Here is a 72,089-nt window from a genome sequence, read left to right on the forward strand (position 1 = left end):
TCCAGCAAAGGCAGTGGGTACTTATTTTTAACTGTGATGTCGTTAAGGCCTCTATAATCGACGCATGGCCTGAGGGACTTATCCTTTTTGTCAATCAAAAAGAACCCGGTCCCAACAGGAGACTTTGACGGTCGAATTAGCCCGGCCGCGAGGGAAGACGATATATAATCATTCAAGGCCCCCTGCTCTGGTTTAGATACCGGATAAAGTTTAGAGGAGGGCAACGGCGAATTCGGAACCAATTCAATGGAGCAGTCGTACGGTCGATGTGTTGGCAGTGATGTTCCTAGGTCTTTACTGAAGACCAACTTGAGGTCATGATATTCATGGGGTACCAAAGACAAATCGATATGTTCCGGCTCACGTGGTGCTGTGGGCCCGGAGGGGGATGGGGCAGTGCGCAAACAATGAGAATGACAATAAATACTCCAATTTGTTATCCTGGGGGCCTCCCAGTCTATGTCGGGGTTGTGTCGCTTTAGCCACGTCAAACCTAGAACCACGGGTGCCAACTTCGTTGGCATGACAAAAAACGGTCTCTGCTCACAGTGATTACCAGACACAACTAACTGGAGGCTTTCAGTTACATGAGAAATAGTAAAAATCAGGTCACCGTTGAGGTCCCGTACTTCCGGGGGCTCCTTCAATTCAATCAAGGCCCCACCGAGTACTTCTGCAACTGAGTGGTCCATGAAGCAGTCATCAGCCCCCGAATCGACCAAAACTGTTACCTTACAGCTGTGACCGTTCCCGGCTACGTAAAGCAGCGTCACCAAAACCGCTCTCTGCTGCGAGGATGCGGAAGGAGACTGAATAGTCAGCGACAGACAGTATGCCCTGAGTCAGGTCTAGTAGGCGACTACCAGCCTCTTTGCCCCAAATGGGGTGGTCGAAAACCCTCTTCATCTCCTCAACGAATTCAAAAAAAGAGTTACGTATCTCGGGGTGCTGTTTGCTGATCGCCATGGACCAAGATGCTGCCTTACCGGAGAGAAGGCTCATGACAAACGCGACCCGAGATCTATCGGTAGAATACGTGAGGGGTTGATGGTCAAAAACTAAGGAACATTGATGCAAAAATTGCCCACACGAGCCGGTTTCCCCACCGTAGCGTGGCGGGTGTGGGATATTGGGCTCACGCAATGGAGAGGAAGCCGGGGCAGCTGGTGCGGCAAGGTGGACGCGCGTTGGAGCCGCGGCTGTGGCGGAAACGAGACGGCGAGCGCAAACCTGGTCCATCCGTGCATCAAGAGAGCGCATGTTGACAGTAAGTTTGTTAATCGTCGATCTGATTTCATGGAGCACACGGTCGAGCGGATTTGCGTGCTCCCTCGGGTCGGAAAACACCTGGGCTAATGGCTCGTTGTCTGCATGGTCCATCTTGGCCGAGATATTCTGTTACGATCCGTGAACGCGGAAAACAAGATTGGACCAAAGAGCAGACAAGAAACAGAGGGAATAGTAAAAGGGGTTTTTAATACAACTAAAAAACACGCGATCGCGGAAAAAGGGAGAATAACAAAAGGAGTCCGTGACAAGTCGACGGGGATCAAATAACACTAAACTAAGCGGTGGGCAGCGAGCCAACAAGATAACAAAAATAATCACACTTAATACCTGCACAAGGTAGAGGAATCACCGAACGAAAAAACAGCTGACGCATAAACTAGCAAATCCAACGAGCCTCGAAAGTACTGGTGTCAAATGGCGAACAGCAAGCAAATATCTCGGCAACGTTTGCTTGGATCGCCGGCGTTATATACAATTGTTGAGTTGCTGGAATTAGCCTCAGGTGCGATGATGGGAACGCCCACACCGCCGGCCCTGTAATGGAAAACAAAATCCAACCAGCAACAGAATGTGACAGTCAGTCTGTCAAGTGGGTTGTCTGTAGGATTTTTTTATGTCCAGCAGGTGTCAGTATTCAATGACACAGTACCGACAGTGTGTCGACACTGTGTGTCAGTGTGTCGACACGCTTCACAAGGCCTCACGGACCCATCACTAATATAAATGTAAATGCGGTAGTTAGTGTGTGATTTCGCTGTATTTTCCTTATGCTATTTCCCAGCCCATCGGAGGCAATTCCTTACTTATTTGACATCCCCTTACTGTCATTTGAATGCATGTTTCCTCAAAACGACCTCCAGATATTATATTTTTAGTGTCACGTTTTCTCATAGGTGCAGATGTGGCTGTCGGAAATGGTGATACTCCTCTACTGTGTCTAAGAACAATCAAGTCACCCTTAAAGCTCTTTGCTGATCTTTTGACACTATCCCAACTCCCCCCTACTATATATCCTCTCAACTGGACCCCAGAGGGTGTATATTTAATTATTATATATTCCGATAGGTGCAAATGTGGCTGTCCGAAATAGTGATACTCCTCTACTGTGTCTAAGAACAATCAAAACACTCTTAAAGCTCTTTCCTGATCCCCTGAGACTATTCCTACTCCCTCCTACCACATCTCGTCTCAATTGAACCCCCAAAGTTTGTACATTTTATCATGACATTTTCTGATAGGGTCAAATGTGGCTGTCAGAAATTGTGATCCTCCCCAACTGTAGGTGGGGCTGCAACATTGACCCTTGCACTTTTGCGATAGCCGATTAACCAATTTTCAGCTCTGGGGGTCCAATTGAAAGAATATGTACTAGGGGAAGTGGGGTCTGTCATTAGATCAGCAAAGAGCTTTAAGGGTGACTTGACTGATTTTAGACACAATACAGGAGGATCACATTTTCTGATGCTGACAATTTCTGTAAGCCACATCTGCACCTATCAGAAATTGTGATCCTCCTGTATTGTGTCTAAAATCAGACAAGTCACCCTTAAGGCTCTTTGCTGATCTAATGATAGTGATGTTTAGTAGTTTAGTGATGACAAAATGTAAAAACTCTGGGGGTCCAATTGAGAGGAGATGTAGTATGTGGGGGGGGGGGGGGGGGGGGGGGGGTCAGAAAATCTGCAAAGAGCCTTAGTGGTGACTTCATTTTAGACACAATAGGGAGGATCACAATTTCTTACAGCCACGTCTGCACCTACCAGAGATTGTGACAATAAAAATGTAGTTTCTGGAGGTCGTTTTGAGGTATTATGTATTCAGATAACGGTAAAATAATGTCAGATGAGTAAGGATTTGTCTTTGATGGGCTGGGCAACAGCATAAGGAAAATACAGCGAGATCAATCACAGACTACGGCATATATTTATATCATTATCCTTATACATTTAAAATTGTGAGTGCATGTGTGGAAGAGTCATAAGTTAAAAGAATATAAGTAATTTATAAGAGCGGACAATTCCATCATTTCACAAATACAATACAGTACCTAATTTAGAAAAGCGCACATTTTCACAACATCAAAAGCCATACATTTTATGTAATTTATTTAATGGGATATTTACATAATAACCTCATCATGATGAAGAATAATAGCAATGTATTACAGCGGACTATTTCACAATGTCAAAAATTCACATGAAATATGCAAAACTTTTAAAGCATTTTCTTAGTAACGATGTCATGATCGAATGTCACGACGTTAATACCGTGAAAGGGAAAATAAGCCTCGCAACTTGTAGCGAGCCTCGTTTACGTAACAGTTCACGCCGTTAGCGTAAGTGTTCTTCTTCGATTCCTCTTTGTCGTTGCTGTCGGCCTTGCTGTTGGCAACATCGCCCTCCTTCGTCACAGATTCTGACGGATCGCAGATTTCGGTACAACAGTGGAAAACACTCGGGTGGTTTGAAGTTCCGCTCTTCCGACCCTAAATTGGCTAGATTGACCATATTTTCGTTTCCAAAAAGAGGACACTCGGCCCGGCATCGAGATACTAAATTTTTTATTAATTATCTAAGATGCTTTATTATTAGAGGTGGAAATCTTGGGGTAGCCAACGATTCGATTACGTTTACAGTTCAGAGGCTATGATTCGATTACAAATCGATGAATGATGCCCCCCCCCCCTCCAGCTATTAGCTGCTTTTATTGTTCCATACATTATTTACAAAAATAGTACAACAAGGCTTAAATAAACTTCTATTTCAGTATCAAGTTAACAGTAAATAAAAAAATACTCAAGTCCCCATTTTGGAGCAGCAGCTTTAAAGTGCATGTGACACGAAAAAGCATGTTTATTTCATAATACACGCGGTATTTTATGCTCCTGAACGATATGGACCGCTTGGATGTGAGTGGAAGCGATCGCTATATTTATTTAGTTTTTTGAATCCCGCACCATGAAAATGAGTGACTTCCGGCTTCGGTCTTGCATTGAGGAGGAGGGCGCTGTGACGTGTACGGCAGAAGGCGTCCTCTTCACTATAGACCCTACTCACCAACGTCACAGAATGACGTGTCGCTGTATCCGGCCGCCATATTGTCCGTCATTGTTTATCCGTATTCTCAATGGTTTCAATTTGTTGTGCAATTTATAGTGCAATTCATGTAAGCCCCGGTGCTTTCAGACGCTGTAAACTCATTGGATGCGTTGCATAAAAGGCGTTATGTGGAAAAGCTTCAGTCTATCCATTCGCCAGATCCATATTTGATGCCTAAATCGATATTTTTCGACCCGCTGTCTTCGCCGTCTCTGCCTGACATCTGCTACCCTGAAATCTACAACTATCTTGTCCACAGAAACTCAGCCTATTCTCACGAAAGTTCGAAAAACTTTTAAGAGCAGCACTCTAAGCAACATTACCCCGTGTGACCCTTTACTTCCAATTTTCTAAAAAGGCGACAATATAAAAAAAAAAAAGTTGACTGCGATGGCCGACGCTTCAAGGATAGGTGGTCACAGTGTTTCCCACAGGATTTTAGGAGACTGTGGTGGGAGGGTCTCTGACCCTCAGGATAGGGTGTGTGTGTGTACATTTTCAAGCCTGGTGTATCGCTTTTGGGCATTTTGAGACCACTGAATGTAATATAAATTGCTGTATATGAACATAACAGGTTGGTATCATCCTTAAGAACACACAAAGGCATATCAGGAATATTTCAAATTTAATCTTGAATCAAAAAGCCATGACACAAAGTCATTAATTCATTCACTCACTCATTCAATCCATTGTTTTGAAAATTGCCAGGTATTTGACATCATTTGAGGCATCTTTGCAGACCAGGGCAAGGCGGTGGGCAGCACAAGCCACAGCAACGATCCTGGGGAAGCTGTCAGTCAGCTGCTTCGCAACTCCATTTATGCGCCCTGTGGTTACAGTCAAATAACACAAACCAAATAGCATTAACAATTCTTACTTAGAGACATACCTTAATGGAACAGTAAAATACCATACATGTCATAACTGCTGCCCCATCTGTGCTAAGCCCACAGAGGTTTTCTGTCGGCACCTGTTTCTTGAGCAGGACCGCTTTCACTGCATTGACAATGGTGTCAGCCTTGCCATCACTGAGCGTCACAATGTCGAGGAACTGATTGAAAACCTGTCCCTCTTTATCTATGTATCTGAATAAAACAAATACAGCATTAAGTATAGCATTAAGGCATTTCATTACCTCAAAAAAGGAAATGTATGAAAGTTGTATTCCTGATAAAGCAGAATCACATCCTGGAATATTTTTCAAGCCTTTATTTGCTTATATTGCTGCAGTAGATCATCACACAGAAAAATAGGGTATAATATATAGGGTCTAAAACTATAAAACCATAAATATTCATAATTCATGATGACAATTGACTTTTAAGGGGGACTACATTGTGAGCAGGATCCTCAAAATATCTAGTCATACCTGATGTGCAGATCAAGCTGACGAAGCAAGGAAACATCTGTGCTTTCATCAAGCTCAATCCCGATGGCTTGGGATGCTGTTATATGCTCTCTCAGAGGCTCCTCAATGACCTGGGAAAAGATCTCAAGCATCTCATCGATGAGAGCAGTAGTTGTTTCTGCGATCAACCTTGAAAACAGTTTTACATCAATACAGAATGCTGAACTGATTTAATTGAACTGTAATATTAGCACAAGTACTTACCTTCAGCTTGAGGAAATAGTCACATCCCAGGAGCTGGGCCAAGCTTAGCAGCTTGGCATAGTTGGTGTGATGGGCTATTTCGGTTTTCACCAACCAATACAGGCATTTGAATCCACCAATCACAGCTTTGTGCTCCATAACAATGACAGGGTCAAAGGAATTCATGACAGAGTATCCTGCAAAAAAAAAAAAATCCCTGAACACTAGTACCCATCTGAAACTTTTGGGATTGTGATATGACATGACTGAGAAAAGTTTATAAATTACCTGATGCAAGTGATTGATTGCATTTCATGCTCTGTTGGTGGTGCTCAGTGGTCATGTGACGCTCCAGGTAATCCTTTCGATAGTGGACAGCCCCCACTTCCACAAAAGGCCTCATTTTAGGGCCATTTTTTACAGGAGTTCTGTGCTGCCTGCAAGCACGACAAAACATCGCTAAAAAGCAGAGGAACAATTCAATAATCAACTGTATTTATAATGGCACTTTTTACATAAATTTGGACCCCTTTTCTGACCCAACCACTTAAATCTATATTTTACAGCCATAATCTACAATACATTTGTTTATATTTAAATAAATGATCACAGAAAACCTACATTTATTTTTGCTTAATTTATCATTTGCTAAAGAGTTATGTTTGAAAGATATGGAAATGTTCACAGTATGGAATCCCCCTAATACCAAATGAAAACTTACCATGTGGAGTTTTATAGAGCCAGTGTTTAAACTGAGGCATTTGCAGCCATTCAGCGTTCCACGACGTTCCGTGTTTGTCTGGACCTTTATGGCATGAACAAAATAATTATTCCTAGGCACACCAACAGCTCCTCAACTACGCTGAGCAATTTCCCCTTTCTCTGCTGTCAAACTCACCTGCTGCCCCTCTTTCAGGGGAAGCTGCCTTCCCTTCTGCCCCTATGTCATTCACCTGCTCCTCACTTTCTGTCCCTCTAACAGAATTACAGTCAGCTGAAACTCTCCCTCCTGTTGTCTTGAAATATTTTAAAATGCTCATGGTCGACACTGCTCCATTATAGAACTTAAACCTGATACCTATAACTTGATAGCCTACCTGCCCAAAAGAGAAGTTACACTTAACTCACACAATCTTGAAATGCCGTCCCGGGCCTGGCCTGCTGGATGCGGTGTCGCCGGATCGCGCCAAATGCAGCAGAATGCAGCAGACAGTAGTCCCGTAGCCTGGTACACCAGACCCATTAACGGCCTTTCGAGCTCGAGCGAGAATCTGTCTATTTGCTGTGGCTGGCTCCGCCCTGGAATTTTTTTTCTGCTGAATGGTGGCCTGTGCTATGAGTCTGGTGTACCAGGCTAGTAGTCCCTTGCCTGGCTCTGCCAGACTATTCTCCCTGTTTTTTTCAAACACTGAGAGTATAGTCTAGGAACCAGCCCATTAACAGCCTCTCCAGCAGGTACAAAATCAATCGACAAATCAGATTCGTTTATTTGCGTGACGTGTTCTTAACGAGCAACGTCACTCTTGCGCGTCGAAAGTCGTCTCCACAACACAGATGGTGAACGGGAGAGCCGAGAATATGTTCCAATCCACGGTAAAATCAGTTTTAAATGACCAAAAACACATCGACATGAGTCATTGACAACAGTCTGTCTCGCGCTAGCCATGTTGAATAAACTCCGCTCTCTTCGTATGTTTACTTCCGCGCGCTAGTGACGGGATCTGTCGTTCACTTGAGTAAACGAATCCAGTCCGGATCGTTCAGTGAAAAGATTCTTTCAAACAAATTGTTCAACGAATTGTTCGCCCCATCATCTCCCTCCCCGCCCAAATGAATCGTTTGGTTAGTGAACGGGAAGTGACGTTGTCAAACGAATCACCAAAGACCCAGGGCCTTAGAAAGAGGGTTACGACACTCCCATGGAGATCCATTATACGATTTTACTTCCGGGTACTTCCGGGTTACGGAGCCTCGTGTAGTTCCAAACATGGCTTAGACGAGAGCGGACCGCATTCATACGAATAGCTGGCTGTAAAGTATATTCGGAGGTAAGTTGATGAAAAAAGCGATCCCTTTTGAATTTTCAACAGTCTGTATTCTATCAGAGGCGCTTTATTATGTATATGTTGAGCTTTATTTGTAGATGCGTAGCGTAATTATACATATATTTTATCTTGGTTGACGAGCGATGTTCTGCTACTTTTTAAGCTGAGTCTGCTAACTAGGAATGTATCGTCAGGGGTAAATTCATTATCCCTACCTCTTTTAAGTTGTTAACTCTTTCAGAGGCCCTTTGTGACGTACACACTCATCTGTTTTGTGAGTATTGGTCGACGACCGGCTTATTAGCTCCATTTTGTAAGCTTTGAACTAAGGTATCCCCCTCATGAAAGAGTACCAAGTCAATGCATGACAACCTGTATTCTTTACACCAAAATGTTTCACATTATTATATTTTAGAGATGTGTATAGACCCTACCCACGTGACGTCACAACTCCGCTCTCCTGACTGGTGCCGCCCACTTGTCCGTCAACACATCGTGTTGACCTGTTACGGCTACGTACATTCCTCCTATTTACGGCGTGTTTTTCTGCTCGTTAACATTAATAATCAAAATGGTGAAGGTGTGTGTGGCGGTCGGTTGCAATAACAGAGAAGATAGACGGAGAGACTTGAAGTTCTACCGGATTCCGAGAGACACGGAGAGGAGAGAGCGAGATGGGCTGCTGCAATTCGACGAGAAAACTGGGCTCCAAACGATTACCACAGATTATGTAGTAGTCATTTTATATCTGGTAAGATGCATTTAATATATATTTAGAGGGTTTTGGGCTGACAACCACAATTAAGATCATTGCTAGGCTAATCGCCGACAACATACACGTATGTATGTCGTGAGAGTGTTATCGCTAAACCATATAAACATTAAAAGCCCTAGCTCCATTGACAAATGACATGAAATACATTAGACTTGACAGTGGATGTTAGCAAGAACAAAAGATTTTGAATTGAAAATTTCGTAACTCACCTTCCGAGCACAAGATTCCTGCCGAATTTTCGTGTATGAGGACCTGTTTCACCCAACCAGCAACGTAGCATTTATAAGCCTCCAAGCTCTTAAAGTTTTTCAAACTTTCGTGAGAATAGGCTGATTTTGTGTGGACAAGATAGTTGTAAATATCAGGGTCAGGCAGAGACGGCGAAGGCAGCCAGTCAAAAATCATCGATTTAGGCATCAAATATGGATCTGGCGACTGTATAGAACGAAGCTTTTCCACATAACGCCTTTTATGCAACACATCCAGTGAGTTTACGGCATCAGAAAGCACCGGGTCTTCCATGAAATGCATTTTAAATTCCTCGATCAATTGAAACCAATGCTAATACAGAGACAAAATGACGGACAAGTGGGCGGAACCATACAGCGAGCACGTGGTTTTATGACGTAGGTGGGTAGGGTCTATAGATTGAAAAGGGATGTCAACAAATAATAGACACATTTATCATTTTTAAAAAACTAATGTATATTATTATTTTAGGTTACCTTTTCATGATCCACATCATGCTGCTGTCGGTCTACGTTCCTACCCTAACCCATAGTCACGACCAGGGCCGGAGTGGGAGTCATTTTCGGCCCTGGAATTTCATGCCTCAGACCGGCCCACTCATTTAAAATAATGTCATTATGCATACACGTGTTAAGTTCAGTGTTCTCTAAAGCCGTGTACTGTAATTCTGTGTATATAAAATGTGTATAATATGTAATATAAACGTGTATGCATATGTAAACTATGCAGGTCAATTGCATCTAACATTTATCTATCACTTTCAAATGTGTAGTTTGATTGCAATCTAACTTTTGATAAATAAATGAGCCACTATTATCATTTGGGCATAAAATGTGACCATATTAGAATTGAAGCTTGCTTGTTCACACTATTACAACGCCTCACCTGTTTTTTCAACACTGACAGCATCAATGGCAGCAAACCCGTCCTCACCACTTCCCCCTATCTCTGCCACTGACATTAAATCACATATTAAAGAAATAGTAAATTTTGAACATAACAACAATGCATTCTGATCAATTCAAGTCAGCTTTATGGCACTTTAAAAATTCCACGTAATTGATTAGATTAATTCTAATTTTCAGTCACTGAACAACATGGCAATCCTACCTTCCAGCTCTGCACCTGTGGTGTGTTCATTATGGCTAATGCTTGCTGCTACATATCCCTTGTGAGGTGCTACAAGAAGCCAAAGTTTCCACAATTACATATTGTCGTATCTCACGGTGCAAGTTGCATTTTATTCGCCATCTGGCCTTACCACTCTGGTTGTAATCCTCTGTAGTTTGAGGCAGCGAGGTCGTTGCATGAAAAAAATTAGCTATTTTTGCGCATTTTGCCGATTCTTTCATGAGTGCTTTTCTCTTTTTAATTCTTATTTTTTCAGCACCACCCATGCTCTTTTTATCCATCCGAGCACCGAGATAGCAGCTAATTTGGCTCAATACAGACTACAATTAGGGGGCGGAGCTGCATGCTGTATTTTTCGTCTGCACACGTGAGGATGCGTCTGAAAAAATATATATATATACATACTGTATATATATATTTTTTTATTTTTTAAGACGGCCCACAGGGACAGCAGTAACAGAATGTAAGTTCTACTCACTGACACTGTCATAAATAAATACCAAACCAAAAATTATATCAGTCTAATTTATTTTTTATTTTTTATAAAACCCGGACCGGCCCATCTGGCCGGCCGGCCCATCGGGAATCGTCCAGAAGCTCCCAATTAGTCACTCCGGGCCTGGTCACGACCCAGGACACGCTGGAGAGACTGTGTCTCGGCTGGCCTGGGAACGCCTTGGGACCTCGCTGGAGGAGCTGGATGAAGTGGCTGGGGAGAGGGAAGTCAGGGCTTCCCTGTTAAAGCTGCTGCCCCCGCAACCGGACCCCAGAGCAAGTGGAAGATGATGGATGGATGGACATCATCCTGCTGGTGGTGCCTGCTGGCTGTGCGCACTAAACCCATTTTTTAAATGGCAACAAACAAACAAACAAAAAAAGCATTTTTTCATGTTTTGACGACTGACCATTGCCATCCATTTTTTTCTGCTGCTCTTGGTCCTTGGGGAAACCATGCTGCACACAAACCATCATAGGCCACTGATCTATAAAATGTTAGGTGTAAACAAGGAACCATGACACCAATTTCACCAATTTTTCAATAAATATTGTGATTTTCTTTATCAAAGGTAATAAGTTGTTATTGTTATACATTACACCATGTTGAGGAAAATCATGAAATGTTTTTCCTGTCTTGTAATCATGTTGTGTTGCTTGGGTCCAAAATGAAAAATGCCTCTAAAGAGGTACAGGTTTGGTTTTGCTAAAATTAGAGGCTATATTCAAAATGTAGTTGTTTTGCACTGTTAAATGTCATTTGTTTTTGTTTCAGGTCAAACTAAGTCCATAAAATGGAAAATGTACACACACATATATGTAAGCATTAGAAAGTGCAACAGGAAAAAAAAGTGGAAAATAGAATTTAAAAGCCGTGACCACAGACCCAAACTTTTTGGGAAACAAATATTTTTATATGTCACTACGAGAAAACAAACTTGGAACTACCACTTAGAACTAGGGAACAAAATATGTTATACATGGGGTCATCTTTAATATATTACCACATATAGGTGAATCAAGGAAATCTAGACATTTTCTGGAAAAACAGTATTTTAGTTGTGAAAAATGAAAAACCTCAGTCATCTTGTATTTCAATGTAAAAGTCGATTTCCCGTGCTCATGCTAACATTAACATGACACGTTCACTCCATAACATGAGAAAGTTCCCTTCTGTGTTAGTTTACATCGCCTGACCACTCCAAATGTAAAACTAGCCCTTAGATATATGTCATAATGCAATGACATAATCAAACAAGTACTTAGTACGTGATTTGATCAATTTTTCCATAAATGTCGCAATTACCGTTGTCAGTTCCATTGCAAACCACGACAGCGCTGCTTGTGTTTGGAACTACTCACGCCCTACATGAACCACGTGACCACCCGCGGCGAGAACAGAGAGTGTCGCGACTCTCTTTATATGGCTCTGCAAAGACCGCTTCGCAGTATAACTGAACGGGAAGTGACATTGCTTGGTCCCTCCCTCTCTTGCACACAGGCTCCTCATTGACCACTCGTCGTAGTTTCAGAAATGAGTGACAGGCGATATCATTCTGCTTTCACAGACAGCCTCGTCTCCCTCCCGCTGCTGCAAAAGCGAGGGAGAACTTCCGCGTTGTCTGTCCTAGTTCAATGGGATCAAAGTCATGGCTCGTGCTTGCATTTCGATTTAGGACACGGTTAAACATTTTCCTTTTGTGGGGGGAGTGGGTGTCTGGGGTCGGGATCTTGATCACATACACAATGCTGCTGCTACCAGCCAACGCGGCATGCTTGCTGTCACGAAAATAAAATAAATCAAAAGTTTAATTTCTAAATATGGAACGACCAACACATCATATTTACCTCTCGCTCTGTTGTATTTTAGTTTTTATGCTCATCACTATTATTTTTGGTCACTATTGTTAAAACTAAAGTGTAAATAGCTAGTTGTCAAATGTGCTGCTCTGAAATAAAAACAATACTACAGTTTAATTGCAAATCAGTATTAAGATGATCATATTGAATTTTTGCACTGGTATTAACAAATAAAATAATCCGGTCATCTCCCCTGTCGTCCCCTCATCTCAGATCGTCAAATGCTGACGAGAAATAATTGTTTGCTCTTAACGATGTTGCCTTTCTACTCTCATTAGTCTGTTAAGAAAAATGTAGACTTATTGCGACATCTTATTGTTTTTGGGCGCTTGAGTAGCACATGATTGACGGATGGACATAATTTGTCAAACCAACCAACACCCGACACGCTCTGACACGAAAAAAATACAATAAAACCGTCGGAAAAAATTGACATGTATATACAGTTTCATTGCAAATCAGTATTATGGTGATCATACTAAATATTCTTTTTTTCTGTGCACATATGAGGTAAATATCGATGCCATGAAGCCTCCATATAGTGACAGTTCTCTGCCCCCTTCACTGCCGTCAAGCGACCGCAGCTCACTTTTGCTTGCCGAGTCTGTTGAGAAAAGTAGTACACTAAACCATGCTCGCTAGATTTGTGTGGTGTTTTTGTCTATTTGAGCAGCATTTGATAGGCTCCACATTAACAAATATGTGACAAAGTCATTTCCATTCATTTTTTGACTCGTTCACCGCATTACTGGAAAGTCAAGTTAGCAGTAAGCTAGGTCATGTCACGTTCTGCTGCTGGTTGATTGTTTCGTTACAGAGCTCATTGTGGGGGGCGTTCCTGACATCGCACCTGCACTCAATGCACGCTCAACAACGCAGCATTTAAGCACGGCTGATCCCGAAGAAAGCTGTCGAGATATTGCTTGCTGATCGCCATTAGATTCTCGCAGTTTAGCCTTGCTACTCTCGCTTATTCCCTGTCTAGGATTTTGTTTGTTGTGCTGCCCTCCGTTGAATCTCTACCTTGTGCAGGTATTTGAGTATTTGTATTTTGCCGGCTCTCTGCCTATTGTCTTAGTTACCCTCGAGTTTGTATTATTGAGCCCCGTCGACCTATTGTCACGGACACTTTTTGTTTTTTCTGCCTTTCCGCAATCGCGTGTTGTTTTTCGTTAGTGCTTAATAAATCCTTGTATTATTGAGCCCCGTCGACCTACTGTCACGGACCCTTTTTGTTTGTTCTACCTTTCCGCAATCGCGTGTAGTTTTTTCGTTTATGATTAATAAACCCTTGTACGCCATCCCCTCTTGTTGTCTGCTGCTTGGTCCAACCTTATTTCCGTATTCGCGGACGTAACAGGTCAGGAACCGGAGGACCGAGTCACTGAACGGGAAGTGACATAACTCAGTCTTGCCCCCCTGCCTGCACGCTGGCTGCTTATTGGATACACGTGGAAGTGAGTGACAGACGCCCAGATTCTGTTTCCGCTCCCTCCCCTGCCCGCGATGAGGCTGGCGTCTGATTGGTCGTGTGCGATGTCAGAAGACGCTGCCGCTTGCTCAACGCCCTCCCACGCAGCGAACAAGCCCCAACTTCATAGAACAAATCAGTGCAGATGGTGATTAGTTCGGTCTCGTTCACCCAAACAATTCGTTCAAAAAGAACGAATCGTTCGCGACCGATACAACACTACCGCGCGCAAGTCCCTCGTCCTTCCCTCGTCATTTTACTAACGTCACGTCTGCCCGTCGCTGATTGGTCCACTCCGCTGTCTGTTTGCTGTGGCTTGCTCCGCCCTGGAAATTGTATCCGCGTGAATGGTGGCCAGACTCAATAGCTGGAACAGCGGTGAGTCCGGTGTACCAGGCAAAGTAGTCCCGTCTATGAGCGCGACCTGTTGGCGCGTGTGTCTGTGTGTGTGAACGCACGCGCGCGCTCTCGCTCGCGCGGGTAGTAGAGTGGAGTGGGCTACAGCTGTGTAATCGGCTGACTGACGCATCTGAATATTATTCATTATTTTTATTATTATTATTATTTATTTATTTATTTATTTTTTCGGAAGGGGGGGCAAACTCTCGGAAACACTGCAATCCGATAATTATATACTTGATTTAGCCTCCAAATGTGCGCAACGAAGCAGTTTTCTCCACTTCTCCCCCGCCACCTGCTCAACCCCACCCCTCTCTTAAGCCCCTGTGGGAGGAGGGGTTGAGGAGTACGGCGTCATAGAGGAGGCGGTGTTATCAGTGTTGAGGTGCTCTCATTAGCGTGCGTTGATTTTCCCGTGTGTGAAATGAAATAAACGACGCTCTCGCCATCTACAAAACATGCACTGCAGGTGTTCCAAGAGGCGTAAAGAAAGCGTCCTCATTGAACACCACTAACCCAGCAGCCATTTAAAACTGCATCACAAAGATTTTTGGAAGGAATATGAGGCTGCTGCTAGCGCGAATGCTAAAGCTATTGTAAACACAAATAAACGATAAAGGACGCTACGGGGCTTGTGACGATACAGAGACGCTGCTGGCCTCCCGGAGTCGGGTTGTTTGGGAATGCAGCCCAAAGCGGGTGGTAAACTCCCATCTATGGCTAAACACCTCACAAGACCGATAGTCGACAAGTAGCTGTCTTCCGACGGAGCCCGCCGGTCCGGCAGGCCGCCGCCACCACCTCGCCCTAGGCAGGCAGAGCAGTGCCATGCACCGAATACGCCGCAGCGTGCCGGCCGGGGCGGGCGGATATCCGGTACGAGCTTAGCTGCGGCCGCCACTCCGGTTCAAGACAGAGGCCTGGCGCGGGTGCTAATTTGGCAGCCGGACGGACTGAAGGGCACAGATGGGAGGAAATTCCTGAAATGACCCGATAGCCAAACCCCTGGATGAAAAAATTATGCAGTTTATACAACCACGATTCTTCGTGAAAGACATGTCGATCACATCAGTTTTACCACGGACATTTGGACAAATGATGTCAAGTAAGCATGTTTATCATGACGGAACAGTGGTTAGTTGATAATTGTAACATGCACCAAACCACACAAAGAAGTCACCCAGTCAGTAATGCATTCAGTACGCTTTAAATTTATGACGTCTTAATCAGATCATTCTTCTTAAATCTAGTCAAATAATTTTCCCCATCTTGTTTGAGTGTTGAAGACTAGTTAACAGATGAAATCGCCAGATTATTCCACTTACTTGAACTAAATATTGCCATTTGTTCTTATTAAGCCCAAACATCTAAAAAACAAGGTCATTTTTCACCTAAATCAAGAAAAAATTGCTTTCAAATAATGTTTCGAACCATACATATTCTTGAATAAAGAACATTTCTGACAAGGTTTTTTTTTTTTTTTTCTTTTTTTTTTTTTAGGATTATGTATAATAATGTATTGCTTAAAATAAGGATGTTAAGCTTATTTTCAGCTGGCTATTTTTCTTCAAGAAATCTGAGATCTGAGCGAAATATACTTGAAGTGCTGGCAGTTAATTTCACTTATTTCCAATAGATTTACACTGAAAACAAGGGAATTCAACTAGTTTTAAGGAGTTGTGTTTTTGCTGTGTAGTAATGTTATACGTTAGGAATGGCTTAATTTTAAAGCCATTTTTGTTCAACTTAGGTATTCACTCTGTAAGTAATTGTTGCCAAAAGTTTACCATTACACAATGTCAGACAATCCGTCTTTATTTAGATGTTGGAATTTACTACTTGTTCACATTTGATGTTGAAAAAAAGAGCAATAATATTTTTGCACAGTAATATTTTCTCTTGTGTATACTTTAAAATTTTACATAAATCTTTTAATAGAATTATCGGCTTGACATTATTGGTTGGAACGAGGAGGAAATTATCGGTTATCGGTATCGGCCTAAAAAATGCATTATCGTGCATCACAAGTTATTTCGTGGGATACTCCTGTCCTTTGAATTTAAGTCCACACAATGAAGAGACAGGAAAGAAAAAAAAACAAAAAAACAAGATGACAAAAACAACTAAACCAATAGAAAACCAACTAGACCAGGGGTCGGGAACTTATGGATCTGGCTCGCGAGCCAGATATGGCTCTTTTGACAGCTGCATCTGGCTCGCAGGCAAATCTTAAAAATATATTTTTTAAAAATCTTTAAAAAATGTAAGTTTGTTATGCAATGGGAAGGGCGCTAGGACTTCGGGGGAAATCTGGCGGGCGTAAGGGCCACAGGGGGAGCGTTAAAAAGAGCAACTAGTAAGAGGCGCTCACATTTTTTCCTTTGGCAAGCAGTGATCAGGCAATATTCAGGACAGGTGCGGCAGTGGAGAACGCAAAAGTGATGATGCGTATAGCAGTTAGTTGAAATTGTAGCTATGCATCTGTACCGTGGTGCGGACAGAGATTAAATGCTTCAGTCTGTTGCTACACATTTAATTTAATTTTGTTTTGTTTTTTCTTGTACAGCTTAAACAAGAACAAAAACGACGTCTGTCTCGCATTGCTGCACACAGACGGCTCATGTCTTAATCACTCTAAAATGCGAATTCTTATACAATTATAATAATAAATAAATGCAAGTTTTTGTGTTAAAACATTTAACTTCTGCATTTTAGACACTACTAGCATTCACTCATGGTCCACTCGCCATTACGAACACATCTGCAGTCATACATAAACATATATAACGATTAACATACTGTATTTCTGAACTATATTAACACACACAATCATCCTAAAATAAAGCACTCCACAGTCAAATTATACTCTTTTTCTCACCTGAAACAAGAAAAAAATACTTTTAACAACGTCCGTCTCGCATTACAGCACAGAAGGGTCATTTATTATTCGCTCTAAAATGCAAACTCTTATTGCCAGTGCACGCCAAGAAGCGAAGGCTTCCCCCTTCTGGTTCAAAACCGTAATTACAACAGTCTTTTCAGGCTGAGCCAGTTTTAATGCCGTGTTTTAATGACCTCATCACAAGAGGACTAAAGTTCTTCACACAATTCGATGGTGAACTTTTGGTCTTCAAAACATTTCAACCGAAATTGAATTTTTAGCTATTTTTGGCCGATAGTTTTCGGTGCCGAATTTTTCGGACGCATCTATACGCGAAAAATTGTTTCTTGAGGCTCAAAATGAAACCGCATATTTTTTCCCACGATTTTTTTGTGGTTACTTTTCAAAACCGCACCATTTACTGAATCCAGAAAACCGCAAGAGATCACTGTACTCGTCTTCTCCAAGTTTTGCAAAAAGGAAAGACGCTGTGGTAGTCCATAAAATATATCAATGGTTTTCTTGTGTCTTGCAGGTTTCAGAAAATATCCTGGTGCTGTGCGGCAGCAGCCAGAATCTCCTGGCGAGAAAGAGGATGTTGAGCTCCCCCAAATCAAAGAGGAGGAGCCCAAGCAACTTCTAATCCAAAAGGAGGACGAGGAGCTGCCATGCGTTGAAGAGGAGGAAGAGGAGGAGCATATCACCTGGTCGACTGGTGAGCCCTTGAAGAGTGAAGATGGTCCGAGTGAGGCCGGCACAGGGGCGGAGCCTCCAAGCGGCAGCAGCACCAACTCAACAGAAGGATTGCAAGCAGACATTTTCATCGCTCCATCAGACAGAAATGCCGCGACGTCACACTCACCTTACAATGATGATGGCCATAAGACATCTCACGGTGACGACACACTCTGCAAATGCTCTCAGTGTGGGAAAACCTTTGCTCATAAGTATACTTGTCATAGGCATATGAGGATCCACACTGGAGAAAAACCTTTTTTTCTGCTCAGTTTGTGGTCAAAGATTCACTCAAAAGGAATACTTTAAAGTACACACAAGAACCCACACTGGCGAAAAATCTTTTTCCTGCTGTTTGTGGTCAAGGGTTCGCTGAAAAAGGAACCTTAAAAAGACACAAAAGAACCCACACTGGCGAAAAACCTTTTTCCTGGTCAGTTTGTGGTCAAAGATTCAGGTGCAAGAGCAACTTAAAACGACACACAAGTGCCCACACTGGTGAAAACCCTTTTTCCTGCTCAGTTTGTGGTCAAGGATTCACTCGAAAGACAGGCTTAAAAATACACCAAAGAACCCACACTGGAAAAAAACCTTCTTCCTGCTCAGATTGTGGTCAAGGATTCAGTTGCAAGAGCACATTAAAAATCCACATAAAAACCCACAATGGCGAAAAACCTTTTTCCTGCTCAGTTTGTGGTCAAAGATTCACTCAAAAGGAAAACTTAAAAATCCACACAAGAAACCACACTGGTGAAAAACCTTTTTCCTGCTCTGTTTGTGGAAAAAAGTTTCAGTCACGACAACACCTTAGAAATTCACACAAGAACCCACACTGGCGAAAAACCTTTTGCCTGCTCAGTTTGTGGTAAACAATTTAGTCAAAAGAGCAACTTAAAACGACATACAAGAACCCACACTGGCAAAAACCCTTTTTCCTGTTCAGTTTGTGATCAAAGATTCGCTCAGAGGCATCACTTTAAACACCACACAAGAGGATCCAAGATGGCGACGTAAGAGATGGTTGACTCTTTCTGAGCTCCGCACCACCACATTGATTTTTCATACAAAACTCCACCCAACTTAATATTTGCAACAATTTTCAAGTTGCACGTTTCATCATCAATATTGATGAATACTTTTTGAGATCCCGGGACAAGATACTGCCAAGAGAGGATCGTAACCCTGCCAAGACGAGCGAGCCAGAAGCTTCTGCTAGCATGCTAGAGGAAGCGCAACAACAGGTTCAACCGGACACCGGGGTTGTCCGATCGATGCCTCCTTTTGTCAAATTATTCAGGAAATAACAGCGAACATCACTAAAGTGATTGATGAAAAGCTTGGGCCACTATCTCAAATGGTACTGGTGCACTCTGAACAATTAAAAAAGATTGAGGAGCGTACCGCCGAGGCTGAAAACAGGATTGCTGTGGCCGAACATACCTGCGAGGACGTGATTACCTGGGTGCATGAGCTTGAGAAGCAGATAAAAAGCATGACCGAGCATATCGACGACCTTGAAAAAAGAGGCAGGAGGGAAAATGTCCACATTATTGGACTACCAGAAGACACGGAGGGGAGAAACTTTACAAAGTTTTTTGAGAGCTGGATACCCGACGTGCTTGGAATGGAGACTAAAGCCGGCTGCGTTAAAATTGAGAGGGCTCACCGTACTGTAGCGCCAAAGCATTAGGAGCGCTCATTATTTAGCGAGTGTCAGACTTTTGCTTACTTTGTCTTAATTTACGTGTTTAATTTGTTTTTTGCCTTTTCTGGCCATCGACGCCTTTCCCTTTGTTCTCTCGCCAACTCTGTTCATGTTAGGTTTTGTGTTTGGTTTCTCCTTGTGTGACTTGTCCCTGTGATTACCCATTGCTCTCACCTGTGTGTGTTTTCCCAGTGTATTCTGCAATCTGCATCCACCTGTGTTACCCAGCTGTTCCTTGTCTCGTTATCCCTTGTCTGCTTGTGTGTATATAAGCTCCCATTTTCTGTTCACTCCTTGCTGCGTCATTGTCTATGTCTATGTCCGTCTCTGCCAAACTTCAAGTCCGTTCCAAGCCCTCGTGTACCAGTCCCTCTGATTAAAGTAAGTTTTGTTTGATTCTTGCCCGTTGATCCCCAGTGGTTTTGTTTGTACTTTGTGTTTTTGTTAGATATCATTAAAACGTTTTTTGAGTTCATTGCCATCTGCCTCCTGCCTTGCATTTTTGTTTCCTGCGTTTGGGTCCACACACACACCTGCCTGCCCAGCATTCCTGACAGAATGACGCAGCCAATTGTGGACCCAGCGGGAAAAATCCGATACCGGCGTGCACGCCGACGACCATCTGCCCGTTCCCCCGATTATGTTCTGCCTCGCCACGTTTTTTTAGATTCAGATTTTTCTGATTTCGAAGAATATAGCAATTCATATGATTTTCTTTCTGACACCGACTCCGACCCAGATTTTTATTCCATGCCCTATTCTTCGCCCTCTCAGTTTTTGTCACGCCTCAGTCATTCCACGTCCCCTTCCCAGCCTTTTTCTCTGGACCCTTACCTGGGTTCCCGTTTGGCCATCTACACTGGACCTCCGCGTGGTGGCCAGCGGGGGCGCCCAGGTAAGGGCCGTAGTTCCTTCACCCCTCCTTCAATCCCACCATGTAATGTTCCACACAGTCTGCCATCGTACACCGTACGGAAGCCTCAGCGTGCTCGTACACGCCGACGTCACGGGCCCGCGCCGGCTCCCCGCAGTCAAGTTCCTCCCGCGCCGGCTCCCCGCAGTCAAGTTCCTCCCGCGCCGGCTCCCCGCAGTCAAGTTCCTCCCGCGCCGGCTCCCCGCAGTCAAGTTCCTCCCGCGCCGGCTCCCCGCAGTCAAGTTCCTCCCGCGCCGGCTCCCCGCAGTCAAGTTCCTCCCGCGCCGGCTCCCCGCAGTCAAGTTCCTCCCGCGCCGGCTCCCCGCAGTCAAGTTCCTCCCGCGCCGGCTCCCCGCAGTCAAGTTCCTCCCGCGCCGGCTCCCCGCAGTCAAGTTCCTCCAGCGCCGGCTCCCCGCAGTCAAGTTCCTCCAGCGCCGGCTCCCCGCAGTCAAGGTCCTCCAGCGCCGGCTCCCCGCAGTCAATTTCCTCCAGCGCCGGCTCCCCGCAGTCAAGTTCCTCCCGCGCCGGCTCCCCGCAGTCAAGTTCCTCCCGCGCCGGCTCCCCGCAGTCAAGTTCCTCCAGCGCCGGCTCCCCGCAGTCAAGTTCCTCCAGCGCCGGCTCCCCGCAGTCAAGTGGCTCCAGCGCCGGCTCCCCGCAGTCAAGTGGCTCCCGCGCCGACTCCCCGCAGTCAAGTGGCTCCCGCGCCGACTCCCCGCAGTCAAGTGGCTCCCGCGCCGACTCCCCGCAGTCAAGTGGCTCCCGCGCCGACTCCCCGCAGTCAAGTGGCTCCCGCGCCGACTCCCCGCAGTCAAGTGGCTCCCGCGCCGACTCCCCGCAGTCAAGTGGCTCCCGCGCCGACTCCCCGCAGTCTTGTTCTCCCGCCAGCAGTCTCCTGCGACTCCGCTGCTGTTCCGCCAGCAGTCTCCTGCGACTCCGCTGCTGTTCCGCCAGCAGTCTCCTGCGACTCCGCTGCTGTTCCGCCAGCAGTCTCCTGCGACTCCGCTGCTGCTCCGCCAGCAGACTCCTGCGACTCCGCTGCTGTTCCGCCAGCAGACTCCTGCGACTCCGCTGCTGTTCCGCCAGCAGACTCCTGCGACTCCGCTGCTGTTCCGCCAGCAGACTCCTGCGACTCCGCTGCTGCTCCGCCAGCAGCCTCCTGCGACTCCGCTGCTGCTCCGCCAGCAGCCTCCTGCGACTCCGCTGCTGCTCCGCCAGCAGCCTCCTGCGACTCCGCTGCTGCTCCGCCAGCAGCCTCCTGCGACTCCGCTGCTGCTCCGCCAGCAGCCTCCTGCGACTCCGCTGCTGCTCCGCCAGCAGCCTCCTGCGACTCCGCTGCTGCTCCGCCAGCAGTCTCCTGCGACTCCGCTGCTGCTCCGCCAGCAGTCTCCTGCGACTCCGCTGCTGCTCCGGCAGCAGACGACTCCGCTGCTGTCCCGCCAGCAGACGACTCCGCTGCTGTCCCGCCAGCAGACGACTCCGCTGCTGTCCCGCCAGCAGACGACTCCGCTGCTGTCCCGCCAGCAGACGACTCCGCTGCTGTCCCGCCAGCAGACGACTCCGCTGCTGTCCCGCCAGCAGACGACACCGCTGCTGTCCCGCCAGCAGACGACACCGCTGCTGTCACGCCAGCAGACGACGATGACAACTCCGACTCTGTTCCTGGTCCGCACGACGACTCCGACTCTGTTCCTGGTCCGCACGACGACTCCGACTCTGTTCCTGGTCCGCACGACGACTCCGACTCTGTTCCTGGTCCGCACGACGACTCCGACTCTGTTCCTGGTCCGCACGACGACTCCGACTCCGTTCCTGGTCCGCACGACGACTCCGACTCCGTTCCTGGTCCGCACGACGACTCCGACTCCGCTCCTGGTCCGCACGACGACTCGGACTCCGCTCCTGGTCCGCACGACGACTCCGACTCCGCTCCTGGTCCGCACGACGACTCCGACTCCGCTCCTGGTCCGCACGACGACTCCGACTCCGCTCCTGGTCCGCACGACGACTCCGACTCCGCTCCTGGTCCGCACGACGACTCCGACTCTGTTCCTGACCCTCGCCCCGATGATGCTGCTCCCCGTTTCCTGCCAAAACGTGGCGGTATGGACGACCGAGCACTACCTCGTCGGGGACGCCCGCCTGATCTGCCTGTGCGGTCACCCAATGTCTGGCGCCCCGGGCGCCCTCCCGATCGACCCGTGCGATCGGCCCACATCTGGCGTCCTGGACTCCCGCCTGACTGGCCGTGACGGGCTGGTGTTGCTCCCTCCTCCGAGCAACCTTCTGACTTTTTGTTTCCTCGGGACGTCTGGGATCCGTCCCTTGAGGGGGGGTACTGTTAGGTTTTGTGTTTGGTTTCTCCTTGTGTGACTTGTCCCTGTGATTACCCATTGCTCTCACCTGTGTGTGTTTTCCCAGTGTATTCTGCAATCTGCATCCACCTGTGTTACCCAGCTGTTCCTTGTCTCGTTATCCCTTGTCTGCTTGTGTGTATATAAGCTCCCATTTTCTGTTCACTCCTTGCTGCGTCATTGTCTATGTCTATGTCCGTCTCTGCCAAACTTCAAGTCCGTTCCAAGCCCTCGTGTACCAGTCCCTCTGATTAAAGTAAGTTTTGTTTGATTCTTGCCCGTTGATCCCCAGTGGTTTTGTTTGTACTTTGTGTTTTTGTTAGATATCATTAAAACGTTTTTTGAGTTCATTGCCATCTGCCTCCTGCCTTGCATTTTTGTTTCCTGCGTTTGGGTCCACACACACACCTGCCTGCCCAGCATTCCTGACAGTTCATGCATCTTTTTGTTTGTATTTTTTCTCAAGTGTTCTGGCGTGCTCCCCTGGTTTTTTGTAATAAACTCTACACAAACTTCCTCTTCTGTGTTGGATTCATATTTTACGGCTCGCCGTTTCATTACAAAGTTAAGTGGCATTATTTATATCATACTCTCACTTTCAAACTACACTTTTCACATTTAATATTTGAAACAACAGACCCCAAATTCCAAAAAATACCAAATTCCTTCAAAATACTGTCATCAAATAAATATGGAAAATTAGAATATATTGTCATTTGTTTATTTTTATTCATACAGTTATTAATACCTAGTTTTATTCAATCCACTGCATTTAAATGTAGTTTTCATATTTTATCCTAGTATTCGTTGAAAAGAAAGTGTAACTCCTTACAATGTCAGATTTTTTAAAATAATGGTATTTATTTATGGTATTTGGTAAACATTTTTTGTGTCTCCATGAACTGTTATTATTATAAGTATAGAATAGTAATACGGAGCCCCTAATGGGACATGGAAGAAGAAAAAAAAGACAGGAAAAAACAGTTGATGTAAAAAAAAAAATTTTTTTAAAAAGTGCCTTTTAAGGGACACGAAAGATTTTTTTCCGTCAAAAAAAAAAAACAACAACACGGAATTTAAAAAAAAAAAGGATTATATTGAAGCAATAAATAGAAAAAAAAATCTTAGAAGCTAATTGTGCCTCCAGTTCAGAGTTTTGGAAGTTGCAGCAGGACGACATGGAAGACGACTTGGAACAGTTCTTGCGGTCAAGAGATATCCCGCACGTGGCTGTTATGCGCATGAAAAGAGACAAGGTGCGTATTCACACTGCCAACATTATCGATGTCAAAACAGCAGTATGGATATGGACACCTCATACTGTATGTTGCCGCTGCCGTTGTGTCTGTAATGTAAATTAGGTTATAGCATGCATCGTTAAGTGTTAAGAAAAAAAGCAATGTAATATTATTACATAGGGATAATGTAACTGAATAAGATGATACGCACTTTAAGTACATGGACCTTCGCAGAGGGCTATGACAAAGCATTACTATAAATACTTCTATTGATTATAATTTGATATAGATGAGCCAAAGGATAAAGGAGTTCCTCATCTATGAAGCAGACTCTAAAATATCGACTCAGGAGATGCAGAAGAGTAATTATAATTAGTATAAATACTTCTATTGATTATAATTTTATGTATATGAGCCAAAATATTAAGGATTTCCCTATTTCTAAAACTGATTCCAAAAGAAAAGATGCTTCAATATTGTGGTTTTCAATGGAGGTGAAGCACTATGTAAAGTAAGCAGTTTATTCAGCTACATTGCCCCTACAAAATAATAGTTCTCGTAGTAATGGTACGACTTTTTTTCTCGTAGTAACAGTACGCCTTGAATCTCGTCGTCCTTTTTTTCCCTCTTTATTTGGCCCTAATACTCAGTCGTACTAATATTCCGTCTTACTTCTGTGCGTGATGGTACTTGAACCACTAATTCCAGCTGCAATGCACTCTTTGCGAGTCTCCCCCACATTTTAGAACGGGTTTTGTCTCATAATCCTCTCCAAGGTGAGGATATTCCTATTGTTTGCCCACATTTTTCTACCACATCTTTTACTTCCCTTAGCTTGTCTGTTGATGTCCCTGGACACAGAGCTCTATGAACAGGCAGCCTTTCTGGCAATGACATTTTGTGTCTTGCCCTTCTTGTGCAAGGGGTCAATAGCTGTCTTATGGACAATAGCCATGCGGGAATCTTGCCCATGGTTGCATAGCCTGCAGAACTAAACTGAGAGACCATTTAAAGGTATTTGCAGGTGTTTTAAGTTCAGGAGGTGTCTTTCATATTAAACCTTTTCACAATATTCTAATATTCTGAGATACTCAATTTGAAGTTTTTTTTATTTGAAAGTTATCATCAAAATAAAATAATCACTTGATACACATCACTGTGTAATAAATGAATATAATACACAAGCTTGTTTTTGACTGGAATCAGTGGCATGAAATTTTTCACGATTTTCTAATATTTTGACCAACACCTGTACTCTGAAATTCACACTTCAAAATTTAGTTATTTTCTTAAATGTAGGGGTGTATTCTATAGGGCTTCACACTAATGTGGTAAAAATTTTACATCTCTTAATTGGTTGAACTTTTAGGTTTTGTGTTGGTTCCCTCCTAGTGTGTTCCTGTGATTGCCCATTGATTTCACCTGTTGTTCCTGCTCCTAGTGTATCCGCCAACTGTATCCTTCTGTGTCACCCATCTGTTCCTCGTTGTCTCGTTACCCTTTGTCTCTGTGTGTATATAAGCTCCCAGTTTCTTCTCACTCCTTGTTGCGTCATTGTCAATGTCCATGTCAAGTTCTGGTCAGCAGTATTCGCGTCTATCCAAGCCCTTGTGTTCCAAGTGAGTTTTTTGAAAAGCAGTATTTTGTTAGTGACAGTTTTGTTTGCCTCAGTGCCTTCTTTGGATTAGCAGAGCCTTTTGTTTTGTACTTTGCTTTTCGTTGGCTTTAATTGAATCATTTTTTGCACCGTTCATCTGCTTCGTCTCCTTTTTTCTGCGTTTGGGTCCATACCAACTGCATGCCCGCTAACCCTGACATGCAGTGGGGAGAACAAGTGTTTGATACACTGCCAATGGGAAAACCCATTGGCAGTGTATCAAATACTTGTTCCCCCCACAGTAAACAAAGTTTGGCCTGAATGTTTTATTCTTACAGGAGAGCGGGCGGAATCTTTCATTGCAAGATTTGCCCTCAGATTTAGACAGGCATCTGTCTCCGTCAACCTTGCCTGACAACCAAGGAAATCCAGAGCGCACACGACATGCATCCATTTGTAGGATCAAGGTTGTTGATTATCTGTTGTCTGTGTTTATGGACAGTAGCACAATGAAGTTCAATCTAACATTTAATTTAGTCAATGAAAGCTCTGTTGATGATGCCGGACTGTCAAGAGAGGTTTACACTGCATTTTGGGAAGAGTTTTTGAACACTGTGAAGGGGAAACGGCGCGAGTTCCAAGGTTGAGGTCTGATTTCTGTGAGGCTGAATGGCAAGCAGTCGGGCGGTTCTGGGTCAAGGGATTGTTAGCATGGTGTCATTCCCGGGAGGCTCTCAAAGGCTTTCATCATAGCTTGCATCCATGGCATTGACTCAGTTGATGTAGATGCTCGAATGTCATCATTTCTTAACTACCTCACTCCCTATAGAGAGATCAGCTGTTGAGTAGTGCCCTCAGGGCACAATAGAGGAAATTGATGATGCCTTCAGGGCACAATGGAGGAAAGTGATGATGAGGACTTGCTTGACCTTTTTACAAGGATGGGTTCCCACTTCCTCCCTCCCAAAAAGAGCTTGCAGCCCGCCATTGAGACAATGGCTCAGAAAGCTCTTCTCCAAGAGCCCAAAACATCTGTTGCCGGAAATGCGCACGGCAAAATATAGTTTCCCCCCCGGAAAACAACATGCCCCACATAGGTTCCGTAGGTGAATTCTGTCAAAAGGTAGTGGATACCACAAAAGTAATCCCAATGACAAAGTTTTTAGCAAGTTTTTTTACAAATGAAATCCCTCAATGCATCATTTTTTTCCTTATGAATATTTTATTGAAGCTTTATTGATGGGTTTTCTCAAGTTAAAGCGCCACGCAGAAATTAATAAATTTAATGGTGTAAGCAGGATTTTTGTATTATTATTTAATTACAGGTGTTTTAACTCATTTCAATTTATTTTATGTATATGGGATATCATTTATTTTATTATGTATTTATGTTTAACAAATGTGATGTAGTATTCATTTATATTCTATATTTTATGTTGTATTATTTTAGTTCCTATTCCTAACAAAAGGACCACAGTATTGCAAGAGCAAAAGAAATGTTCCCTGACTCAAAGATTGCATCGGTAAGTTAATTTTATCAATGGACCTTTTTAATTTCGTTACCAAAATATTGTTATGCACTGTAATTTTACTCAAGCTTATAAAAGTGTATGAAAAACGCATAAATAAAGCTTCTTGGATTTGTTTCATCCATCCATTTGACAATGTTACCAATAAATTCATATTATTTTAAAAATGATTTATTTGAAAATGAAGATTTATTTTTGTTTCATATTGCACGCTATTTAAAACGTAAGATTAGTCACCATTTTGTAAGGGCATACGTTACTATTTGTAAGATTAGCAACGGCCTCGGGTTGACAGGTATGTCATCAGCTACAATATCAACTCATGTTAGATAAGGGATTATAAGGGTTCATAATTATTATGATGTTACTTATACATTACTCTCTAAAAATGCATTGGCTAATGTTAATTAAAGAACCCTTATGGTAAAGTACTGCCTAAGTTGTACTTCTACAGTGTTTTGTGTTGACCAACATGTAATTTAGATCTTTAATCATGAATAAATAGACCGTTAAATGTGAATGAAAATAATACAATCGTTCGATTTCATCCCTGCTGACCGCCAGAGGGCGGTGCTGACCGCACTGCATTTCTTTGAAGAACTACACTTCCCATTATCCTTATCGGCGAAATGGTAACGCTCCAATCCCACTGTTGATCCCCCCAAATATAGATTGACTTGTATAAGAGAAACATTTTTAACTTGAAAGGAAAGTTGTAAATTAGGCTGTTTTGATTTTTTTTTCGAACTAGGCGGGCTTTACGATGTGATAACTAGGCTAGAGACTGTCTATCCCATCATGCAATCCTGACCGGAAGTGCAAAAGATAAACCTGGCCAAGGTGAAACGTATTTTTCTTTGCCTGTGGCTTGTTTTTCCTCGATCAGTCACTTATCTAAACCGAAGCCTCGACGACGTGTTCAGCATTAGCCACATTACGGACACAAACATCAGTTTTCGAGTCATACCACTCGTTGAAGTTTTGCGACCTACTTTAGCCTAGCTTAGCCTAGCTGACCAACTGCTAACAAAGTTGCAAGGCACGTTGTCAAGCGTTTAGAAATCAAGTCAGGAAAATGTCAGCGAGAACGACACAGGCTGCAGTAAAGTTCCAGGGGGAACTCTGTGGAGTGAAAGACGAGCCCCAACGTCTGCAACCCTCGACGGTGCGCAAAATAATGCACGCAAAGGTTGTTCTTCAAAGACTAGAAGGTTGGTTCACGTTCGATGATACGTATTGTGTATTGTAATGACGGAAGACCGATCCCGGTGATGAGAATTCATTTTTCATGTCAAAAGTAGTGCTGTCAAGCCATTCGAATTTTTAATCGCATTTTACATAGTTAACTGGTGGTTAACTTGTGTGTGTGTGTGTGTGTGTGTGGGGGGGGGGGTGCGTGTGTGTATATATATACATATATATTAACTCACCGGCCACTTTATTAGGTACACCATGCCTTTTGCCTTCAGAACTGCCTCAATTATTCGTGGCATAGATTCAACAAGGTGCTGGAAGCATTCCTCAGAGAGTTTGGTCCATATTGACATGATGGCATCACACAGTTGGTGCAGATTTGTCGGCTGCACATCCATGATGCGAATCTCCTGTTCCACCACATCCCAAAGATGCTCTATTGGATTGAGATCTGGTGACTGTGGAGGCCATTTGAGTACAGTGAACTCATTGTCATGTTCAAGAAACCAGTGTGAGATGATTCCAGCTTTATGACATGGCGCATTATCCTGCTCAAATTAGCCATCAGAAGTTGGGTACATTTGTGGTCATAAAGGGATGGACATGGTCAGCAACAATACTAGGGTTGGGCATCGAACATCGAGCATCGATTGGACCCGGTTCTAACACGCCGATGGTACCGGAGCTGTTCGAATTTTTAGATTTCGGTCCTACATTTCGAGGCCCTGACAGCCACTGCCGCCAAGAGAAAAAAAAAAAAAACGTGAAGAAGAAGCCACATGAAGGGGGAAAGAAACCGCGAAGAAGATTCCACATTGCCTGGTACACCAGACTTACCGCCGTTCCAGCTATTGAGTCTGGCCACCATTCAAGCGGATACAATTTCCAGGGCGGAGCAAGTCACAGCAAACAGACAGCGGAGTGGACCAATCAGCGACGGGCAGACGTGACGTTAGTAAAATGACGAGGGAAGGACGAGGAACTTGCGTGTGGAAGTAAACATACGAAGAGAGCGGAGTTTATTCCACATGGCTAGCGCGAGACAGACTGTTGTCAATGACTCGTGTCGATGTGTTTTTGGTCATTTAAAACGGATTTTACCGTGGATTGGAACATATTCTCGGCTCTCTCGTTCACCATCTGTGTTGTTGCGGAGACGACTTTCGACGCGCAAGAGTGACGTTGCTCGTTAAGAACACGTCACGCAAATAAACGAATCTGATTTGTCGATTGATTTTGTACCTGCTCGAGAGGCCGTTGATGGGCTGGTTCCCAGACTATACTCTCAGTGTTTGAAAAATACAGGGAGAATAGTCTGGCAGAGCCAGGCAAGATTCCACATGGAGGGCGATAAAAACGTGAAGAAGAAGCAACATGAAGCGGAAAAAAAAACGCAAAGAAGCCACAAATAAACACGTGTTTTTTCATTGCAAGGTGATTACAAACATGGACACGACGTGGCGACGCTCAAAAGTTTGGCTTAACTTCACCAAAAAAAATGACCAGTCAGCTCAGTGCAACATTTGGAATGTAGCTATATCATACAAAGGTGGCTGCACAACCAATATGATAAAACACCTCCGGCTTCATCGAATACAAGTCACTGAGTGCCGTGTATTTGAGTCACTGCGCCAGCCTTCCTCTAACCAGTCAGAACAAGGTGAGTACAACAATAAATTGCGTCTGTCTTCTGCTGTAATTGAGGAGGCAGACAAATTTCCTGTTGTTAATGCGGCTGGTCAACTCAAATATCAAGCTAATGTTGGGCCGTTTACTTTTTTTAGACACTCGACCTGACGTTAGCATTAATGCTAACAGTAGCCAGGCAGTTGACCAGACTCCGCAATGTGCTAGTCTGTTCACCTTCGCAGCCAGAGGAAAGATGTTGGCGCAACAAATTGAAGAGTGTCACAGAAAAGTTACAGCATATTTTGTGAAAAGGCTGCATCCCTTTTCACATATGGAGTCACCAACCTTTAGGTTAGTTAAGCAATAATTATTGTTGGAGCCTAAATAATGGTTTAGTTAATAATCATGTTAATTGTGATTTGTTTGGTTTCCAAGAACAAGCTTGTGACATCATGCTTGACGACGTATGCTGAAGGATTTGTGTGTGCGAAGTGCGAACAGAATGCGCTAAGGCATAAAAATGAGGAAGAGAACCACATGTTTTGACCTCTATCGATCTCTGTAACGTTATGTTTTAACGTTCAAAGTGGGTAATTTCCACCGTGCGTGTGAGGAAAACTGCATATATATGTGTTACATATATACATATATATATAGTATATATACAGTTGTAGGTTCCAAATCGTAAAAAGCCCAAGGTCGACGCTCTCTTCGTCGCTCGTTCTCCTCACATGCACGCTAGAAATTATCTGCGTTGAATGTTAAAACATTAAACGTTTAGAGGGAGAGAGAGGTCAAAACATTGTGTGGCTCACTTCCTCATTATTATGCCTTAGTGCATTCTGTTTGCACTTCGCACACACAGATCTTTCAGCATACGTCGTCAAGCATGATGTCAAAAGCTTGTTTTATGAAACGAAACAAATCACAATTAACATATACTGCTCAAAAAAATTAAAGGAACAAAGTGCAAAGTGTATATATACACGGGACCCTGTAGATTTTACACTGCTCACTGAGCAGTGTATAAATATGTATATACAGTATATGTATATATATATATATATATATATATACATACAGTGGGGAGAACAAGTATTTGATACAGTGCCAATGGGTTTTCCCATTGTCAGTGTGTCAAATACTTGTTCTCCCCACTATATATATATATAATATAATGTATTGCTAATCAATAATCCGCCTTGAACAAACGTAACAGTGACATTGTATGTTAATATTTTGCAGGGACATGATGAAAGCTATCAACCCAAAGTACACACCTCCCACCAGGGACTACTTGGCGAATAAATTAATCCCATCTTGGTATGAAGTCGAGAAGGCCAATGTAATTACAGAGCTCGGTGACGCTGTATCTGTTGCGCTCACATGTGATGGCTGGAGTAGCATTGCACAGGACCACTACCTTACCATCACAGCACATTATATAGTGGAGGGCAAAATGCAGCAAAAAGTGTTAAAAACAAAAGCTATGTACAAAGCTCAGACAGGTTGCTTTGTGGCAGATGAAATGGGGGACATTCTGTGTTTGGCATTTCTGACAAAATTGTCGCAACCACTGTTGATAATGCTGCCAATATGGACGTGGCTATAAAGCGGCTGCATGTTTTGAAACTGTGCTGCTTTGCCGATATGCTAATTTTCCTGAACAAGAACTGTGTCTGATTTTTTTTTTTTTTTTTTTGTACCCGCTACTCTGCACCAAGTTACCCCATTAGCATATAGCATAATGTAGAATTTGTGTTGTTGTATATAATGTGTTGTCCGTGAGCTTTTGAAAAATAAACATTGTTGTGAAAGTATACTCTTGTGGAAAAAAACTTCATCACATTCAACTTCAAAGACTAATATTTTTATACAAGTTAAAAATAGCCCTGTGAGAAGTTCATATAATTTAAAAAATCGAGAAGACACAAACACAACTGTGCAATTTAAAAAAAAAAATTAAAAAAAAAAACAACAAAAAAAACACCACAATTACAATGTCATTTTTCTATAAGATTTTGTGTCATTGCTTTATTAATCATTAGGTGCTAGAGTTGTTAAGTATGGATAATAATGAAATAATACTTTTGAGAAAACTGTGCTGTTGGTGGCTCAGTGACCATCTGATGTGATTTGTTCTCAGATGAACAAGTTGAGGAAGGAAGTTTTGATGCAGAGGTTGACGGAAGAAAAGAGGCAGACTGACTGAGTCACAGCCAGAAAGTGTTGATGACAGTTTTGATTTCTATTCACTGTTGCCCCCTGCCAATTAAAGTATGTCACAGTCGCAGCCAGTTATTATCTAAAGCTGGTTAAAATTGAAGTTATGTTGTTTTAAGGTGTATTAAATACTTGTTCATGTGCCCCTTTTGATCTACGAGCACCCGCCCCTCCACCGGTCTCTGCACGGCCCTGCTGAAACACAGTGTGGGTCGACAGAGCTCAATATTTTGTTGGGGTGTAGAGTGTACTGAAACATATTTCCTCCACACCCTTCTCACCTTTTTAACCCCAGACCAATTTTCATGCCTGGCTATGAGAGTATGAGTCTGGGGACCATTCAGCAGAAAAAAATTTCCAGGGCGGAGCCAGCCACAGCAAATAGACAGCGGAGCGGACCAATCAGCGACGGGCTGACGCGACGTCGGTAAAGCGACAAGAAACTAGCGAGAGACATTTCAACATATTCAACATGGCTAGTGCGAGACAGACTGTTGGTTTTAGCGACTCGATGAGTTTTTGGTCATGTAAAACCGAATTTACTGCGGATTGGAACATACTGCCGCTGAGTCTAGTGTACCTGGCTACGGGACTACTGTCTGCTGCATTTGGCGCGATCCGGCGACACCGCATACAGCAATTTATATTACATTCAGTGGTCTCAAAATGCCCTAAAGAGATACACCAGGCTTGAAAATGTACACACACACACACCCTACCCCGAGGGTCAGAGACCCTCCCACCACAGTCTCCTAAAATCCTGTGGGAAACGCTGCATATTTGTATATTGATCCCCCTTTCCCATGACATCACTTTTTGCTGTTTATGGTAAAAAAAAAAAAAAAACGCAAAAAAATGTCCCCCCGGTGTTGTACCGAAATCTGCGATCCGTCAGAATCTGTGACGAAGGAGGGCGATGTTGCCGACGGCAACGACGATGAGTAAACAAAGAAGGCAACTTATGCTAACGGCGTAAACTGCCATTTGCTATGTAAATGAGGCTATACGCTAGATGCAACTTGCCCAGGCTTATTTTCCCTTTCACGGAATAAATGTTATAATATTTAATCATGACGTTGTCATTAAGAAAATGTCTGCTTAAAAAAATTACAAATAAATTATGAATTTTTGATATTTCGAAAATTTCTGCTTGAATAGATTAGTTACTTTTGATATTGTGAAATAGTGAGCTGCAATAAATTGCTATTATTATTTTTTCTTCCTGACGTAACTGTGTAAATATCCTATTCAATGAATTATATTTATTGTATGACTTTTGACGTTGTGAAACTGTGCTCTAATAAATTACATTACCGAATTGTATTTTTGAGATTATGAAATTATACGCACTTATAAATTACTTTCATTCTATGAATTTATGACTCTTCCTTACTCACTCACGCATACAATTTTTATTGTATAAGGACAATGATATACAGTGGGGAGAACAAGTATTTGATACACTGCCAGTGGGAAAACCCATTGGCAGTGTATCAAATACTTGCTCTCTACACTGTAAATGTAAATGTGGTAGTTAGTGTGTTATTTCGCTATTTCCCAGCCCATCGAACGCTATGCCTTACTTATTTGACATCCTCTTACCGTCATTTGAACGCACATTTCCTCAAAACGACCTCCAGATACATATTTTTATAGTCACGTTTTCTCATAGGTGCAGATGTGGCTGTAGGAAATTGTGATACCTCTCTATTGTGTCTAAGAACAATCAAGTCACTCTTAAAGCTCTTTGCTGATCTTCTGACACCATCCCTACTCCCCCCTACTATATCTCCACTCAACTGGACCCTCAGAGTCTGTACGTTTCATCATCACATATTCCGATAGGTGCAGATGTGGCTGTCGGAAATTGTGATCCTCCCCGTACTGTAGGTGGCGCCGTAACATTGACCCTTGCGAAAGCCGATTAACCCAATTTTCAGGGGGTCTAATTGAGAGGAGATGTAGTATGGGTTGGGGTCAGAAAATCAGCAAAGAGCCTTTGCGGTGACTTGGGCAAGAACATAAGGAAAATACAGCGAGATCAATCACTGACCACGGCATTTACATTTATGTCATTGCTCTTATACATTTAAAATTGTGAATGGATGTGTAAGGAAGATTCATAAATTAAAAGAATAAAAGTGTAAGTAAGACAATTCCATAATATCACAAATACAATACAGTACCTAATTTAGAAAAGCGCACATTTTCACAACGTCAAAAGCCAAACATTTTATGTAATTTATTTAATGGGATATTTACACAATAACCTCATCATGATAAAGAATAATAGCAATTTTTTACAGCGGACTATTTCACAATGTCCAAAATTCACAGGAAACATGTTTTTTTTTTTTTTTTTTTAAAGCAGACATTTTCTTAATAACAATGTCATGATCCAATGTCATGACATTTATACCATGAAAGGGAAAATAAGCCTCGGTAACTTGTAGCGAGCCTCGTTCACGTAGCAAATGCCAGGTTACGCCGTTCACGTAAGTGGTCTTCAATTCCTCTTCGTCGTTGCTGTCAGCCTTGCTGTTGGAAATGTTGTCATGTTAAATTATACAAATTAAATATGATGAATTAGAATGTATCTTAGAAATCTAGAAAAAACAGCCATCTCATTTGCACGACATGGCGGCTTTTATTATGGTGTGCCGGTGACTTCCTTGCCTGACGTTGGGCTGGTATGGATGTGCAAACACCCCTGTAATGGTGGCCAACCACAAGAGGGCGACATTCGCAATGCACTAGTCAAATTAGTAATTTGTTTCAACATTTATTTCAATTTGTATTCAATATTTTTTCATTTATTTCAGTATTGATTTTTTTTCATATTCTTGCTCTCTCGTTCCCCTTTTAACTGCATGAAATAATTTTATTTGTCATTGCAGGGTACCCGCGGGTTATTAAAAGTATTAAAAAAGCATTGAATTTAGTTTTCCATTATTAAAGGTATTAAATTAGCTGTTCTAAGTCTGGAATTTTTTCACCGTGGTCTTAATTTTAAAGGGTTAGGGTTTCCCACTCCAAATCGGAATGCAACTCGTGCGTGCAAAACCACCACAACCGGTAAAACTGAGAATCCATCCACCTCTTCATCGGGAATGGCTCTGTTTGTCGGTGGAACAAAAACCCTGCAGGCGGAAGTATTGTGGATTCTGAACACCAAAAACAGACCACCATTCCTATACTTCAAATGAGTCCATTGGTGATCTGTTTCGGATATTAAGTCATTTTTGGTCGGCATCGGCTGTCACAATGTTGGTCATATTGCGTTTTGTTCCAGAGGGAGCGTTCCCGATGTAGTAACTGTCTTTTGTAATGAATTTTCAGTTGGCAGAAAAAAAAATGCACATTTTCTTAATGTTTAAATAGTCTACATATTTTTATGATAATTATAAATTCATTTACACAATGAATTGAATTTGAATTTATTGTCATTGTCATCATCATCATCAATCAAAAATCATACATGACAAGGGAGACGGAAAAGCAGAAGCTTATCGGGAAATAATGCTGGAAAAGTTTGTTATACATAATATTGGTCAAATCGTGTTTTTTTTCCGGAGGGAGCATTCCCGACTTCGTAACTACTGCCAATTTAACCTCATCAAGACTTTAAGATAGAGGTAAAATCGGGCCTAAAAATTCCAGCCCGACCCGGACTGGTCCGCGGGTATTAAAGCCCGACCCGCGTTTTGTGTGATAACATTTGTGACGATGTCTGCATAAAAGCCTGTCTTTTATAACGAATTCTCAGTTGGCAGAATAAAACTGCACATTTTCTTTATGTTTAAATAGACTGCATATTTTTATGATCATTATAAATTTATTTACACCACGAAATAACGCTGTAAAAGTTTGTTAAATATAAATAAACGGATGCGGTTTTGCGGACTCGCAGAGGGGAAGATTAAAAAGGGTGTATAAGCACGCTCTGGCTCTGCAATGACCATACAGTGCCTTCTTTTTTTTAATCCAAATTATTTATTTTATAACAAGTATTCCTTAGTTTATCATTCATACATCGTTAATTTATAGTTATTTCAAAAAGTTAGCGAGAAAGAACCCTGGCCCGGCCCGACGTAATAGTTGACATTTTAATTTTGGTCATGTTTTCAGTTTAATTTAGCTGTTTCCAGCTTGCTATGTTTATAATTGCAATGTTTGTTTACCGCTTTTCCTCTTACTGCGAAGAGGGAGGAAGTTACATCGGCCGCAGCTATGATATTTAAGTCATGAGTCATCTGCTGTGACCCGGGAATTTAACGCCCGCTTTCATGCACACTGCTTCTCATGTCAGTCGACACGGGAAATTGTTTTCACACACAACTGCTGCACGGTTAAGTCCCGCGGTATTCCCGTTGTTGTATGTGATAAGGGCTCAAGTTACGTCCAGATACTTTAAGTTGCCGTTTATGGGTCATGCGAAGGCAGTGGACCTGCTTAAGAATTTCGGTTTGCCTTTCGAATGAATGTGAATTTTGCCGTTTTAACTCGAGAGTTAGCCATGTTCACTGGGGTATTGGCCACTGGCGGCTAGCCTGTTACAGAAGATGGCTGGTCTGAGCATTGTCCTCCTCCTCTTTTTGTCCATAATTATTGTGTGCGTGTGTGTGTTTAAAAAAATTCTGACAGACTTTATAAAGTTACTTTAAATGTCTTTGCACATATATTGCAGATAGAATTATTCTTTTGTCAAACACACTTAGTAATTGAGGTTAAATTTGATGTTCAGTGCTTTATTTATTTAATATGATTCAATATGATCTAAATAATGGGTGCGAAAAAGTATTACTTTTCAGTTGAAATGGCATTAAAAAAGGTCTTAAAAGTCTTGAATTTAGATTTATCAATCCTGCGGGGACCCTGTCATTGGCTCATCAAACTCGATGGACGAGGTTTGAGTTTATCAGGTTTGAACAAGTTTGGAAATGATGCTGAGGGTCCGAATTTTTTGCGTCAACGTATTCTGCTAAGTCTGATAAATCCCGAGAGAGCTCGTGCAGAACTTCAGCAATCACTGCCTCAGCAATCACTGCCATTTGGTGAAGGTAATTTTTTTAAATTTTTTAAATTTTTTTTTTACGCAGTATAGGGGAACAAGAGTGCAAGATTCTTGCACTCGTTCTTATTCTTGCAGCAAGAATGAAATAAATAGAAAGTGAAATAAATAAATAAATATACATGTTGGAATAAATAAATGCGGAAATAAATAAAATGGAAATAAATGAATAAAACGTGAATATATCAATAAAAATGGAAATAAATACATAAATATTGAAATTAAAAACTAAATATTGAAATAGAAGCATTTTAATGACACATTGAATCAAGGCGTCAAGTCACGCATGAGAGGAAAAAAACGCTAGCACCTCTGTGTTTACAGTGAAATAAAAGGAGTTCATCACAAATTGTTGCAACATTTTTTGGTCTTAAATGATATCTTTAATGTCTTAAAAAGCATTCAGTTTGACTTTTTAAAATGGTGCAATAACCCTGATACAGATTTATTCATCAATTAGTTGTTGCAGCCTTGGGCTCAATGACTTGAGAACCCTCTTCAGATTTATTTTCACTTTCCGTGGATTAAATTCAAAATGGAAACTGTGTAGAATCTGAAGTTTTGCAATGTTTTAGGTAGGAGTGGGAACCTCAGGGGACCTCACGATACGATACGATTCGCGATACAAGGCTCACGATAACGATTATATCACGATACAGCGATTATCGATATATTGGTCAGAAATTGGATACATGACATTCTACGATACAACTGTTGAAACGATTAAAAAAAAAAAAAAAATTGAAAAAATACTGTTTAAGTCATTTATTAAACAGTGACACCTTTTCTGTGCAACATTGCTGTAAAATATAAATCTACTGCAAATTGTGCCCCTGCTTATATAGAGGAAACAAACCACGACCACTGATATCACTTTGAGAGATCATGATGACGGGCACCCTTAATTTCTTTAAAGTTTTAAATCTTTAAAAAAAATAAATAAATAAAAAGTGCCGTAGGTGTCAGCAGTTGAGCTTGGAGTGGGGCAATGATAAAACTGGTGGGTCTTTTCTTTGGAAATGACCTTTGTTGCTTGGTTTGAGCACTTCCGCCATCTGCTTCAGCATTTAAGATGTCAGACTTGCTCAGTCACAGTCTTCCTCACCTTAAAAACAACAAAATAAAACAAAAAATATTAGCTACTTCATAGAGTTTGAGTTGAAATCCTGATTTTTTTTTTTGTGTTGGAAGTACTGAATTAAAAAAATATATGAATTGAATGTATAGAAATTAAAAATTCAATAAATACCTATTTTTAATATGTTGGCTACATTAATTATCATGCACATCACTTTATATATCTTGGAACCTATTCAAACCATTTTTATAGCTTATTGTATCAAAATGACAGTAATAACAGTTTGTGTAGTAAACTAGATGGAAAGTGGTTCTGAAATAATATCAAATAAATCGGTAAATTCATGTGGGCTTGTTCGATATTCATTTTCATCCAGTTTAGGGTCCTGGTTTATTTTATATTATTCAACATCAAATGTCATCAAAATAATACATGTAAATTAAAAAGTCAATTACATTGCAAAACTTTCTTACCTCAAGTGATGAAAGCGAAGCTCACAAACTCCGGTGTCCACTACGTCACCAGCTCCCAGTGAAACTTATTTTTCTTAGACAATTCTTGCATACAGCAAAGTCCTTGTTCACCTTACTTCCTTTCTTGTTGGTGTAAAATCTAAAATGTGTCCCCATGTGTGATTTGTAGCAATATTTTTCTCATTTTTTCCTCCACCGTTCTCACGGAGCTTTTTTATTTTTTCAACCCACTTGGAGCTACCTCTCCTTCTCTAGACAACTTGTGCGCACTTTACCCTCACCGCCACTTCTGAGCGCCCCTAGTGGACCGCCAAGGAATTGCTCAACAAACATTGAGCAGTTTACAGCATCCATACTCCATTGTATGGCCAATATGTTAAATAAAAGTATCGATACTTGGCGGGAGCATATCGATAACCCATCGGGTTGCAAAATATCGCGATATATCGCTGTATCGAGATATTGTCACACTCTTAGTTTTAGGCATTCATTTCAGAACGTAAAAGCCATTCATTTGCTGATTTGGCCCGTGTGTTTGTGGTCTTGCAGATCTATATTTCAGCCAAGCCCATCGTCTTGAGCACCAGGAGTCTGCATGCGTCAAGGGGGATGAAGAAGAGTTCCCATCCATCAAAGAGGAGAAAGAGTCGCCCAACATCAAGGAGGAAGAGTCCGTTCACATTAAAGGTCGTCCCCAAGCAATGTGTTTTTCTTTCGAAGAGGCAGAAATCAAATGTGGTACCTTCTCATAAGTACGAAAATCTCTTTCAGTCTAATATAGTGCTTTGTTAGTAGCTGCGCAATGGACTCGTGAACTGACGTGAGGTTTGTGCCACGGTATCGACTTGACTATTGTTTGCAGATAGAAAGTTTTCTTTATATATAAACAAATTTGCTTTGAAGTAATTCCATGAGGTATATATATTACGTGCAATTACAAGTGTAGAACATACTGAGTTCCGCGAACAAGTGCGTAACGCTGTATCAGACACACTGACGGCAAACGTGGTCACTCCAACCACACCAAATAAAGTGGAACATTTACTCAAACAGGGTACCCGCGGGTTATTAAAAGTATTAAAAAAGCATTGAATTTAGTTTTCCATTATTAAAGGTATGAAAGGTATTAAATTAGCAGTTGTAAGTGGAATTTTTTCACCGTGGTCTTAATTTTCAAGAACATCTAAGTGCAACCTAAATTATATCCGTGACGAAGGTTTTTTTTTTTTTTTTAATCCATAACGAAGACGCATAGAATTTTTACGATGCACTGCACTCCAAATCGAAATGCAACTCGTGCGTGCCAAACCACCACAACCGGCAAAACGGAGATTCCATCCACCTCTGCATCGGGAATGCGTCCGTTTGTCAGTGCAATGAAAACCCTGCAGGCAGAAGTATTGTGGATTCTGAACACTAAAACAGACCACCATTCATATACCTCAAATGAGTCCATTGGTGATCTGTTTCGGATATTACGTCATTTTTGGCCGGCATCGGCTGCTGCAATGTTGGTCATATTGCGTTTGTTCCAGAAGGAGCGTTCCCGATGTCTTAACTGTCTTTTGTAACGAATTTTCAGTTGGCAGAAAAAAAACGCACATTTTCTTAATGTTTAAATAGTCTACATATTTTTATGACCATTTTAAATACATTTAGACAATGAAATAACACTGGAAAAGTTTGTTAAACATAATGTTGCTCAAATCGTGTTTTTTTTTCCGGAGGGAGCATTCCCGACTTCGTAACTGCAGCCAATTTAAGCTCATCAAGACTTTAAGATAGAGGTAAAATCGGGCCTAAAAAGTCCAGCCCGACCCGAATTGGTCCGCGGGTATTAAAGCCCGACCTGCGTTTTGTGTGATAACATTTGTGACGATGTCTGCATAAAAGCCTGTCTTTTATAACGAATTCTTAGTTGGCAGCAAAAAAACGCACGTTTTCTAAATGTTAAAATAGACTACATATTTTTATGATCATTATAAATTTATTTACACCACGAAATAGCACTGGAAAAGTTTGTTAAATATAAATAAACAGATGAGGTTTTGTGGACTCGCAGAGGGGAAGATTAAAAAGGGCGTATAGGCACGCTCTGGCTCTGCAATGACCATACAGTGCCTTCTTTTTATTTTTATCCAAATTATTTATTTTATAACAACTATTCCTTAGTTTATCATTCATACATCGTTAATATATAGTTATTTCAAAAAGTTAGCGAGAAAGAACCCCGGCCCGACGTAATAATTGACATTTTAATTTTGGTCATGTTTTCAGTTTAATTTAGCTGTTTCCAGCTTGCTATGTTTATAATTGCGATGTTTGTTTACCGCTTTTCCTCTTAGTGCAAAGAGGGAGTTACATCGGCCGCCGCTATGATATTTAAGTCATGAGCCATCTGCTGTGACCCGGGAATTTAACGCCTGCTTTCACGCGTACTGCTTCCCATGTCAGTCGACACCGGAAATTGTTTTCACACACAACTGCTGCACGGTTAAGTCCCGCGATATTCCCGTTGTTTTGGAGTATGTGATAGGGGCTCAAGTTACATCAAGATACTTTAGGTTGCAGTTTATGGGTCATGCAAAGGCAGTGGACCTGCTTAAACATTACGGTTTGCCTTTGGAATGAACGTGAATTTCGCCGTTTTAACTCGAGAGTTAGCCATGTTCACTGGGGTCTAGGCAGGTGCACTAGCGGCTAGCCTGTTACAGAAGATGGCTGGTCTGAGTCCTGTCCTCCTCCTGTTTTTCTCCATAATTATTGTGTGCGTGTGTGTGTTTAAAAAAATTCTGACAGACTTTATAATGTTACTTTAAATGTGTTGTAATTGTATCTTCAATATATGTGCATTCTTTTGTCAAACACACTTAGTAATTGAGGTTAAATTTGATGTTCCGTGCTTTATTTATTCAATATGATTTAATATCTAAATAATGGGTGCGAGAAAAGTGTTAATTTTCAGTAGAAATGGCATTAAAAAAGGTCTTAAAAGTCTTGAATTTAGATTTATCAATCCTGCGGGGACCCTGTCATAGGGATGTGACGGTTAAAGATGAAATTTCTGATTCTTAGATTATTTGCGATTCAGCCGCTAAAGATTCGAGAATGATTTACAAACATCCAAATTCCGATTATTTAAATAATCTAAGTAAAGCGGCACTAAAACACAGTCGGCGTGGTTTTCAGGACGCAATAAGGAACGAACTGAGAGTAAACATTCACCAAAACTCATGCCGCTAGATAATAAAACACCGACAGCCGCTACAAACAACGCCCAGTTACTACAAACTTTGCCCACGTTGCTACAAATTACACCCGCATAATGCTACGGTAGATATCATGTATATAGAACTAGATGCGTAATGACAGACTTGGTGGCGTTCGTAAACAGTTGCCATCTGAAAGCAGTAGACTTCTCAGGAAGGCTCTGTTGTAGCGAACCTAATTAACTTTATATCTAAAATACTCCTAAATCGGCTAAATCTTGAACCTATCTTTAAATGATGAAACAGTTTTAAAACTTTCACATGTTAATAGATAGAAAGCAACTAATGCAATAACGGGAGCAATTTTAACAACTTTAACTGTTAATTGACAACATTAAATTAATTGAATGTCGTTTAAAGCTGCTGATACAGAATGGGGACTTGAGTATTTTGATTACTGTTTTGAATGGTTAACTTGATACTTAAGAAGTTAAGCCCGAGGGGATTTTTGTACTATTTTTGTAACTAATGTACGAAACAACAAAAGCAGCTAACAGCTGGGCTTCAGGGAGGCGTTGTGCATGAATAATCGGTTTATAATAGAATCGTATTCTTTGAATCGTAATTGAATCGTGAGGTGCCCAAAGATTCCCACCTCTAGTCAAAATATATCAAAATGGCAATATATTGTGATACTTTGTAGCCCAAAAGGTTATCGATATGCTCTCACCAAGAATCGAAATATCATTTTGATGATGATGAAGCTTTTTTATTTCAAGCATGCACAAAGAAACAGAAATACAATATAACTCAGACTAATTATTTGCGCTCGACAGGGAGTGGGAAGAAGGTAAAACTCATTTAATCCCACCCCTGAGCTCATCGTCCAGCAGTCTTATTTTGTGGAATACTCCTGTCCTTTGACTTTTAGTCCAGCCAATGAAGAGACAGGAAAGAAAGAAAAAACAAGAAGGCGAAAACAACTAAACCTATAGACAACCAACGAGACCAACAGGGTTGGCTCATGAATAATAATTCTCAATATATATAAACCAATTCTCCAAGAACAGCATCAAAAATTGTCTGTAAAAGTCATTACATTGTGACCAGACCATTATATAACAATTTAATTTTTTGAATATCTTGACAGTGCCTGAAGTATTTGTCTATTTTTTCTTTTATAGTATTGATCAGGGTCCTGGGCCGGAATTCCTGCAACCAATATTTACACGCACAAAAAAACAAAAAACTATAGACGTTTCCTGAACGAAATAAGGGCGACACCATCTTGGACAGTGTCTGCCTTGAACTTCGGGTTTAAAAAAAAAAAACCTCATCTGTTGCGGTTGAAGTTGGCAAAGTGTTGATGAAGTTAAAACTGCGAAATCAAGTCAGGAACCAACGGAATCTCCAAAAATGGATTCTGCACGACGTAGATGGGACGTTGATGAGATTGGAGGATTGTTCTTATCACTTCGTTGATTATTCGTGGACAAACTTATGACAACAATTATAACATTGGACACCGAATTTTAGGTCTCATCTCAATGCAAAACAATGTCTCTTGTGTTTCAAAATGAACTGACATGTATTTTTTACTTTTATTTTTTGATGAATATTTTTTTAAAACCCTGCGATGCACTGAATCCACGTAATGTGAACCGCAAAGTCGTGAGGGATCACTGTTCTCATCTTCAAGTTTTGCACAAAGACTGGCCGATGAAATGGTGGTGGTCCATAAAATATATCAGTGGTTTTCTTGTGTGTTGCAGGTTTTAGAAAATATCTTGGTGCTGAGCCAGAATCTCCTGGTGTGAAAGAGGATGTTGAGCTCCCCCAAATCAAAGAGGAGCCAAAGCCCTGTCAACAGAAGCAACTTCCAATCAAAAAGGAGGAGGAGGAGCTGCCATATGGTAAAGAGGAGGAGGAGGAGCTGCCATATGGTAAAGAGGAGGAGGAGGAGCATATCACCAGGTGGACTGGTGATCCCTTGAAGAGTGAAGATTGTCTGAGTGAGGCCGGTAGAGGAGCGGAGCCTCCAAGCGGCAGCAGCTCAACAGAAGGATTGCAAGCATATATTTTCATCGCTACATCAGACACAAATGCCACCGCGTCACACTCCCCTTACAATGATGATGGTCATAAGACATCTCACGGTGATGGCAAACTCTGCAAATGCTCTCAGTGTGGGAAAACCTTTGCTAAAAAGTATACTTGTCGGATGCATATGAGGAGCCACACTGGTGAAAAGCCTTTTTCCTGCTCAGTTTGTGGTCAAGGATTCTCTCTAAAGCAAAACTTGAAAATACACACAAGAACCCACACTGGCGACAAACCTTTTTCCTGCTCAGTTTGTGATAAAAGATTTAGTTACAAGACCGCCTTAAAAAACCACACAAGAACCCACACTGGCGAAAAACCTTTTTCCTGCTCAGTTTGTGGTCAAAGATTCGGTCAGAAGAGCACCTTAAAAAAACACACAAGAACCCACACTGGTGAAAAACCTTTTTCCTGCTCCGTTTGTGGTCAAGGATTCTCTCAAAAACAAACCCTACAAAGTCACGAAAGAACCCACACTGGCGACAAACCTTTTTCCTGCTCAGTTTGTTGTCGAGGTTTCGCTCGAAAGGAATACTTAAACGAACACACGAGAACCCACACTGGCGAAAAACCTTTTTCCTGCCCAGTTTGTGATAAAAGATTTAGTTACAAGACCGCCTTAAAAAACCACACAAGAACCCACACTGGCGAAAAACCTTTTCCATGCTCAGTTTGTGGTCAAAGATTCGCTCTAAAGCAGTCCTTGAAAGAACACACAAGAACCCACACTGGCGAAAAAACTTTTTCCTGCTCAGTTTGTGGTCAAGGATTCTCTCAAAAGCAACGCCTACAAAGTCACAAAAGAACCCACGCTGGCGAAAAACCTTTTTCCTGCTCAGTTTGTGGTCAAGCATTCTCTCAAAAGCAAAACTTGAAAATACACACAAGAACCCACACTGGCGACAAACCTTTTTCCTGCTCAGTTTGTTGTCGAGGTTTCGCTCGAAAGCAATCCTTGAAAGAACACACAAGAACCCACACTGGCGACAAACCTTTTTCCTGCCCAGTTTGTGATAAAAGATTTAGTTACAAGACCGCCTTAAAAAACCACACAAGAACCCACACTGGCGAAAAACCTTTTCCATGCTCAGTTTGTGGTCAAAGATTCGCTCTAAAGCAATCCTTGAAAGAACACACAAGAACCCACACTGGCGAAAACCTTTTTACTGCTCAGTTTGTGGTCAAAGATTCACTCAAAAGCAAAACTTGAAAAAACACAAAAGAACCTACACTGGCGACAAACCTTTTTCCTGCCCAGTTTGTTGTCGAGGTTTCGCTGCAAAGATAAACTTACAAAAACACATATGAACCCACACTGGCGAAAAACCTTTAAGTTAGGTTAGGGTTGGGGGGTTACATTCGTATTCATGGTACACTTTATTTTTGTGATTGCATTTCTGTTAGGACTTTGCCGTTTTGTGTTTTACCTTTTCTGGCCATCAGCATCTTTCCCTTGGTTCTCTCGCCGACTGGCATCATTTATATCACAGCTGTCAAACCGATTCCAAAAAGGGCCAAGTGGGTGCTGGATTTTGTTCCAACCGATACCGTGCAGAGAGTTTAACCAATGAACTTCTTCCTGAAACAAGCAGCACCTGACATAGTTTAACTGATTACACATGAAAAAGATTGGTGAAAAGGTGTCCTCTTCATTGGTTGGAAAGCAAACCTGCACCCACTTGGCCCTTTCTGGAATCGGTTTGACACCTGTGATTTATATGATATATTTTATTTATATCATATCATTTACATCATTTAGAATACATTGTTCAATATTGTAAAAATTATAAAAAAAAAAAAAATGGCTCACAATTTTTTTTGTGTGGGGGTTAATGTAAATATACACACACATATATATATATATATATATATATATATATATATATATATATATATCAATTACTATTACTACTTGTGATTGACAGAGTATGAGGGCCAAATAAAGAAAAATGAAGAAAAAGAAAAGACTAAAACAGTAAAGTCGTGTTCTTACGACAGGAATTGTTTTCTTTTTCCTTGTAGCAAGTCGTTTTTTTTTGTTTTTTTTTTTTCAAATAAATTGCAGATTATATATATTTACCGTAGGCACCGTCTAACTGTTTGCATTACTCGAACACACGTAATATAACCAATCAGGGAATAGTATCATTTCTCATTTTCCCTGTAGGACTGCACTACTCTAACACACCTAATGTAAAATAGCACAGAATAGACACACAACGCCATCTTATCACTGAAGCCCAAAATGTGTGCGCCACGAGCAAGATTGACGCACCAAACTCTGGCAATCAGTCCTCCCGACAAACGAACAAGGACAAAGACCAGCGCGCTTTGTCCTAAAACAAATAGTGCCAGCCCGGATAACAAAGTTGATAGCAGGCGCTTGTGACGTCAAGACCAGCACCGGTCGCCGTGGCAACCACATCCCATCCACGCACGAACCTAAACAGCCCGAAACCAGCCAGAGAGGGATGATCCCAAAGCAACGCCTGGACACACCTTCGGCCGGCCCACGGACATAAAAAACACAGGAGACTCAGATAAGACAGATTTTGCTGCTCGGAAACATGTAGCCTTGTTTTGGATCCAGAATTGTCCCTCCGTCGTCTGTTTTTGCCTTGTTTTTGACCATTGTCGACGAATAAATTGTGAACCTGTTTTCGGTGAGTGTTCTTCAAACTTTTGAAACATGGAGTCTGTACAAAGGGTTAAAATAAGAAGAGAACGCGCGAAGTTCCGCCTTCCAGGTTGGCGCGCGGAGGCAGCATCGGCAGAGCAGCACTTTGTTCGGCTGTCGCTGTTTCCGTGCGCCTTGGCCGGGGGGGCGAATTTCAACAGGTCGCATTGAATAAGGAGCTATTGGAATGGAAAAGTTCACTGTTTCCATGGGGGTTTTTTTGTAAGAAATTCTACACAAACATTCTCGTCTATGTTGGATCCATATTATACGGCTCGCCGTTTCATTACAAAGTGGCATTATTTATATACTCTCCCTTTCAAACTACAGTTTTCTCATTTAATATTTGGAACAGGAGACCCCAAATTCCAAAAATTAGAAATCATTCAAAACAGTATCATGGAATTGATGTGGAAAATTCGAATATATGTATTGTTCAATATTGCAAAAATACTGATTATAAAAAAATCAATTCTGGCTCACAAATGATTAATTTGTGAGGGGATAAATGTTACCATGGCGCAAAAAAGAATTTCCACTTTACAAAAACAGTGAAATTTTCTAATATTCAATTGGAGGTCGAAAATGAACATGATTATGATGACAGTTCTATAATAGTGCCCAGTAGGGAAAAGTTAATCGAGGATCTAGACTGTGGAGTCCAGAAAGGAAATCTATCATTGGTGACTTCAAATAGGTAGGATATGTTATGTTTTATATGATTTATTTCCAATACCAGAACACTAGGTTAATTAGAACGCTGTCTTTATAGTAGCCTATTTGTATCACGTAAACTATCCGGCATGCGTGTATACTGCCATGTATGGAGAAAGTGCGTGAGCATGACAAATTTTGACCAATTTTTGGATGGGGGAAAAAATGAAAACGGATCTTCAGCTTCCCCTGCTGTGAGCGACTTCCAACACCCCTGTTCCAGCCCCTGCCAATGAAAATCTCTTGACTCTGTTTCAAAGTGCTTGCATCTCAGCACTTATTTTTATTCATAATTAATACTTTGTTTTTATTCAGTCCACTACATTTAAATGTACTTTTCAAATTTTATACTAATATTCAGAGGTGGGTAGAATAGCCAAAAATTTTAATAAAGTAAAAGTAGCGTTTCTTCTAAATAATATTACTTTAAGTAAAAGTAGTCATCCAAAAATGTACTCAAGTAAAAACAGTATTCGTTGAAAATACTTAAGTAATAAGAAACATTGTTAGAAACTGTTTACAATGTCAGATTTAAAAAATAAAAAAAAAAAAAATAATGGTATATATAGATTTATTTATGGTAGATGGTAAACAGTTTTTTGTTTCAGCACAACTTCATCTACATGAACTGTTATCATTCTAAGTATAGTATGGCATGTTACAACGGAGTATGAGGGCCTAATAAGGAAAAAAGGTGTTGGGGAGAAAATAAAATGTTTTGGTATATAATTTTTGTTAAAAAATGAATATCTACTGTAATACATAAAACACACAAAAATGTGTGTAACTTTAGAAACTAAATTTATGTTGAAAATGTTGTTTGTTCATAACATGGTCACCATCTGACACCTTGCTTGCTCCAAGGGTCACTTTGAATAAGGCGCTATTGGAACGGAAAAGTTTACTGTTGACAGAGGAGGCGTTACCATGGCGCAAAAACTATTTTATACGATACAAATACAGTGAATTTCTCTCATTCAATTGAAGGTTGAAAATGAAGATGATTATGATGATATGATGATCACCTGTTCACCTCCCTGGTTCACAGAGGAGCTGAGATCAGTAAAAAGGACTGGCCGAGTCCTGGAGTGGGCCTATGTTACGTCAGGGCTGTTGGTGCATAAATTGGCCTACCGGAAACATCAACGGAAATATGCCAAAGAATTCTCCAAGGCCAGATTAGCACACTCCTCCAACATTATTAACAATAACTCTGGTAACTCCAAACAACTCTTCACCACCGTCAAACACCACCTCAAACTACAGCACACGACAACAAGACAGCCTCACAGTGCAAGAAATTCATGGACTTCTTCACTTCCAAATTACAAAATATTCGCGCGCCTTTCTCCCACACTTACAGTTCTGTCCCATTGTGTGATATTGCACCCGTCACCCACGATCTGTCTCACTTTTCCCCACAGTGCAGCAGGAGGTCGAGAAGGTCATCAGTATATTCAAAGTGCGTACGACAGAAGAAAAAAAAGTCTTAAATTGGATTATTATGTGAATTAAAATCATATTTTGAGACGATTCAACTATATTCAACAATTTAGCAAAGCGCGATGACGTGAAATTAGTCTTTTAATTTGCCGGTTAGCCACACCTACTATTATGAGGCTCTAGCGTCCCCAACAGGTGGATGACGTCAGCGGAGTATCGATATTATCTGATTTAGTATGCAGCCCATTGAGGGGGAATTATTCACAACGAGAAAAACGTGACGAAGAGAGCCGCAAAATGTCATTGTTTCAGTCTCTCTACTCCAATGTTTTTACAGGGTATTATTTTTATTCAAGAATTTTTCCCCAATAGCTAAATAAATGGCTTGAGAAGGACCAGTCAGCCCGTTGAGGGGGAATTATTCAGAATGAGGAAAACGTGACGAAGAGAGCGGCAAAATGTCATTGTTTCAGTTTTTCTACTCCAATATTTTTACAGGATATTATTTTTATCCAAGTATTTTTCCCCAATAGCTAAATAAATGGCATGGTCATGACAAATAACAGTCTTGTGCTAAATGGAATATGAAATAGTAAAAATGCATTTATTCAAGACGACATGGCAAAATGACTCCATAATGGTCAAAATTGTTGACTTCACCTTTAGTGTCGCACCTCCCGAATGATAATTTATGCCACCTAAATCGGGCTTATGTCATTTCCCTTCCCCGGCTTCGGAGAATGTAAACAAACCAAGAGGCGTGACAGCTAGCCGACATGCTTACCCGAACCGAGTGATGTTTCAAAAGTCTTCAAAGCTGAAAATCACACATAACTAGCCCGGATCATTTCACATGATGACCGGGTTGTCAATTCTCTTCGCCGATCGGCAAACCGCCCAACGGAGAGCAATTTACAGCTCGTTTCCCTGCTACTCCGGACAGGAGAGCTCGCCGGGGAAGCAGCTGGACAATGACCGCTGAACAAACCGGCCGACGTCGGAGGAGCGTGAAGCTGCCAAATGGTCAACACGAACATGGCAAAATAATGCTTTACTACATGGCGAAGTCGTAAACAGCCAGAGAGAGTCATAGGCGAGCGGCTGCAGTTGTTGTGCAGCTAATGTGTATGAGGAGAGCTTTTTGCCCATCCATGATCAAACGTAAGTAGTCCTTTATTTAAAGACAATTTGTAGTGTTTACTTTGTAATCGCTGTATTCACGGCTATTTTTAACTCAAAGTTGCAATTTCTGATCCGTCGGAAAATTTGACAGAATGCCGGGCACATGAAGAGGGGAAAAAGCCGAGTATAGTGCTCTCCGGCGGGGGGATGTGTGACAAGCCGCCGATCGTCGGCCGAGGGAGCATGTCAACCACAAAATGCAAGCCACCTACATATTAAAATGATCCCATTATTTGACATATTACAAAACACGATGTTTACTCACTTCCTGGTAACTCCAATGGTACCACAGTAGTAGGGCTTGTTTTGGCCAATATCCACGGTAAATGGGAACCTTTTGAAACCCCAAAAAGGCGCACACGCCTCTCCCTCGTTACAGAAAGATTTCTCTGCAGCCGTTTGGCTGGCAGGATGCGAAAAATAACTGTATTAATCCGCAAAATCAGCTGAATCCTTAGTCCTTCTCATACAACAGTACGGCTGTATAGTGAAGAGGTTCACGCAATGGCAAGGCTGATGCACTATCACGGCTACATTCACCATGTCTTAGCTCTGTAGACCCTGGAACCATTCTCCCCTCGTCCTGCGTGGTCGGCGCTGCCAGATGGGAGATTACATCATTGGTCAGGGAAGCTCAGAAAGCCAATCAAGATCCAGGAAACAGTCCCCCGAATCGCCTATTTGTCCCATCTGTTGCACGGTCTCAAGTCCTGGAATGGAGCCATTCATCCAAACTAACATGTCACCCTGGTGTCCATAGGACCCTTGCTTTCCTCTGACAGTCGTTCTGGTGGCCTGGTATGGCCAAAGATGCCCGTGAATTTGTCAAAGCCTGCACAGTCTGCGCTCGAGGGAAGGCTTCCCATCAGCCACCCGCTGGTCTGCTATGCCCCCTCCCTGTTCCTAGTAGACCTTGGTTCCACATTGCAGTTGATTTCATAACCGGTCTGCCTCCCTCTGAAGGTAACACTGTTATTCTTACTGTTATCGATCGTTTCTCAAAGTCTGTTCACAATGTTCCCCTTCCCAAATTACCATCTGCTCTTGAGAGCGCCAACCTGTTGGATAAGCATGTATTCCGGCTTCATGGTCTCCCTCTAGATGTCGTTTCAGACCGTGGTCCTCAGTTTTCCTCATCGGTGTGGAAAAAGTTCTGCAAGGTGGTTGGCACGGCACCCAGTCTTTCCTCAGGATATCATCGCCAGACCGAAAGGGCCAACCAGGCCGCCCTGCGTTGTGTCACCGCCCATCATCCAGTTTCCTGGAGCACTTTCCTTCCCTGGGTGGAGTATGCCCATAACTCGCTCATCTGCTCAGCCACCGGTATGTCCCCTTTCAGGGCTTGCAATGGTTTTCAGCCTCGTTTGTTCTCAGAGCAGGAAAGGGAAGTAGCTGTCCCTTCAGTGAAGGACCACATTAGCAGGATTAGGGGCATCTGGAGGACCGTAAGGGCTGCCCTCACTCGCACTGCTGAGAAAAACAAGAAGCTAGCCGATCTCCACCGTTTACCAGCCCCGGAATACAAGGTGGGACAAGAGGTCTGGTGTTCTGCCCGAGACTTTCCCCTGCAGGTGGAGTTGCACAAATTAGCCCCCCGGTTTGTGGACCCTTACAAGATCACTAAGGTCATCAACCCTTCCGCTGTTCGGTTGGACCTCCCGGCATCCATGAATGTACACCCCACCTTTCATGTTTCCTCCAGTGACCTCTGCCCTCTGGCTGTTACACCTCCCCCACCCCTTTTCATTGATGGCCACCCAGCATTCGCTATCTCCAAGATTTTGGATGTCCGACCTCGCGGCCGTGGTTTTCAGTTTCTGGTGGATTGGGTGGGCTATGGCCCTGAGGAGCGGTCATGGATCTCCTGTAGTCTGATTCTGGACCCATCCCTCTTGGGGGATTTCTACGCTGCCGAAGCCGGGCAGGCCGCCCGGTGGCGTCCGTTGAGAGGGGGGTAATGTGGTGGTCCTTGCCCACACTCCCCTCTGCTGGCTTTTTGATGTATGAAATCACTTCAACCTTGTCTCACCTTGGAGCGCACCTGCAGCTAATCGACAATCAACACTGCTCATAAGGATCGGCCTGGGCAGCAAGCAGGTGCCAGATGATTCTTCCAGACACCAGTGGTACATCGGCCAACTACTCCTGTAGTTTTGACAATTGTTGAACAAATTATTGAGTAATCTTGTTTTTTGCCATCAGGAAACCCACCCATCAAGTCCTTGCAGCCACAGCCTGAGCCTCAACCACAGCCACAGCCTGAGCCACAGCCATAACCCTTGTACAATAAAAACCCTTTACTCCAATTCCGTGTCATGGTCGCACTTTGGTCCACATCAACTTCGCCAACTTTGCCCTTAACATTAGCTGCTGATTTAGACTGTGGAATCCAGAAAGGAAATCTATCTTTGGCGTCTTCAAATAAGTAGGATAATTTTTTGAGCTATAATATTATTTATTGTTGCTGTTGAGCTTCCACCGCGCAGCGCGCTGTTGGTTGTCCGTGTGCAAATTTATTTTACTGTTGTGAAAAAGGGGATGAACTTAGGATTATTGGACCTTTTAGTTTTCAAATGTGTTTGTGTGTCATTGCGCAGTCTAGCTGTGGGGATTTGTAGTGATGGAGAACCCGAAGCTTTCTGAAGCAGTAAATAAATATCAAGCAATGTGTCGAAATGGTTCAGTGTTATGAAGCATTTGCCACAAATCAGTGTGGTGAGTCATGACACTGCTTCACCACTGCTTTCTGTACCGCTGAAGCAAATGTGTTGAAATGGTTCAGTGCTACGAGGCATTTGAGGCATTCAGTGTGGTGACATCTTCTGGACAAAAATATATTGAATTTTCATATGAGCAAATAACCAAGTGCCATTTTAGCAATGAAACCTGTGGGTGGTATGGTGGTTATATACAGTGCCTTGCAAAAGTATTCGGCCCCCTTGAATCTTGCTACCTTTCGCCACATTTCAGGCTTCAAACATAAAGATATAAAATTTATTTTTTTTGTCAAGAATCAACAACAAGTGGGACACAATCGTGAAGTGGAACAACATTTATTGGATAATTTAAACTTTCTTAACAAATAAAAAACTGAAAAGTGGGGTGCGCGATATTATTCGGCCCCTTTACTTTCAGTGCAGCAAACTCACTCCAGAAGTTCAGTGAGGATCTCTGAATGATCCAATGTTGTCCTAAATGACCGATGATGATAAATAGAATCCACCTGTGTGTAATCAAGTCTCCGTATAAATGCACCTGCTCTGTGATAGTCTCAGGGTTCTGTTTAAAGTGCAGAGAGCATTATGAAAACCAAGGAACACACCAGGCAGGTCCGAGATACTGTTGTGGAGAAGTTTAAAGCCGGATTTGGATAGATTTCCCAAGCTTTAAACATATCAAGGAGCACTGTGCAAGCCATCATATTGAAATGGAAGGAGCATCAGACCACTGCAAATCTAACAAGACCCGGCCGTCCTTCCAAACTTTCTTCTCAAACAAGGAGAAAACTGATCAGAGATGCACCCAAGAGGCCCATGATCACTCTGGATGAACTGCAGAGATCTACAGCTGAGGTGGGAGAGTCTGTCCATAGGACAACAATCAGTCGTACACTGCACAAATCTGGCCTTTATGGAAGAGTGGCAAGAAGAAAGCCATTTCTCAAAGATATCCATAAAAAGTCTCGTTTAAAGTTTGCCACAAGCCACCTGGGAGACACACCAAACATGTGGAAGAAGGTCGTCTGGTCAGATGAAACCAAAATTGAACTTTTTGGCCACAATGCAAAACGATATGTTTGGCATAAAAGCAACACAGCTCATCACCCTGAACACACCATCCCCACTGTCAAACATGGTGGTGGCAGCATCATGGTTTGGGCCTGCTTTTCTTCAGCAGGGACAGGAAAGATGGTTAAAATTGACGGGAAGATGGATGCAGCCAAATACAGGAGCATTCTGGAAGAAAACCTGTTGGTATCTGCACAAGACCTGAGACTGGAACGGAGATTTATCTTCCAACAGGACAATGATCCAAAACATAAAGCCAAATCTACAATGGAATGGTTCAAAAATAAACTAAAATAAATAAATATCCAGGTGTTAGAATGGCCAAGTCAAAGTCCAGACCTGAATCCAATCGAGAATCTGTGGAAAGAGCTGAAGACTGCTGTTCACAAACACTCTCCATCCAACCTCACTGAGCTCGAGCTGTTTTGCAAGGAAGAATGGGCAAGAATGTCAGTCTCTCGATGTGCAAAACTGATAGAAACATACCCCAAGCGACTTGCAGCTGTAATTGGAGCAAAAGGTGGCGCTACTAAGTATTAACGCAAGGAGGCCGAATAATATTGCACGCCCCACTTTTCAGTTTTTTATTTGTTAAAAAAGTTTAAATTATCCAATAAATTTTGTTCCACTTCACGATTGTGTCCCACTTGTTATTGATTCTTGAAGTGCAAGTAATGTCTATAACTTCATTGCACATGTCAATACAACTATAGTAGCTTATGTTTTACTATTTATCCTTTCAGATCTTTGGACTATTTCAAAATGAATTCCCAAAGATGCAGGGGTTGACAGGAGGATGGCTGCTACACAAGGCTACAGGTAATAAAAATAGTAATATTGTAACAATGGCACAAAATTGTCATTCGGTATGCATATCAAATCAAATAAAAAAAAATCTAAATATACAAATACCTTATATCTTCAGGTGGCCAGGGCAAAAGAAAACTAATCATGATCCCCCCGGATTCTAATGGTTACGCTGGGACCCAAATCCGCAATGTTCCAGGGTCAGGAAAAATAACCCTCTATATTGTTACTTTGCAATACCAGTTTGACCTGACTCCACTACCACCAGATGCCATTGAATTTCAAGGCATGCCAAAAGCCCAATGCCAAACTTGCAAAGTATCATTTCCTTTCCAAATTTTGGCTCTTCATGTAAAGGAATGCATGGAGTCTCAAACTTCAGAAGAAGATACTGAGGTGGGTGTAGTTTTGAAATACATTTAAGTTGACTTTAAGTATGATTTCAACTCATTGCGTTGTAATGAAGGATATTTGTGGGTCATATTATAGCCAGGTCAAAGTGAGGCAGAGGTTCTGTACCATGGAACAAGGAAATCTGATGAAGAGGTACAGTACATTACTTAAAATTTCCTGTTCTACATGGTGAAATGCCTACATGATTGGGATTGTGGCAAATGTTTAACATTAAAAAAAAAAAATCTCTTTTAGTAGAAGTTGCCATGTCCTATCTGTTTCCTGAAATTTACACCAGAGTTCCTAGAACTCCATGCAAGCATGTGCGGAGAAAGGTAATTTGGAGTGGAGACCGACTGTCCCCAACCTAATTTTATGTGTATGCAACTTACAATACTTTGTTTCACTATGAATTCTAATAGGTGTGTATTTTTTAGAGAAAAGGCAGAGCTTACAACTGATGACACAAATGGCATGAACCAGGAGAATGAAGAGGAGCTGATCAAAAGGTAAATATAGTGTTTTTGTAATACAGTACATGAAAGGTTGTTTAGTGATTTGTCTTTAACATTTTCAGTTTGCATCTTTTTTCCCTATTAGGCAGTGTTGATGATGTCTTGGAAACCATTTGTGGGAGAGTTAATGCTGAGAAGCGCTTCACTATTCAGATCACTAGAACAAACCTTTTTGAGAGAGGTCTTCTGCAATGGCAGCGACAGAAGAAGAATTCACCCACTTCTACTTTGGAAGTGACCGTCCTTGGAAAGGCAGGGGTTGACACAGGCGCCCTTCGAAAAGAATTTCTCACTGGTCGACTTTTTTTCTTCTTCTCTTTTTAACCTTCATTTTTATAAGTTTATTTGTTGATGTAACAAATTAAAAGAAACTGGTGCCCCTTGAGCACCACAGTAAATGCTGTATTACTCCATGTAGAAATGGTGGCTGGGATTGAGCGTCGATTCTTTGAGGGACTACAAAATCAGAAGAGCCCACGGTACTCCCTGAATGACTTTGACAGTGGTCTTTACAGGTGTGTTTATTTTCAATGAAGGCAAGTAAAATCCAATGATTAAAAATGCTAAAACTTCCTGTCTATAGGACTGTCGGAGAAATTTTCGCAGTCAGTTTGGCACAAGGTGGCTCAGCCCCTACCTTTTTCAGTCCATGGACTTAAACTTTCCTCAGTGGTGGGCAGACAAACCCCACAGTTCTTAACAGTGATGCTGTGTCCGATGTCCAGTTAAGAAATTTAATTGACCAGGTATTCCCTCCTTAGATAGGAACTGATAAGTTGGCATGGAATGGAAGAGTATTTTGCATCCTGGAGTAGATAGTAATGAAGTAGATTTACTTTAGTAATGCATTGAAGTACATTTTGTACTAGTTTTATCTATTCTGGAAATTGACTTCGACACCTAAATTTTGAAAGACAAATATTGCACAGTTACTCGATACTTTTAAGTAATGCTTTGAAGTCAGCATTTGAAATTCTCTTCTAAAATGTGATTTGTTCAGGTGGTGATAACATGCCTGTACCTTGTGCATGCACTTCTCAGATCAGGCATGTAAATGCTGAACTAAGATAGCTCAGATGAAGTGCATCTATACTTTCGTCAAAGTAATATGGTTGAGTAGTTTGTCCTTCACTTTTTTTTTTTATATCAGACAATACTGTACGGTTAAATATATATTTTTTTGTCATGCTATTTTTACTCAGGTTGAGCTGTCGACAGATGAGACACTGCCACATCTAGCTGATGAAATCCTAGTTTGTGGATATACTGGAGTTATCTCCGTTCATAACAAGCATTCTATTGTTCGATATGCAAGGACATTTTTTGTTTGGATGGAAATAATCTTTATTTTATCCCCAATTTTATATATATATATATATATATATATATACACACACACTGTGTTTTTAGTGCCATCACACTAAGTGCAGTCCTGAGATATATGGTCTCCTCTCAAGGATCAAGCAGTACCCGGATGTGTGCCAGTCCTTGTTTGTTGCTGGAGAAGATGTGAAAGTAAGGAAAATCCAAGACAATTTAAAAAGTATTTATACTGTATGTTTCTTCAAAATTGTACTCAACATATTTTGTTTCATCACGGGTGACTGCAGAATTTATAATGGCATCTATTTCTCCAGTACTGAGTGACAAAGGGACTACCAGGCGTCAGACTGAGCTGGAGTTAGTAAACTACATTGAAGACTTTCTTTATGAAGGATGTAAGTATTTTATTGGTTAGTAAACCACATTCAAGACTTTCTTTATGAAGGGGGTAAGTATTTTCATTTCGTAGTTCTAATGACTCAAACTGTTTTGTTTTAAATTTCAGATCTACATGATCATACTGATATTTACCAGATTTTTTTCTTTAACTAAGCAAGGCCATACTCAAAATGGGCATTTTAATTAAACCAATGATTCACATTTTTCATTAACCCTTAAAGAGGATACGACACCAGAAAAAAAGTCTTAAATGGCATTATTATGTGAATTAGAATCATATTTTGAGACGATTCGACCATATACAACAATTTAGCAAAGCGCAGATGACGAGAAATTAGTCTTTTAATCTGCCGGTTAGCCACGCCTTCAATTATAGGGCTTTAGCGTCCCCAACAGGTGGATGACGTCAGCGGTAGACTAGGCTCATCGGTTTTACTATTCAGCCCATTGAGGGGGAATTGTTCAGAACAAGAAAAAAGAGACGAAAAGAGCTGCAAAATGTCATTGTTTCAGTCTCTCTACTCCCAATATTTTTACAGGATATTCTTTTTATCCAAGTATTTTCCCCAATAGCTATATAAATGGCTTGAGAAGGACCAGTCAGCCTGTCGAGGGGGAACTATTCACAATGAGGAAAACGCGACGAAGAGAGCGGCAAAATGTCATTGTTTCTGTCTCTTTACTTCAATATTTTTACAGGATATTCTTTTTATCCAAGTATTTTTCCCCAATAGCTATATAAATGGCTTGAGAAGGACCAGTCAGCCCGTCGAGGGGGAACTATTCACAATGAGGAAAACGCGACGAAGAGAGCGGCAAAATGTCATTGTTTCTGTCTCTTTACTTCAATATTTTTACAGGATATTCTTTTTACCCAAGTACTTTCCCCAATTGCTAAATAAATGGCATGGTCATGACAAATAACTTGTGCTAAATGGAATATAAAATAATAAAAATCCATTTATTCAAGACGACATGGCAAAATTACTCCATAATGGTCAAAACAGTCGACTTTACCTTTACTGTCACACCTGCCGAACGATATTTTATGACACCTAAATCGGACATATGTCATTTCCCTTCCCTGGCTTCGGAGAATGTAAACAGACCAGAAGGAGTGACAGCTAGCCGACATGCTAACCCGAACCGAGGGATGTTTCAAAGTCTTCGAAGTGGAAAATCACACATAACTAGCCTGGATTATTTGACATGACGACCCGGTTGTCGAGTTTCTTTGCGGATCGGCAAACCGCCCGGCGGAGAGCAATTTACAGTTCGTTCCCTGGAGGAGGGTGGCTAGAATTGTTGTGTAGCTAACGTGCTAACAGCTAACTGCTAATGAGCGTGAGGATAGCTTTTTACATGCCTATCAATGATCAAACGTAAGTAGTCCTTTATTTAAAGGAATTTTATAGTGTTTACTTTGTAATCACTGTATTCGTATTTGACATAATACAAAACAAGATGTTTACTCACTTCCTTGTAAGTCCAATGGTCCCACAGTAAATATCCACGGTGAATGGGAACCTTTTGAAACTCCAAAAAGGCGCATACGCCTCTCCCGCACACAGAATGATTTTTCTGCAGCCGTTTGGCTGGCGTGATGCAAAAAATAAAAGTATTAATCCGCAAAATCAGCTGAATCCTTCGTCCTCATACACAACAGTACACTGTAGCGTGAAGAGGACGTCTTCTACCGTACACGTCACAGCGCCCTCCTCTTCAATGCGAGACCGAAGCCGGAAGTCACTCATTTTCCTGGCGCGGGATTCAAAAACCTAAATAAATATAGCGATCGCTTCCACACACATCCAAGCGGTCCATATCATTCAGGAGCATAAAATACCGCGTGTATTATGAAATAAACATGCTTTTTCGTGTCACAAGCACTTTAAATACCTGCAACATGAAGCAATTGTCAGAGAATCCCAAAATTAGAAAAATAAGGTCCTAATGAAACCTTTTTTTCAAATTTGTAAAAAGTCAAAATGAATGTGTAATAAGTGCTCTAATATCTATAACCCTTGCTAAATCCTGTTTTTTTCCCTCATGGAACCTGCGATGCATGTGTTGACTTGCATCCATCATTTTCTTTTTCTCAAAAATGTCAAAATTCTGAATTAAGTCTCAATCATGAAATTTTAGGTGTATCAAATGTGATAAGTTGGCAGTAAAGGGCTAAACCTATTGTTCATAAATAAAACTTGCCACTGTCATTATCGCCATCTATTTTGTGTGTGTGTACCAAATTGCTGTCAATTGAGCTGAATTGCAACATTTTCTACTGTGTATTTGTGACAGCTGAAGATCAAGAGGAAATGGAGCCAAGGCAAGGCATTACACCTTCCCGGTTTCTGCAGTGGATCACAGGCCAAGGTCACATCCTAATTCTCCCTCCAGAAAAGGATTTTGCTGTGATAGTCAAGTTTAACCATGACTGTAGTGAAGAACATGGCCTTCATAGTCTGTTATCCTGTTATCTCAGCATGTGCCAAAACTATCACACTACCTGTAAAGCACACGAGGTCCTATGAAAGCTTCAAAAGCAGTCTTACTGAGGCTTTTCATTTAGGCCAAGAATTTAACATTGTGTAACTAAATTACTGTTGAATTAGCTGTTCCATGTCTTTGAAGAAAGACCAATGTGCCTGAAATTTGTTGTAAGGCCAGTTTATTGTATTACTGTTGAGCAATTAAGATTGTCTTCCTGATGCTAAATGGTTAAACCCATTGAATACGTTTCATTTACTGCACATTATGTTGGACATCGTGGAAAACATTGAAATAAATGTCTCTGCCATAAGACTCTGATGGTCTTGTGATATCAAAAGATGCTCTGAGATCCTCCATTGCCTGCTCAGAGAGGGGGCATGCAACCGGAGGAGTAATCACTCCAGAACTGCCTGCTTCCTCTGGCTCACTGGAAATGTTGAGGAAAGGATTCCCATCTTCAATTTCCTACAATTAAAAAAAAAAAAAACTTCATGAAATAAGAAATCACACTTCTACATTCACATGTTGACTAAAATATTTTAAGTCATAATTTATAGGCGCCTTTTATGGTTGGGGTTTAAGGTCGCTGTATAAAGGTCAAATAAGTAAAAACATGCAATACGAAACAAAGTCTTAAGTCCCAAGATATGTCAGTTCGTGAATGTGCCTGTCTGAAAAAAAGGTCAATTTTTAGGCATGATTTGAAAGTGGTGACAGAGTTGGTGTTGAATGTCCAGTGGCAGTGCATTCCAAAGGTGAGGCGCTGAGCGGCTGAAAGCTCTTGTCCCCATGGGGGACAGGTGAGTAGGTGGATTGGAAAGATGGATGAAGGAGGAAGACCTGAGAATATGGGTGGGTAATCTAATGTGGAGGAACTCAGTCATATACTGGGGAGCGAAACTGTCGAAAGCCCTGAAGGTGAGTATTTTATAAATTATGCGGAATTTGATTGGATGCCAATAGAGCTGCTGCAAAACTGGTGTTATATGTCTGGAAATGACACTTCATTTAAGCGAAAGAAATACTAGCGTTATTATGACAGAAAACCTTGTCAGAATTATAAGAGTGCCCTTGGAATTTATTTGATCAAAATAGATTTGGTGTATCGATTGGATTCTGGAGTAGCCCGACAGTCCACAGTTGTTGTGGGGACAGATTTTATTCAGTCCTCAGTGGGTGATTATCCCAACCAAACCTGAAGACATCGAGGTCCCTCTGCAGGCGTGGAAGAAAAACGTGCTGGGCACAGAAGAGGTGGATGCTGTCAGAGGGATCTAAAAGACCTTCATCCTCAAGGCTGTGTAGAGTCTCATAGTGCACGTTTGTTACAGCCATCCAAACATCTCGCCACAAACGCTCTGTCCTATTAAAGGACAGGACAACTGCTCTCAAATGTCAGTGTATTCAAAGTTTTGGCCAAGGTTATTTGTATAATGAAAATAAATACCGCTGATTGTGCACACTCTTTCCTGACAGAAAACTGTTCCTGCCACAGCCCCTGATGGTGAACATGCACCTTGCAATGTCAATGTTTTCAACTACTTGGTCACCTCTTACTCTGAAAAATTGTAAAATCCAGAGAGAAATTAGACGAAGCACCCATCTGTGTTTTTTTTATAGGCAAAAGAATAATATGGGATTCTAACTTTCATCATTTATCAACGAATTCTCATGTGCTCAGCTGCCTATAAATCCAATGCGGCATATTTTGGGTTAACTATGCCAGCTATCCTTAGGCTCAGAGCCTGATTCTTGTCCTGTGGATTAATCACTCAATGCTAAATCCACAACACCCATTATCAGCCAAATCTTTCATATATGTCCAGACGTGAAGTCGGTTTTTGAAGCACTTTGTGTTTTGTTTACAAGGAATCAGAAACAGGTTTAGATGAATGGGTTTTGGTTTGTTTTAATTAGACAACTACTAAATACAATATTTGTTTGACAATTAGATGACCTTACCTTGATGGAAAGCCATACTTTTGTGCAGCCTCCAGGAAGAAGTCAAGTGCAGTAGATGCTTTGTTATTGTTTGCAGCAGCCAGGTACATGATCTGGGGCCATGTATATGATTCAGCATAATTTTCATACATTTTAGACTTTAAAATATTTAAAATCAACCAACACTCAGACAAAAACATCTTTCTAAAGCATCACTACATCCTACAGCAACCAACAGTATATCGATAAAACTATTTGCAACTTACATCACTTTAGTCCCAAATGAAAAAAGTGGTATTACCTTTCATGAAAATCCATCAACTCCTCCAAAAATGACAAGGCCATATCTGTTTTAAAAGGGATTGAAAAATACAACTATTAGTGTTTGTGTCAAAATCATATCTGGGTGCGAAATAACAAAGTAAAATGTAAACAACTTAAATCTTTTGACATAGACTTGGTTGAAAACGATGTTCATAGAACTTAGAATTATATTGACAAAAGCAGTTTTTAGATAAATATTTGTTTATCAATCGGTCAGCAGTGAAATGCTCACAAAAGTGGGATACAGGCAACAAAACAATGTAAAAGTTATAGTATGTTTTAAAAACTGAAGCATTCCACAGGAGAACAGGTTTATTGGTACTACGATATGGAAAATTAATTGGATGTAAATTGGCAATGGAGCCATTCTTGAAAGATGTTCACAAGCATGAATATAAGGAAATTGTTTACCAATTTCTCACACAAATAATATGAATATTAGTACACCGACCAGAAAAATTGCATCATCTGATGTGCATGTAAATACTAAATGACCTACCTGATGAGCTTATGGTTAGTATCAATATGCATTAAGTGCAGAGGACCTGGAACAGAATATGTTCCTTGCAACACACCCCATGCTTGTCATTCTTGATAATATACCGACAGAGTTAACACGATGCATAAATGAAGCAATTCTTTGCCACTGAACTCTGTGTCCCATAGCTTGCAGTATTCCTTTCATAATTCTGTATCCCACATGCGGTGTCCTCGCCTTTACTGACCTCACCAAACTGTCAAGTTTTTCATTGGTTAGGTGACTGTAGGACAACTTGACGCAAATCCCATTGTTGTGCATCCGCCGTCTCACTGTTCTCTCAGAAACCCCCAGAAATTTTTCAATCCATGGCACTGGCATGGACATATCTACAAAGTTTTTAAGGTCTTTAATAGAAATATCAAATTATGGGCGTCCAGTCTCTCCATATAGCTGGTGCACGTGGTGAGGAGTTAAAATTGTGCTGTTAATACTAATAACCAATGTTGACAACTCAGTCAAAGCACTGATTACATCGTGTGGCATCTCAATTTGGCTTGACAGTGTTCTTAATAGAACCATCTCCTGGTTGACCACTGTTGAAATTCGCCCCCCCCCCCCCCCCCCCCCGGCCAAGGCGCACGGGAACAGCGACGGCATAACAAAGTGCCACTCTGCCGATGCTGCCCCCGCGCACTCCAACCGGGAAGGCAGAACTTCGCGCGTTCTCTTATTTTTAACCCTTTGTACTGACTGCATGTTTCAAAAGTTTGAAGAACACTCACCGAAAACAGGTTGACAATTTATTCGTCGACAATGGTAAAAAACAAGGCAAAAACAGACGACGGAGGGACAATTCTGGATCCAAAACAAGGCTACGTGTTTCCGAGCAGCAAAAATCTGTGTTATCTCAGTGTCCAGTCTTTTTAAAGTCTTTGCTGAAGCGGGCCGTGTCAAAGGTTTGTCCGAAGGTGTGTCTGGGCGTTGCTTTTGGGTCTTCCCCTCTGTGGCCGGTTTTGGGCGGCTTAGGTTCGTGCGTGGATGGGACGCCTGCTATCAACTTTTTTGTCCGGGCTGGCTTGTACTTGTTTTCGGACAAAGCGCTTTGTCCTTGGAGTTTGTTGGGAGATTGCAAGAGTTGGTGCGTCAATCTTGTTCGGGACGCATGCGTTGGGCTTCTGTAATAAGACGGCATTGTGTATCTCTTCGATTTCTTCTTAAACTAACGTGTGCTATTTATTTTATATTAGTAGTGCAGTCCTACCGTAAATATAAAAATGATACTATTTCCTGATTAATTATATTACGTGTGTTAGAGTAATGCAAACAGTTAGACAGTGCCTACGAGAAACTGTACCATTTTTTCTCATCTCCCCCTCATTAGGTGATTCACTTTACTGTGTCAAAGGGCATGTAGTGGAGTCTGCTTAAACAATAGTTAGATGAATGTGTTAGATTAATGCAAACAATTATATGGTGTGTGCGATGACGGTATCTTTTCCCTTCACCACAAACTGTAAATAGTCCACATCAAGCGGCAGTCTTTGTATGGCCTGTGAAACTTTGCTAAGAAGTCTCTGAAGATACACCCTTCTCACGACCTCCTGTAATTAAAAAAATATATATATGCACATATATATAATTTTAATTTCGTGTGCTGGTTAAGAAGTAATGAAAAGTGAATTTAACACATTTTAACTATTACAACACAAATATTGACAGAAACAATGGAAGACCGGAGTTTTAGCTGAACACTTTACAGGCTTAAACATGAATAGTACTCGAATGAACGTAGCTTATGCTAACCTGGAGCCCACCTACTTCGTAGAGACATTAACAAAAATACCTTTCTTGATAACGCTACGTCTCAGAAGTTCCGGGATTTTGCCGAATTTTCATTGCATTTTATCGTTAAAGAGTATTTCTTACCTGTGTGCCTGTACCTGCACCAGCAGGTTGCGCAGATGATGAGGACGCCATTGTGAGGGTTGGATTTCGGAAACATCGTTTCTTTAGGTAAAGGTCAACAACCTGGCATATTTTCCAATTGTTATTTGTCAAAACTGACCAAGAGTTGTTTAGAATGACTTACAAAAGTTCCCCCCCCGCCCTTAGCAGGTATCAAGAAAACTAAGTGGAGAGAGTGTGGACTCATAATTCATCAAAGTACCCACGTTACCTGAAGGCAACATCATTCGGGGTTGCTTTGATAGGCTGTCTCTCACAACTCAACACGCCTCTCGTCGAGGCCGTGCCCCCACGTTAAAACACGGCCAAAAGTTTTGAATCTGAAAAAAAAAAAGATCTGAAAGCGAAAAATGATTCGAAAGTGAAAAAAAAAAATTGAAACTGAAAAAAAAAAGACCTGATAGTGAAAAAAAAAATTTTGAATTTGTAAATATCAACTTTGTAACTGGAAAAAATAAAATGTTCTTTTCACTTTTGAAAGATACAAGAATAAAACTAAACATTCAGTTTCAAACATTTTTTTTTTAATTGTTTCTTTTTTTCAGATTACATAACTTTTGGCCTTGATTTAACACCATAAACCCCCATCATGCCCATAAACTGGGGTCGGCCAGACAAATAACAGAAAAGCGATAACTTCATAATCGTCTGAACATGTGAAATCCCCATCATGCACATAAACCAAGGGTGGGCAAACTGGTCCACAAGGGCCGTATTGGGTCATGGTCTTTGTTCCGACTGATCCAACACAGACAGTTTAACCAATGAGATTTCTGCTGACTGGGATCAATTGATTGTGGTTGCAAGAAACCATTTGGTGAAAAGGTTTCCTCTTGATGGGTTGGAACAGGAACCTGCACCCTCTGCGGCCCTTTGCGGAATATTATGGCCAACCCTGCAATAAACAGAGGTAGGTCAGATGAATGACGGACACAATAGAATTCGGGTACAACTGTACAACCTCTGTCTTCCATGCTGTGTTCATTGAATGAGCAATCTTGTGGTTTCTTGGGGACATTTTGTTACAGAGTCAATATAAAGGTCTTCATTTAAATAACAAATGTATCAATGCTGCAAACCCGGCAGGTTGATGCAGCTGCCAATAGTATGGCTCAAAGTATAGTATAATCACTGCTTGCCAAACATCTTTCCAGAATGCATAAAACTGTCAAACAATGGTAACGACTGTTACCAAGTGAAGAAAAATTAATAGTGAAGAGCCACCAGCATAATGAGCGGATAATGAAAAGGTGGCTATGTTTTAGTCTTGAGTGTAAATGGATTACAAGATCATTAAATTTAATATTGAAATAGGTTTGTAAGGTATTGATTTGACTATTTCACCCATTACCTTTCTTGAAGAGACAAACTTAATGACCGTAGGCCTCTGTAAGATGTGATCAGAGTCCTTACTGATGGCTGGAGAATCTGGGCTAAAGGGGAAAAACAAATTCAGACCATAACAGATTATAGGTTATCCAAAAGCATTGAACGGAAAGGTAGAGTAGCTACAGCGAATTTGAAGGTCTCTCCAGTTATAAACCAAGCTCCTTTCATTGTGTTGATAGATATAATGTGTCTTATTTTAAGACTGATACATGCGAGACGATAAGGTAGAGTACTTACTGTTTGCTGTTGGCCATCATCAGGTGGACTCCTTTTATAAGGCTTTATATCATCCAAGCTGTATTGGTTTTTTAAGGTAACCCCTTCTAAATTTGACAGTGTTACTTGCTTGCCTATAATGTCTATTATGATGTATGGCCCATAAAAGTCTGGTTCAATTCTTCCTCCTTGTCGTCCTCGTTTTCTCATATTAAAGTGAAGGACCTCTTGTCCAGGTTTATAAACAATGCCCTTGTACTTTTTCAAATTTCGTGTTTCATAGGCCCGTTTGTGTTTTTCTTGAGATTTCAAGATATTTTCCATTGCCATTTTTTTACAGTCTCCATTGAGGATTTTTTCTTCTCAATGTAAGCGTCGTATATGTGGGCTCATCGGGTAGCAATATTTTGGAAAGCTGAAATTGAAGTAAAAATGTTTATCTTCTAAACAAGCCATTACAATATTTTGGAGGGTGTTTTAAAAATCTACTCACCGGCATTTGAATAGGAACTTTAGAGGGGAAAACTGCCTCTGCATCATTAAAAAAGGGGAGTACTTTGTGGTTGTGCTAATCTTGGATCATAAGGCAAATAATACTGGATCCAAGAGCACATCCCAGTTGTCCTGATGGTCGTTCACCAATTTTCTAAGAGCTCTATGAAGTAGAAGGGTACAATTAGATAGACATTTTAGAACACACACAAAAAAAAAATACTTGCCGTTTTATGTTGCTATTTGTCCTCTCATCTAGCCCATTCATTTGAGGATGATATGCAGCTGTAACACTCCTTTCAATGCCGAGAAGGGCACAAAGGTTATCGTTGAGCTGAAAAACTGATACAACTTTGTAAATAAGTCCAATTAAAAATAAAGGAAAACGACAACAATGCCAAAATCCCACTGTGAAAATATTTAATGCATTCAGATACCTCATTGACAAACTCTCTTCCTTGGTCGGACAGGATTCTTTGGGGTCTATAAACCAGGGGTCAGCAACCCTGGTCCTCGAGTGCCACTATTCAGCTTGTTTTCTATGTCTCCCTCCTTTAACGCACCTGACTCAAATAATCATGATCGTTATTAGGCTCCTGCAGAGCTTGCTGATGAGCTGATCATTTGATTCAGGTGTGTTAAAGGAGGGAGACATGGAAAACAAGCTGGATAGTGGCACTCGAGGACCAGGATTGCTGACCCCTGCTATAAACAATTGAGCAGATTCGTTGTGCCACTTCTGATGCTGTTTTGGTTTTTAAAGGAAAGGCCTCCACCCACTTAGACAAATAATCGGTGGCAGTCAGAATGTACTGAAAGCGATCCTTGGTTTTTGGGAGAGGCCGAGTCAGGTCTATCCCAACCAACTCCCAAACAGCAGACACCTGTGAAAGGCAAATCCAACATTTAATTTTTCTCTTACAGCTATTCCTACACAATCTGAGGAGCACTATGTTTTATCTTTGAAGTGTTTAACTTAATCTGGGTAGATGGCTCCCACCTTGATATGAAGAGAACACATGAAAACCTAATTTTCACACATGTCCAAATAGTAAATACATGCATGAAGTTAGACAAAGCTGCTTCCAATTTTTCACGCATGTAATAAAAACCAGAAATATATTTATTTGATTACACAACGTCCCGATAAAAATATACCTTATGTGACATGTGACACGAAAAAGCATGTTTATTTCATAATACATGCAGTATTTTATGCTCCTGAATGATATGGACCGCTTGGATGTGTGTGGAAGCGATCGCTATATTTATTGAGTTTTTTTAATCCCGCGCCATGAAAATGAGTGACTTCCGGCTTCGGTCTTGCATTGAAGAGGAGGGCGCTGTGACATGTACGGGTGAAGGCGTCCTCTTCACTAAACAGCCATACTGTTGTGTATGAGGACTGAGGATTCAGCTGATTTTGCGGATTAATACATTTATTTTTCGCATCACGCCAGCCAAACGGCTGCAGAAAAATCTTGCTTTATGAGGGAGAGGCGTGTACGCCTTTTTGGAGTTTCAAAAGGTTCCCATTCACCATGGATATTGGCCAAAACAAGCCCTACTACTGTGGGACCATTGGACTTACGAGGAAGTGAGTAAACATCTTGTTTTGTATTATGTCAAATACGAATACAGCGATTACAAAGTAAACACTACAAACTCTCCTCCGTGAGTCATCACCTTATCGTGGTGGAGGGGTTTGCGTGTCCCAATGATCCTAGGGGCTATGTTGTCTGGGGCTTTAAGCCCCTGGCAGGGTCACCCATGGCAAACAGGTCCTAGGTGAGGGGCCAGACTAAGCGTGGCTCAAAATGACTCCTTATGATGAAAAAAATAAATGAACTCCAGTTTCCCTTGCCCGGACGTGGGTTACCGGGGCCCCCCTCTGGAGCCAGGCCTGGAGGTGGGGCTTGAAGGCAAGCGTCTGGTGGCCGGGCCTGTCCCCATGGGGCCCGGCCGGGCTCAGCCCGAAAAGGCAACGTGGGTTCCCCTTCCCATGGGCTCACCACCTGTGGGAGGGGCCAAAGGGGTCGGGTGCGTAGGGAGTTGGGCGGCAGCCAAAGGCGGGGGCCTTGGTGGTCCGACCCCCAGCTGCAGAAGCTAACTCTTGGGACATGGAATTTCACCTCTCTGGCAGGGAAGGAGCCTGAGCTTGTGTGTGAGGCAGAGAAGTTCTGACTAGATATAGTGGACTCTCCTCCACACACAGCTTGGGTTCTGGTACCAATCCTCTCGAGAGGGGTTGGACTCTCTTCCACTCTGGAGTTGCCTATGGTGAGAGGCGCCGGGCAGGTGTGGGCATGCTTATTGCCCCCCGGCTTGGCGCCTGTACGTTGGGGTTTACCCCGGTAGATGAGAGGGTAGCATCCCTCCGCCTTCGGGTGGGGGGACGGGTTCTAACTGTTGTTTGCGCTTATGCACCGAACAGCAGTTCAGAATACCCACCCTTTTTGGAGTCCTTGGAGGGTGTGCTAGAGAGGGCCCCCTCTGGGGACTCCCTTGTTCTCCTGGGGGACTTCAACGCTCACGTGGGCAACGACAGTGAGACCTGGAGGGGCGTGATTGGGAGGAACGGCCCCCCCGATCAGAACCCGAGTGGTGTTCTGTTATTGGACTTCTGTGCTCGTCACGGTTTGTCTATAACGAACACTTGGTGCACTTAGCACCAGGACACCCTAGGCCGCAGTTCGATGATCGACTTCGTAATCGTGTCATCGGACTTGCGGCCGCATGTTTTGGACACTCGGGTGAAGAGAGGGGCGGAGCTGTCAACTGATCACCACCTGGTGGTGTGTTGGCGCCGATGGCGTGGGAAGATGCTAGCCAGACCTGGCAGGCCCAAACGTATTGTGAGGGTCTGCTGGGAACGTCTGGCGGAATCCCCTGTCAGAAAGAGTTTCAACACCCACCTCCGGCAGAACTTCTCCCTTGTCCCGGGGGAGGTGGGGGACATTGAGTCCGAGTGGGCCATGTTCCGCACCTCCATTGTTGAGGCGGCCGATCGGAGCTGTGGCCGTAAGGTGGTTGGTGCCTGTCGTGGCGGCAATCCCCAAACCCGCTGCTGGACACCAGCGGTAAGGGATGCCGTCAAGCTGAAGAAGGAGGCCTATCAGGCCTTTTTGGCCTGTGGGACTCCGGAGGCAGCTGACAGGTACCGGCTGGCCAAGCGGACTGCGGCTTCGGCGGTTGCTGAGGCAAAAACTCGGACATGGGAGGAGTTCGGCGAGGCCATGGAAAACGACTTCCGGAAGGCTTCGAGGAAATTCTAGTCCACCATCCGGCGTCTGAGGAGAGGAAAGCAGTGCACCATTAACACTGTGTATTGGGAAGATGGTGTTCTGCTGACCTCGACTCGGGACGTCGTGAGTCGGTGGGGAGAATACTTCGAAGCCCTCCTCAATTCCACCGACACGCCTTCCTTTGAGGAAGCAGGGTCTGGGGACTCTGAGGTGGGCTCTTCGATATCTGGGGTTGAAGTCACTGAGGCGGTTGGTAAGCTCCTCGGTGGCAAGGCCCCGGGGGTAGATGAAATCCGCCCGGAGTTCCTAAAGGCTCTGGATGTTGTAGGGCTGTCATGGCTGACACGCCTCTACAACATCGCGTGGACATCAGGGACAGTGCCTCTGGATTGGCAGACCGGGGTGGTGGTCCCTCTTTTCAAAAAGGGGGACCGGAGGGTGTGTTCCAATTATAGAGGGATCACACTCCTCAGCCTCCCCGGTAAAGTCCATTCAGGAATGCTGGAGAGGAGGGTCCGTCGGGAAGTCGAATCTCGGATTCAGGAGGAGCAGTGTGGTTTTCGTCACAGCCGTGGAACAGTGGACCAGCTCTACACCCTCGGCAGGGTCCTTGAGGGTGCATGGGAGTTCGCCCAACCAGTCTACATGTGTTTTGTGAATTTGGAGAAGGCGTTCGACCGTGTGCCTAGGGGAGTCCTGTGGAGGGTGCTCCGGGAGTGCGGGGTACCGAGCCCTTTGGTAAGGGCTGTTCAGGCCCTGTACGACCGGTGTCAGAGTCTGGTTCGCATTGCCGGCAGTAACTCGAATTCGTTCCCAGTGAGGATTGGACTCCACCAAGGCTGCCCTTTGTCATCGGTTCTGTTCATAATTTTTATGGACAGAATTTCTAGGCGCAGCCGAAGCGTTGAGGGTGTCCGGTTTGGTGGCCTCAGCATTTCATCTCTGCTTTTTGCAGATGATGTGGTGCTGTTGGCTTCATCAAGCCGTGACCTCCAACTCTCATTGGGGCGGTTCGCAGCCGAGTGTGAAGCGGTTGGGATGAAGATCAGCACCTCCAAATCCGAGACCATGGTCCTCAGCCAAGCCTACTTATGTTTAATCATTGATAGGCATATAAAAAGCTCTCCTCATGCACATTAGTTGAACGTTAGCTGCACAACAACTGCAGCCGCCCTCCTCCGGGGAACGAACTGTAAATTGCTCTCCGCCGGGCTTTTTGCCGATCCGCGAAGCCAATCGACAACCCAGTCGTCATGTCAAATAATCCGGGGTAGTTATGTGTGATTTTCCGCTTCAAAGACTTTGAAACATCACTCGGTTCGGGTTAGCATGTCAGCTAGCTGTCACGCCTCTTGTTTTGTTTACATTCTCCGAAGCCGGGGAAGGAAAATGAAATATGTCCGATTTAGGTGTTGTAAAATATCGTTCGGGAGGTGCGACAGTAAAGGTGAAGTTGACAGTTTTAATCTATGCCACGAAGAATTGAGGTAGTTCTGAAGGGGGTCCAACCCATTACTAGCAAGGTGTACCTAATAAAGTGGCCGGAGAATGTATAATGGCTATGTAATTGACCCTCAGTTCTGTTTTAAGACTAGATTAAACAATCCCTTGAGTGAACATAATACCTGAGGCGTGAGTGGTTACAATAACTAGATCAAGGTTGCTGTGGTGTATGTCGACGGTGGGAGGGTGGGGGTGGGGGGGGGGGGGTTTAAGCGTCATTGAGGTCATCAGGTGGGCACCCTCCTTACTCAGTGTTTTGATGATAGGCCCACAACGCATCCAGAGGGCTCATTGGCAACATCTGGCAGGCAAACATTGGCTTTTCATCCACGTTGCTCCGCATCAGCTGCCAGCTCGGCGCATTTAAGGCTATTGCATTCGAAGGCCTCTGAAACAACAGTCTCCAAGGGAAGGGTGAGCTCTATGATATAAACAGTTTGAAGTGAGGAGGAGGAGAGCACAACGTCCG

General features: G+C 42.3%; 1 protein-coding gene across 4 annotated transcripts; it reads left to right on the top strand.

Annotated features, from left to right (window-relative positions):
• Positions 1 to 28,029: 28,029 nt before the first annotated feature.
• LOC130929012 (gastrula zinc finger protein XlCGF26.1-like) lies at positions 28,030 to 60,363 on the top strand. 4 transcript variants are annotated; one of them, XM_057855864.1, is made up of 10 exons: positions 50,194 to 51,669; positions 54,878 to 54,953; positions 55,060 to 55,337; positions 55,431 to 55,487; positions 55,593 to 55,669; positions 55,772 to 55,843; positions 55,935 to 56,364; positions 56,433 to 57,364; positions 57,487 to 57,567; positions 59,873 to 60,363. In XM_057855864.1, the coding sequence occupies exons 1-7, from the start codon at positions 51,448 to 51,450 to the stop codon at positions 55,942 to 55,944; spliced, it is 792 nt and encodes a 263-aa protein (XP_057711847.1). In that variant the 5' UTR covers positions 50,194 to 51,447; the 3' UTR covers positions 55,945 to 56,364; positions 56,433 to 57,364; positions 57,487 to 57,567; positions 59,873 to 60,363. The 4 variants fall into 4 exon arrangements, 3 of the variants coding, with proteins under 3 accessions (XP_057711846.1, XP_057711848.1, XP_057711847.1); XM_057855865.1 differs by lacking the exon at positions 50,194 to 51,669 and adding an exon at positions 39,598 to 39,708 and having other exon boundaries at positions 55,935 to 57,364; XR_009066791.1 differs by lacking the exon at positions 50,194 to 51,669 and having other exon boundaries at positions 54,927 to 54,953; positions 55,590 to 55,669; positions 55,935 to 57,364.
• The last annotated feature ends 11,726 nt before the right edge of the window (positions 60,364 to 72,089 follow it).

This window comes from Corythoichthys intestinalis, chromosome 13, assembly GCF_030265065.1.
Source record: "Corythoichthys intestinalis isolate RoL2023-P3 chromosome 13, ASM3026506v1, whole genome shotgun sequence".
Classification (NCBI taxonomy): domain Eukaryota; kingdom Metazoa; phylum Chordata; class Actinopteri; order Syngnathiformes; family Syngnathidae; genus Corythoichthys; species Corythoichthys intestinalis.

Coding starts and splice junctions, on each gene's coding strand:
- LOC130929012 (XM_057855863.1), top strand. CDS start 28,429: ATGTCAGCGAGAACGACACAGGCTGCAGTAAAGTTCCAGGGGGAACTC. Junction 28,565..39,570: donor TGTTCTTCAAAGACTAGAAG/GTTGGTTCACGT, acceptor GTGGTCTTGCAG/ATCTATATTTCAGCCAAGCC. Junction 39,709..44,002: donor AGAGTCCGTTCACATTAAAG/GTCGTCCCCAAG, acceptor TGTGTGTTGCAG/GTTTTAGAAAATATCTTGGT.